Below are 72,089 nucleotides of genomic sequence, written 5' to 3' on the forward strand. Positions count from 1 at the left end.
CTCCTAATGATGTGATCCCGTTATCAATGACATCCAATGTCCATGGTCAGGAAACCATAACCATCTATTGATCAACGAGCTAGTCAACTAGAGGGTCACTAGGGACATGTCGTGGTCTACGTATTCACACATGTATTACGGTTTCTAGTTAATACAATTATAGCATGAACAACAGACAATTATCATGAACAAGGAAATATAATAATAACCATTTTATTATTGCCTCTAGGGAATATTTCCAACAGAAGAAGGCTCCAACAGCAGCACGACGGCGTGGTGGTGGTGGAGTGACAGTTCTCCGGCAGGGCTTCGCCAAGCACACGCGGAGGAGGAGAGGTGTTGGGAGGGGAGGGGCTGCGCCTTGGATGTGGTGCTGCAGCCCTCCCCTCACCCCTCTATTTATAGGGAGAAGGGGAAGGGGCCGGCCCCTCTAGATGGGATCTAGAGGGGGGGGGCGGCGGCCAAGGGGAAGGTGGCTTGCCCCCCAAGCAAGGGGGGCGCCCCCCTTTAGGGTTTCCCCCAAACCCTAGGCGCATGGGCCCTAGGGGGTTTGGCGCCCAGCCCACTAAGGGCTGGTTCCCTTCCACCTACAGCCCATAAGGCCCTCCGGGGTAGGTGGACCCCCGGAACCTCTCCGGTGGTCCCGGTACAATACCGGTATACCCCCGAATATTTCCGGTGACCGTATGGTGACTTCCCATATATAAATATTTACTTCCGGACCATTCCGGAACTCCTCGTGACGTCCGGGATCTCATCCGGGACTCCAAACAACATTCGGTAATCACATACAAACCTTCCTTATAACCCAAGCGTCATCGAACCTTAAGTGTGTAGACCTTACAGGTTCGGGAATCATGCAGACATGACCGAGACACCTCTCTAGCCAATAACCAACAGCGGGATCTGGATGCCCATGTTGGCTCCCACATGTTCCACGATGATCTCATCGGATGAACCACGATGTCAAGGATTCAAGCAATCCCATATACAATTCCCTTTGTCAATCGGTACGTTACTTGCCCGAGATTCGATCGTCGGTATCCCAATACCTCGTTCAATCTCGTTACCGGCAAGTCACTTTACTCGTTCCGTAATGCATGATCCCGTGACTAACTACTTAGTCACATTGAGCTCATTATGATGATGCAATACTGAGTGGGCCTAGAGATACCTCTCCGTCATACGGAGTGACAAATCCCAGTCTCGATCCGAGCCAACCCAACAGACACTTTCGGAGATACCTGTAGTGCACCTTTATAGCCACCCAGTTACGTTGTGACGTTTGGTACACCCAAAGCATTCCTACGGTATTCGGGAGTTGCACGATCTCATGGTCTAAGGAAATGATACTTGGCATTAGAAAAGCTTCAGCAAACGAACTACACGATCTAGTGCTATGCTTAGGATTGGGTCTTATCCATCACATCATTCTCCTAATGATGTGATCCTGTTATCAATGACATCCAATGTCCATGGTCAGGAAACCGTAACCATCTATTGATCAACGAGCTAGTCAACTAGAGGCTCACTAGGGACATGTTATGGTCTATGTGTTCACACATGTATTACGATTTCCGGATAACACAATTATAGCATGAACAATAGACAATTATCATGAACAAGGAAATATAATAATAACCATTTTATTATTGCCTCTAGGGCATATTTACAACAGTCTCCCACTTGCACTAGAGTCAATAATCTGTTACATTGTGATGAATCGTACACCCATAGAGTTCTGGTGTTGATCATGTTTTGCCCGTGGAAGAGGTTTAGTCAACGGATCTGCGACATTCAAATCCGTATGTTACTTTACAAATATCTATGTCTCCATTTTGAACATTTTCACGAATGGAGTTGAAGCGACGCTTGATGTGCCTGGTCTTCTTGTGAAACTTGGGCTCCTTGGCAAGGGCAATAGCTCCAGTGTTGTCACAGAAGAGAGTCATCGGCCCCGATGCATTGGGAATAACTCCTAGGTCGGCGATGAACTCCTTCATCCAGATTGCTTCATGTGTTGCCGCCGAGGCTGCCATGTACTCCGCTTCACATGTAGATCCCGCCACGACGCTTTGCTTGCAACTGCACCAGCTGACTGCCCCACCATTCAAAATATACACGTATCCGGTTTGTGACTTAGAGTCATCCAGATCTGTGTCAAAGCTAGCATCGACGTAACCCTTTACGACGAGCTCTTCGTCACCTCCATAAACGAGAAACATATCCTTAGTCCTCTTCAGGTACTTCAGGATGTTCTTGACCGTTGTCCAGTGTTCCATGCCGGGATTACTTTGGTACCTTCCTACCAAACTTACGGCAAGGTTTACATCAGGTCTGGTACACAGCATGGCATACATAATAGACCCTATGGCCGAGGCATAGGGGACGACACTCATCTTTTCTCTATCTTCTGCCGTGGTCGGGCATTGAGCCGTGCTCAATCTCACACCTTGCAATACAGGCAAGAACCCCTTCTTGGACTGATCCATATTGAACTTCTTCAATATCTTGTCAAGGTATGTGCTTGTGAAAGACCTATGAGGCGTCTCGATCTATCTCTATAGATCTTGATGCCTATATGTAAGCAGCTTCTCCAAGGTCCTTCATTGAAAAACACTTATTCAAGTAGGCCTTTATACTTTCCAAGAATTCTATATCATTTCCCATCAATAGTATGTCATCCACATATAATATGAGAAATGCTACAGAGCTCCCACTCACTTTCTTGTAAACACAGGATTCTCCATAAGTCTGTGTAAACCCAAACGCTTTGATCATCTCATCAAAGCGAATGTTCCAACTCCGAGATGCCTGCACCAGCCCATAGATTGAGCACTGGAGCTTGCATACTTTGTCAGCATTCTTAGGATCGACAAAACCTTCCGGCTGCATCATATACAATTCTTCCTTAAGGAAGCCGTTAAGGAATGCCGTTTTGACGTCCATTTGCCATATTTCATAATCGTAGAATGCGGCAATTGCTAACATGATTCGGACGGACTTCAGCTTCGCTACGGGTGAGAAGGTCTCATCGTAGTCAACTCCTTGAACTTGTCGATAACCCTTAGCGACAAGTCGAGCTTTATAGATGGTAACATTTCCATCCGCGTCCGTCTTCTTCTTAAAGATCCATTTATTTTCTATCGCTCGCCGATCATCGGGCAAGTCTGTCAAAGTCCACACTTTGTTTTCATACATGGATCCTATCTCGGATTGCATGGCTTCAAGCCATTTGTCGGAATCTGGACCCGCCATTGCTTCTTCATAGTTCGAAGGTTCACCGTTGTCCAACAACATGATTTCCAGGACAAGGTTGTCGTACCACTCTGGTGCGGAACGTGTCCTTGTGGACCTACGAAGTTCAGTGGTAACTTGATCACGATCGTCATCATTAACTTCCTCTCTAGTCGGTGCACGCACCAGAGAAACACTTTCTTGTGCTGCACTACTTTCTGGTTCGAGAGGGGTCATCTCATCAAGTTCCACTTTCCTCCCACTTACTTCTTTCGAGAGAAACTCTTTCTCCAGAAAGGACCCGTTCTTGGCAACGAAGATCTTGCCTTCAGATCTGAGGTAGAAGGTATACCCAATGGTTTCCTTAGGGTATCCTATGAAGACGCATTTTTCCGACTTGGGTTCGAGCTTTTCAGGTTGAAGTTTCTTGACATAAGCATCGCATCCCCAAACTTTAAGAAACGACAGCTTAGGTTTCTTTCCAAACCATAATTCATACGGTGTCGTCTCAACGGATTTCGACGGAGCCCTATTTAAAGTGAATGCGGCAGTCTCTAAAGCATAACCCCAGAATGATAGTGGTAGATCGGTAAGAGACATCATAGATCGCACCATATCCAATAGAGTGCGATTACGACGTTCGGACACACCATTACGCTGAGGTGTTCCAGGCGGCGTGAGTTGTGAAACAATTCCACATTTCCTTAAGTGTGTGCCAAATTCGTGACTCAAATATTCCCCTCCACGATCTGATCGTAAGAACTTTATTTTCCTGTCACGTTGATTCTCAATCTCACTCTGAAATTCCTTGAACTTTTCAAAGGTCTCAGACTTGTGTTTCATTAAGTAGACATACCCATATCTACTCATGTCATCAGTGAGGGTGAGAACATAACGATAGCCACCGCGAGCCTCAATGCCCATTGGACCGCACACATCAGTATGTATGATTTCCAATAAGTTGGTTGCTCGCTCCATTGTTCCGGAGAATGGAGTCTTGGTCATTTTGCCCATGAGGCATGGTTCGCACGTGTGAAATGATTCAAAATCAAGAGACTCCAAAAGTCCATCTGCATGGAGTTTCTTCATGCGTTTGACACCAATGTGACCAAGGCGGCAGTGCCACAAGTATGTGGGACTATCATTATCAACCTTACATTTCTTTGCATTCACACTATGAATATGTGTAACATCACGTTCGAGATTCATTAAGAATAAACCATTGACCAGCGGGGCATGACCATAAAACATATCTCTCATATAAATAGAACAACCATTATTCTCGGATTTAAATGAGTAGCCATCTCGCATTAAACGAGATCCAGATACAATGTTCATGCTCAAAGCTGGCACTAAATAACAATTATTGAGGTTTAAAACTAATCCCGCAGGTAAATGTAGAGGTAGCGTGCCGACGGCGATCACATCGACCTTGGAACCATTCCCGACGCGCATCGTCACCTCGTCCTTCGCCAGTCTCTGCTTATTCCGCAGCTCCTGCTTTGAGTTACAAATATGAGCAACCGCACCGGTATCAAATACCCAGGAGATACTACGAGCGCTGGTTAGGTACACATCTATAACATGTATATCACATATACCTTTGGTATTGCCGGCCTTCTTATCCGCTAAGTACTTGGGGCAGTTCCTTCCAGTGACCGTTTCCCTTGCAATAAAAGCACTCAGTCTCAGGCTTGGGTCCATTCTTTGTCTTCTTCCCGGCAGCTTGCTTACCGGGCGCGGCAACTCCCTTGCCGTCTTTCTTGAAGTTCTTCTTACCCTTGCCCTTCTTGAACTTAGTGGTTTTATTCACCATCAACACTTGATGCTCCTTTTTGATCTCCACCTCCGCTGATTTCAGCATTGAATATACCTCAGGAATGGTCTTTTCCATCCCCTGCATATTGAAGTTCATCACAAAGCTCTTGTAGCTAGGTGGGAGCAACTGAAGGATTCTGTCAACGACCGCGTCATCCGGGAGATTAACTCCCAGCTGAGACAAGCGCTTCTGCAACCCAGACATTTTGAGTATGTGTTCGCTGACGGAACTATTCTCCTCCATCTTACAACTGTAGAACTTGTCGGAGACTTCATATCTCTCGACCCGGGCATGAGCTTGGAAAACCATTTTCAGCTCTTGGAACATCTCATATGCTCCGTGCTGCTCAAAACGCTTTTGGAGCCTCGGTTCTAAGTTGTAAAGCATGCCGCACTGAACCAGGGAGTAATCATCACTACGTGACTGCCAGGCGTTCAGAACGTCTTGAGTTGCTGGGAAAACAGGTGCATCACCTAGCGGTGCTTCAAGGACATATGCTTTCTTGGCAGCTATGAGGATAATCCTCAGGTTACGGACCCAGTCCGTGTAGTTGCTACCATCGTCTTTCAGCTTGGTTTTCTCTAGGAACGCGTTGAAGTTGAGGGCAACATTAGCGTGGGCCATTTGATCTACAAGACATATTGTAAAGATTTTAGACTAAGTTCATGATAATTAAGTTCATCTAATCAAATTATTAATGAACTCCCACTCAGACAGACATCCCTCTAGTCATCTAAGTGATACATGATCCGAGTCAACTAGGTCGTGTCCGATCATCACGTGAGACGGACTAGTCATCATCGGTGAACATCTTCATGTTGATCGTATCTGCTATACGACTCATGTTCGACCTTTCGGTCTCTTGTGTTCTGAGGTCATGTCAGTACATGCTAGGCTCGTCAAGTCAACCTAAGTGTATTGCATGTGTAAATCTGGCTTACACCCGTTGTATGCGAACGTTAGAACCTATCACACCCGATCATCACGTGGTGCTTCGGAACAACGAACCTTCGCAACGGTGCATAGTTAGGGGGAACACTTTCTTGAAATTTTAGTGAGGGACCATCTTATTTATGCTACCGTCGTTCTAAGCAAATAAGATGTAAAACATGATAAACATCACATGCAATCAAATAGTGACATGATATGGCCAATATCATTTTGCTCCTTTTGATCTCCATCTTCGGGGCACCATGTTCATCATCGTCACCGGCATGACACCATGATCTCCATCATCATGATCTCCATCATCGTGTCTTCATGAAGTTGTCTCGCCAATTATTACTTCTACTACTATGGCTAACGGTTAGCAATAAAGTAAAGTAATTACATGACGTTTCAGTTGACACGCAAGTCATAAATAAATTAAGGCAACTCCTAGGCTCCTGCCGGTTATCATACTCATCGACATGCAAGTCGTGATTCCTATTACAAGAACATGATCAATCTCCTACATCAGATATATCATTCATCACATCCTTCTGGCCATATCACATCACATGACACTTGCTGCAAAAACAAGTTAGACGTCCTCTAATTGTTGTTGCAAACTTTTACGTGGCTGCTATAGGTTTCTAGCAAGAACGATTCTTACCTACGCCAAAACCACAACGTGATATGCCAATTTCTATTTACCCTTCATAAAGACCCTTTTCATCGAATCCGATCCGACTAAAGTGGGAGAGACAGACACCCGCTAGCCACCTTATGCAACTAGTGCATGTCAGTCGGTGGAACCTGTCTCACGTAAGCGTACGTGTAAGGTCGGTCCGGGCTGCTTCATCCCACGATGCAGCCGAATCAAGATAAGACTAGTAACGGCAAGTAAATTGACAAAATCAACGCCCACAACAACTGGTGTTCTACTCGTGCATAGAAACTACGCATAAACCTGGCTCATGATGCCACTGTTGGGGATCGTAGCAGAAATTAAAATTTTCTACGCATCACCAAGATCAATCTATGGAGTTTACTAGCAACGAGAGGGGAGGAGTGCATCTACATACCCTTGTAGATCGCGAGCGGAAGCGTTCAAGAGAACGGGGTTGATGGAGTTGTACTCGTCGTGATCCAAATCACCGATGATCCAAGCGCCGAACGGACGGCACCTCCGTGTTCAACACACGTACGGAGCGGTGACGTCTCCCACGCCTTGATCCAGCAAGGAGGAGGGAGAGGTTGAGGAACAAGGCTCCAACAGCAGCACGACGGCGTGGTGGTGGTGGAGTGACAGTTCTCCGGCAGGGCTTCGCCAAGCACACGCGGAGGAGGAGAGGTGTTGGGGAGGGGAGGGGCTGCGCCTTGGATGTGGTGCTGCAGCCCTCCCCTCACCCCTCTATTTATAGGGAGAAGGGGAAGGGGGCCGGCCCCTCTAGATGGGATCTAGAGGGGGGGCGGCCAAGGGGAAGGTGGCTTGCCCCCCAAGCAAGGGGGGCGCCCCCTTTAGGGTTTCCCCCAAACCCTAGGCGCATGGGCCCTAGGGGGTTTGGCGCCCAGCCCACTAAGGGCTGGTTCCCTTCCACCTACAGCCCATAAGGCCCTCCGGGGCAGGTGGACCCCCGGAACCCCTCCGGTGGTCCCGGTACAATACCGGTATACCCCCGAATATTTCCGGTGACCGTATGGTGACTTCCCATATATAAATATTTACTTCCGGACCATTCCGGAACTCCTCGTGACGTCCGGGATCTCATCCGGGACTCCAAACAACATTCGGTAATCACATACAAACCTTCCTTATAACCCAAGCGTCATCGAACCTTAAGTGTGTAGACCTTACAGGTTCGGGAATCATGCAGACATGACCGAGACACCTCTCTAGCCAATAACCAACAGCGGGATCTGGATGCCCATGTTGGCTCCCACATGTTCCACGATGATCTCATCGGATGAACCACGATGTCAAGGATTCAAGCAATCCCATATACAATTCCCTTTGTCAATCGGTACGTTACTTGCCCGAGATTCGATCGTCGGTATCCCAATACCTCGTTCAATCTCGTTACCGGCAAGTCACTTTACTCGTTCCGTAATGCATGATCCCGTGACTAACTACTTAGTCACATTGAGCTCATTATGATGATGCAATACCGAGTGGGCCCAGAGATACCTCTCCGTCATACGGAGTGACAAATCCCAGTCTCGATCCGAGCCAACCCAACAGACACTTTCGGAGATACCTGTAGTGCACCTTTATAGCCACCCAGTTACGTTGTGACGTTTGGTACACCCAAAGCATTCCTACGGTATCCGGGAGTTGCACGATCTCATGGTCTAAGGAAATGATACTTGACATTAGAAAAACTTCAGCAAACGAACTACACGATCTAGTGCTATGCTTAGGATTGGGTCTTGTCCATCACATCATTGTCCTAATGATGTGATCCCGTTATCAATGACATCCAATGTCCATGGTCAGGAAACCGTAACCATCGATTGATCAACGAGCTAGTCAACTACAGGCTCACTAGGGACATGTTATGGTCTATGTGTTCACACATGTATTACGATTTCCGGATAACACAATTATAGCATGAACAATAGACAATTATCATGAACAAGGAAATATAATAATAACCATTTTATTATTGCCTCTAGGGCATATTTCCAACACTCATCAATATTAAATGTTGTTAAACATGGCAAGAGGGTGAAGCATAAATAAACTAACTATTTAGGCAAGTTTAAATGAGGCCGGAACAACAAACAACAATTCCGGAAAAAATCCCCATATGCATATTTTGAATTTGCTACTGTTCTGCCCTAAACACAATTTTAATGTTGTTAAACAGCAAAATAAAGTGCACCATGTTAAACTAGGCATTTTTCTACCCCATTTACATATAAATTTTATTAAATTCGGAGCTACGGTTAATTAGTTATGAAATAAACCATTTTAACATGACATTTATGCAAATTAAAACAAACAGCAATTTAAACATTTTAAACATGGATGAAAGTTGCATATTATGAAACTAGACAGAATTCTTAACATTTTTCATATATGAAGTTTTTTAATCCGATGCACGGTTAATGAGTTATTATATGCATGAAGACTAGGGACTTTTCTATAAAACCGACGTTCTCTGGATTAATAGCTAAAATCGTCTAGAGGAAAAAATGCATCGGGCCGAATCTGCAGGCTGTTGGGGCGCTCACCATGGGCCAGGGCCAGTTCGGTGCAGAGGCTGGAGGGGGCCGGGTTGGATCTGGCGAAGGGAAGGAGCTGCTGGGCCTCGGTCAACGCGACCGATGCAGGGGAAGCAAGGCGGGGCGGCAGCGGGACTTGGCGCGGAGGCAGGTGGGTCAACGCAGACGGGTGCTCGAGTAGGACTTGGCACTGCTCGTCGTCTTGCGTGCTCGCACGACAGAAGCAGGGGACGAACGGGCTCCGTGGCTCCAGGAACATGGCGGGGCGGCGAGATCCGACGGGCCCCGGCCGGATCTGACGAGGAAGGGCGGCGACGGTTGACTCGGAGCAGAGCATGGGCGTCCATGGCGTCGGTTCCCTGTGAAGAGGAGTGAGAGAGGGATGAGATGAGGAAGAGGTCAGAGAAGGGGAGAAACGAGAAGAAGAGGAGGACAGGGAGAAGGAGCGGACGGCCTGGCCTGGTGGATGCTCGTCGGCGGAGGGAGCTCCGGCCTCGAGGTGCTGCTCGATGCGGTCGATGCGGTGCAGGGGAAAACAGAGGCCTCGGGCGTCGGTTGCAGGAGCGAGAGGCCATAGGCGAAGGGCTGCTCGGCCTTGGGCTGTTGCTCGCCGGTGGCTCGCCGGCTATCGGCGCGCGGAGGTCGGGCAGAGGAGCGTACGGGGCTGCAGGAGAGGTGGAGGCTGGGGTTGGACTCCCGTTGGCTCGCGCGATGGGCAGTGGAGGCAGAGGATTGGGCGTCGACGGAAAACAAGGAAGGTGGTCGGGGAGATTGGATCGGGAGGAGATCCCGAGGAGATGCGAGAGAGTGGCGGCGGCTGCGGGAATGGATGGGACGGCTAGGTTCTAGGGTTAGGTAGGCTGATTATATAGCAGGTGAATTTTTGGTTAGGTGCATCTGGTCCCTCCGATTTTAATCGGACAGTCGCGAATAAATAGCTAGGGAGTCCAAATAAGAAAACGGAGATGTTTTATAGATGTTTGGGGATGATCCGGATCCAACGGTCATGACTGCTCGAGTCGGGTTCGGGCAAGGTTTCGGACGCGCACGAGGGGGTTTGAGAGAGGTTGACGAAGACAAGAGGGCTTGACAAAAGATCAACGGAGACAAAGCGAGGAGTGGCAACTACGAGCAAATGCAAGTTTTATGAAAACATGCGGATGCAATGCGGATGATGCGATGATGAATGCAACAAACAAATAAAACACAAGGCGGCAACAAAATAAGTGGAAGGCATCTGGAGCGTCGGTCTCGGGGCGTTACAACAGTCCCCCACTTACAAGAGATCTTGTCCCGAGATCTAAGGATGGCGCCGGAGAGAAACGGACGAGGAAGAGAAGAGGTAAAGCTAAGTTGCTTCTTTGACAAACGAGTGAAACCACGAACCTTGAGAGATTGAACGAACGAAAAGAGAGAATACAAGGGAGATGAACGAGATTGCAAACACTGCGTTAGCAGAGAAGAACAAAGAACATGATGAGAACCAAGAGCTTAGGGGACAAGATAGATTTTGAAGCCACTCCGGTTAAAAAAAGATAGAGTAGGATTAAGAATGATATAATTTGGACAGCACTCCGACTGAAAATGGAAGGAATTAACATGAACTTGAGAAGATGGGATGATACTTGATGAAATCAACAACGCACTGCCTCCGGAAGAAAGAATAGAAGATAGATCATTGTGATAACAGAATGGAGAAGAAAATGACAACTCCTTCCACAAATGAATTTGGAAAGTATCCTTGCAAGAAGGTTAGAACGGAGTTGTTGGAAAACCAACAACGAAAGGATATGATCCTAGTGGGCTTATGGAGACATCTCAAAACATGAGGTGAAATTCTGCCATTAACGAAAACAATAAATATAATTGATAACACCAACGAGATGAAAAACTTCTTTCACCAAGAGGATAGGAGAAAACTTGGATCATTGATAAGCACCATAATAGCAACATTCCTTAGGGAAGGCTTTAGGTGAAATATGACACAAGATAACTCCAACGAAGAGATTGATGGATCTAAAATATCTCATTCTTGACAACATGAGAATCATGAAACAAGAAGGAAATTGTCAAGAATGATATAACGCCATCTCAAAAGATAAGGGTACAAAGAATTGCACTTCGGAATGCAAGATGAAGAATGCTTGAACTCCTCAAAACAAAACATGTGTTGAGCACCATGTTTATTTTGAAGTATGGCTTGACGGATCATAACTTCGAGAGAAATCTTGAAGAACAATTGACGAATGAAAAGAATCCTTGACGAACCACCATGTGAACCTTCCATGAAGAACTCCGGTAAAACTAGGATGATAGAAAGAGAGAGAAGTTGAAAACACAAGGTGAAGCCTTGCAATGATTTAGATGGAGCTTCGCGACGAGATAAAGCGGAAAAACTTGGAACTCCGGAAGAAGGAATTAATCACTTGGATGAAACAAGAACAAGAATTATGTTATATGTATCCTTCACCAATTTAGATTGATGACAAGCAACGGATTTGGCATACTACTTATTCTCGTATAAAGGATTAAGAGAGATATAGCACAAACTTGGGAAGGTCTTCAACGAACCACCGGTAGGATTTGGAAACAACGAATGAATTGATACGATAACAACGGAAGAGAATTCTTGAATGAACCACCGTAAGAATTGAGAATGAAAGTAGCAAAGGCACAATTCACCGGGAAGAATTGGAAAACGAATGAAGATACTTGAGGGTATTTAGATACATGAGAACGAAGAGATCAAGAGCTGACTAGAGGATACTTGAACGATTCACCGGTAAGATTTGGAGAACGAGAGCTGAAAGCTGGAATGAATAATTATGACATGATGGTCTTCGGAGGAAAGAAATGGGAACAACTCATGAATTCTCCGGATGGGTAAAAATAATTCTCACAATCGAAAACAATTATGAGAGGACGGCATGAGAAAAAATTTTGAAACAAGGAAAGGAATGTGACCAACATTGAAGGCTTGAATTTAGTCCACTGGAGAAGAAAAAGAATGAAGAATGATAAACTTGAAGAACATCTTCATGAGAACCACCGGGTAAGAACATTGATTGAAAAGCATGAAGGGACTTCACATGAATAAAATGGATACTTGGTTAAGACATCTGATTCCTTGAAGGAAAAGGGTGGGAGGGCGGGAAAAACAAAGGCAACTTGGGACGGATGAAAAAAACACCGTTGAGAAAACTTAGAGTTGATCTTGCGGATGTTGAAAATGATCGGATCCACTTGAAGAGAAGCACACCGGTTGGAAATAGAATTGGGATGACACTCTTGATGACCAAGAAGGATTAACACTCCCATAGAAACATGAGAACACCACTTGGAAAAGGTATGGAATCAACACTTGACATTGAAGCAACTCGAATACCACAACTTAAAACAAAACAAAGGTTTGGCTTGCAAAATAAGCCAGAAACAAACATATGATAGAGATTTCGCCCAAAGTGTTCGTGATGAGGCCCCACGGGCACGACGTACAGCGGACGTCATGAATGACAAACAAGACGTCCCCGAGTCGGCATAGCCAAGGATTCTTTAAGATGCCTCGCGACCACTATAAATCGACCGTGAAAAGCGAACCACTAGACGTTGGACCCCAATCTCAAATCATACATCTGTCGAAAAGATATTCTAGGAGCTACTTGAATTCCCACCTATAAACTCCCGAAACTTTCTGGTTATGCAATCAGGTGTTGGGGATACAGGGGACGCAATATATCTCACCCAAACTAACAATCCCTAGATCCAGCTGTATCCATCCGTCAACACATAACCAAGAAAACTACAGAAATCGTGTACCTCAACCTTCGAAAAGCATCCGTTATACGAGTTATGGCAATACTCCCGAACTCCCGCCCCAGTACTGGGTGGCGTCGAGGTGATCTCACCAACAACTGCATAAAAGAGATTTTCGATGTCAGCGAAACTCAGGTATTCCAGAACTGCAACGATAAAATTGTGACGACAACACCTCGGAGCTCAACTTCCCGGGACACTGCCACAACCCCTAAATGTCAGGAGGCACCAAGAACAATGTTCTCGTCACAAAACCATCGGAACGATTTCAAGATACCCGCGTGATCCTAAAAAAAATTAGTGAAATTTGAGGAGAGGAAAGTCAAAACATCTACGTCAGGAGGCCTCACCCGAGCGACGAAGGGACTGAGGAGTAAAAAGAATCCTACTCTCCGATATATATAATCCTAAGACTCAAAACATTTTTGTTCTAGACTCAACAACGCCAGCGATTCGATCAAGCAGGGGGCTCCTAAGTCGGGGATGGCTCTGATTACCAACTTGTAACGCCCACAATGCGGCTATATCTCCCACGTGTCGACGCATGACTTGAAGGCATAACCGCATGGTGGTTTTGTCGCAAGAAGGGTCATCTTCACACAATCCCATGTAATGAACAAGAATGGGATAAAGAGTTGGCTTACAATCGCCAATTCACACAATACATAAATTAAACATACATCATTCAGAGTACAATCAAGGTCCGACTACGGAACCAAAATAAAAGAAGACAACCCCAAATGCTAGATCCCCGATCGTCCCAACTGGGCTCCACTACTGATCAACAGGAAACGAAACATAGTAACGACCAAGGTCCTCGTCGAACTCCCACTTGAGTTCGGTAGCATCACTTGCACTGGTATCCTCGGCACCTGCAACTGTTTTGGTAGAATCTGTGAGTCACGAGGACTCAGCAATCTCACACCCGCGAGATCAAGACTATTTAAGCTTATAGGAAGGATGGGGTAATGAGGTGGAGCTGCAGCAAGCACTAAGCAAATATGGTGGCTAACATACGCAAATAAGAGCGGGAAGAGGAGCAACGCAACGGTCGAGAAGCTAGAAGTGATCAAGAAGTGATCCTGAAACTACTTACGTTCATACATAACCCAAAACCGTGTTCACTTCCCGGACTCCGCCGAAAAGAGACCATCACGGCTACACACGCGGTTGATGCATTTTAATTAAGTCAAGTGTCAAGTTCTCTACAACCGGACATTAACAAATTCCCATCTGCCACATAACTGCGGGCACGGCTCTCGAAAGTTTATACCCTACAGGGGTGTCCCAACTTAGCCCATCACAAGCTCTCACGGTCAACAAAGGATATTCCTTCTCCCGGGAAGACCCGATCAGTCTCGGAATCCCGGTTACCAGACTTTTCGACAATGGTAAAACAAGACCAGCAAAGCCACCCGATGTGCCGACAAATCCCGATAGGAGTCGCACGTATCTCGTTCTCAGGGCACACCGGATGGGCAAGACGTCGGGTTGGCATAGACCCTGGTTGCCCAGGGGGCGCCGGACATCGCCCGGTTTGGACCAGCACTCAGAGGAACACTGGCCCGGGGGGTTAAAATAAAGATGACCCTTGAGTCTGCAGAACCCAAGGGAAAAAGGCTTAGGTGACAAATGTTAAAACCAAGGTTGGGCCTTGCTGTTGGAGTTTTATTCAAAGCGAACTGTCAAGGGGGTCCCATAAATCCCCAACCCCGTAAGGAACGCAAAATCAAGGAACATAACACCGGTATGATGGAAAACTAGGGCGGCAAGAGTGGAACAAAACACCAGGCATAAGGCCGAGCCTTCCACCCTTTACCAAGTATATAGATGCATTAATTAAAATAAGAGATATTGTGATATCCCAACATATCCATATTCCAACATGGAACAAACTTCATCTTCACCTGCAACTAGCAACGCTATAAGAGGGGCTGAGCAAAAGCGGTAACATAGCCAAACAACGGTTTGCTAGGAAGGTGGGTTAGAGGCTTGACATGGCATATGGGAGGCATGATAAACAAGTGGTAGGTAGCGCGACAAAGCGATAGAGCGAACAACTAGCAAGCAAAGATAGAAGTGATATCGAAGGTAATGGTCATCTTGCCTGGGATCCCGCAAGGAAGAAGAACGAGTCCATGAAGAAGACAAACGGACGTAGTCGAACGGATCCTCACAATCGCAACGTAACCGGAACTATCAAGGAGAAGCGCAACCGGAAAGAAGCAAGCAACATAGTAAACAATCATCACATAAACATGGCATGATGCACAATCAAGTATGATGCATGTCCGATTTAATGAGGCATGGCATAGCAAAATGCACAAACAATACTACAAATTAAGTGGAGCTCAATATACAACGAAACACCACATTCAATCATTTAGTTCGCTCTCGTTTATGGTACTCATCAATATTAAATGTTGTTAAACATGGCAAGAGGGTGAAGCATAAATAAACTAACTATTTAGGCAAGTTTAAATGAGGCCGGAACAACAAACAACAATTCCGGAAAAATCCCCATATGCATATTTTGAATTTGCTACTGTTCTGCCCTAAACACAATTTTAGTGTTGTTAAACAGCAAAATAAAGTGCACCATGTTAAACTAGACATTTTTCTACCCCATTTACATATAAAGTTTATTAAATTCGGAGCTACGGTTAATTAGTTATGAAATAAACCATTTTAACATGACATTTATGCAAATTAAAACAAACAGCAATTTAAACATTTTAAACATGGATGAAAGTTGCATATTATAAAACTAGACAGAATTCTTAACATTTTTCATATATGAAGTTTTTTAATCCGATGCACGGTTAATGAGTTATTATATGCATGAAGACTAGGGACTTTTCTGTAAAACCGACGTTCTCTGGATTAATAGCTAAAATCGTCTAGAGGAAAAAATGCATCGGGCCGAATCTGCAGGCTGCTGGGGCGCTCACCATGGGCCAGGCCCAGTTCGGTGCAGAGGCTGAAGGGGGCCGGGTTGGATCTGGTGAAGGGAAGGAGTTGCTGGGCCTCGGTCAACGCGACCGATGCAGGGCAAGCAAGGCGGGGCGGCAGCGGGACTTGGCGCGGAGGCAGGTGGGTCAACGCAGACGGGTGCTCGAGTAGGACTTGGCGCTGGTCGTCGTCTTGCGTGCTCGCACGACAGAAGCAGGGGACGAACGGGCTCCGTGGCTCCAGGAACATGCCGGGGCGGCGAGATCCGACGGGCCCCGGCCGGATCTGACGAGGAAGGGCGGCGACGGTTGACTCGGAGCAGAGCATGGGCGTCCATGGCGTCGGTTCCCTGTGAAGAGGAGCGAGAGAGGGATGAGATGAGGAAGAGGTCAGAGAAGGGCAGAAACGAGAAGAAGAGGAGGACAGGGAGAAGGAGCGGGCGGCCTGGCCTGGTGGATGCTCGTCGGCGGAGGGAGCTCTGGCCTCGAGGTGCTGCTCGATGCGGTCGACGCAGTGCTGGGGGAAACAGAGGCCTCGGGCATCGGTTGCAGGAGCGAGAGGCCATAGGCGAAGGGCTGCTCGGCCTTGGGCTGTTGCTCGCCGGTGGCTCGCCGGCTATCGGCGCGCGGAGGTCGGGCAGAGGAGCGTACGGGGCTGCAGGAGAGGTGGAGGCTGGGGCTGGACTCCCGTTGGCTCAGGCGATGGGCAGTCGAGGCAGAGGATTGGGCGTCGACGGAAAACAAGGAAGGTGGTCGGGGAGATTGGATCGGGAGGAGATCCCGAGGAGATGCGAGAGAGTGGCGGCGGCGGCTGCGGGAATGGATGGGACGGCTAGGTTCTAGGGTTAGGTAGGCTGATTATATAGCAGGTGAATTTTTGGTTAGGTGCATCTGGTCCCTCCGATTTTAATCGGACAGTCACGAATAAATAGCTAGGGAGTCCAAATAAGAAAACGGTGATGTTTTATAGATGTTTGGGGATGATCCGGATCCAACGGTCATGACTGCTCGAGTCGGATTCGGACAAGGTTTCGGACGCGCACGAGGGGGTTTGAGAGAGGTTGACGAAGACAAGAGGGCTTGACAAAAGATCAACGGAGACAAAGCAAGGAGTGGCAACTACGAGCAGATGCAAGTTTTATGAAAACATGCGGATGCAATGCGGATGATGCGATGATGAATGCAACAAACAAATAAAACACATGGCGGCAACAAAATAACTTGAAGGCATCTGGAGCGTCGGTCTCGGAGCGTTACAGTCATTGAGGAAGAGATCCTCATCCGTTTGCCGCCCAAGGACATCCTCCGCTGCCGCGCCGTCTGCAGGTGGTGGCACGGCGCCACCTCCACCGACAAGTTCATGCTGGACCACCACCGTCGCCAGCCCTTGCTTCCGATCCTCAGCCAAGTCGTCGACATGCAGCCGCAGGAAGCCCGCCTCTTGTTTTCCTTTGACGCTGGAGCAGGCCAGCAACAGCTCTGCCCTGTCATCCAGACCTACTACCACAATACACTCCACGCTGCCCTTGATGGCCTCCTCATCGTCTCCCACAGATCCGTGGTGTCTGAGTTCTTCATGTGCAACTCGGTCATCCGCAAGTGTGCTCCCCTAGCGAAACCTCAAGCCCAACAGGGGTTTCCCCCCCCCGCATTGTCGGCTTCTATCGGCACAAACCATCCGGAGGAGAGTACCGAGTGCTTTGGGTCTCTAGCAACGCACAAGACGAAAAAACTTTCTACTACGCCATAGCGGTGGGATCCGATAGTACAAGATACATCGGACAAGGATGCACCCCACAGCCAACATCCTCTTCCCCTTCCTTGGAACTGGCGTTACAGAGGGGTCTGCCCTGTTCGTCAATATTGCCACCAGCCCACCACCGTAGCAGCCTGCACTGGACACTTCTTAAACACCAAGGCTGGGATGCCGACTACATAATGGTGTTCGACGCAACAACTGAAACATTTCGGTTGATGTGTCGCCCTGCCCGGTTGCCCAACTGCTTACATGAGACGTTGTTGGAGATGGACGACACTCTTGCTTTGTGCAGCATCAGCAGTGTCAAACACACCATAGATGTTTGGGTCGTACATGACTACGATGCCGAAACCTGGGCTTTCAAGCATCGGATGAATTTGACTGGGATGGATCCATCAGTGCTTGTCGATCCAAACCCAAAGCACACAATAGTCCCTAGGATGGCTGTGCTCAATGGGGGTGAGATGCTGATCCAGTTCACTCATTTGTGTGTGTTGCATTTTGACATCAATGCCTAAGTTTTTAGGATATGTGAAAAGCGAAGACGGTCAAGAAATCTACTTGTGGGTTGCCTGGCATTACCTGCAGGAGAGCATTATTCCCCTTCCACTGTTCCATGAGATGAGAGAAGATGATGGTACCTTGCAAATGTTGGTGGCATGCCGAATTTCATATTCAGATCATGAGATCAGGGTTCTCGTATCATAGCTAAAAGCTAGCATCTGAACCTACCGCAGCTGGTTGCAGAGAGACTTGTTTATTCTGTTGAGCAAGCTGATGAATCAACAAAGCAGAGTCTACTAATTTGGAATAGTTAACTGCACATTTGAGATGTCTTATGATATCAGAGGTGTATGGCACTTTTAAGAATGCACCTTGGAAGAATAAGGAGACAGCCAAACTGTTTCAGTCTACTGGTGTAGTGTAAGCATGAACTGAATTGAGCTCTCAACTTAGTAGACTCTGCTCTCTATGTATGCAGTACGATAATCCTGATTCTGCTAGATGGATGGATGGATCCTAAGCTGGGTGGATGTAAAAATCCGTTAGTTTGATCGCCTACTGACTGCAGTTAGTACTTGACCAACATTTTCTGTTCCGAGCAACCAACAAAAGCTCTGCCTTGACAAGTTAATAAGGAACATGGCAAGCATCTATCGCTTGCTTACTCGCTAGATTAAAAAGAAACTAACAGCAGCATGTAAAATGAAACAAAATAATGTAGTACTCCCTAGGTCTCGTAATATAAGATCGTTTCGCAAGCTAAAACAGCTTGCAAAACGATCTTATATTGTGGGACGAAGGGAGTACGAAATATTGTAATTGCCAGTTATTTCTTTATTTTTTCCAATACAATGTCCATTTGTACAACACCCTGGCCTGGCAAACAAGAAGACTCAGTGCAGCCAGCTTTTGATAAGGAGATGACTGTGGCCCTCTCAACTACCAAGACAAAGAAGACGCAGAACAAGCCAAGAACATGCAGATGAAGTATGCTCTAAGCTTATTTTGTGTGTGAGTTGGTTTATGTTTCCATCCTTCTAGATTTGTTGTAAGAGTATGGAGTTGAATATGATGAATGATGTTCCGCAAAAAGGAAAAGTATATGATGAATCCGCCCTGCCACACCCGCGGTTCCGTTGCCGCTCGCCCGATCCGCCCGCTGCCACGCCCCTCACCCGATTTGAGGACTTCCCGGAGCTCCCTCCACCGCGGCCGCCGACGAGGATCTACCTCGACGTCCGACAGCGGTTGTGGGGGACGTGGGTGGCGGATATCACCGACCAGGAGACCCACAAACAGATGTTGGTCGGGTCGTTCCACACGACCGAGCTCGTGGCCATGGAGTACGATCGGTGGTAGGTCCGGTTCCACGGCCGCGAGGCGAGGCTCAACTTCCCCTTCGGTACGGCTCCGATCCACCTCGTCCTGCCGGAGCCGGGGGTGGTGAGCACTCGGATGGCGCGGGACGATCGCGAGGCGAGGGAGCGCCTCGAGGCGGAGGCTGCTGACGAGGCCTACATGGATGACCTCCGCCGGCAGTACCCGGAGCTCGTGGAGGCGGAGCGGGCGATATTTGCCGTCAATGACGGCGAAGTTATCTCATCTCCGACGACAAGGGCAGCAAAGAGTAGGGCGGCGAGCAGGAGATCGATGTCGAGGAGTGGCAGAGCGTCTTCCCCGGCGACGACGGCGGCGGCGGCACCGGCCCGGGCCCAGCTCGCACCGAGGGTGGCCTCGCCAGGAAGGACAGGCCGGCCTCCACTTCCGCCGAATTTAGTTTAAGTTCTAAGTGTATATTAGTTTTACTTTAAATTTATGTTTATTTGTTCGGTTACGAGGACTATCTATGTTAAACTATGTTTAAATGCATGCATATTTCAGTTAGAATTTGATTGAATTTATGTAAATTTAGTTTTACTTCGCTAATTTTAGGGGATCAGCTAGGTAGGGCGAAATTTTACTTAGGCCGAATACTCCGCTACTTTTTAGGGATGGGTTAAAAATGCGCTTGCTAGTTGTGAAAAGGATAGATGTGAACAGAGGACACCACTCAGAAAAGAAAGAAAAAACAGGGGAGACCCAAACCCTACCCCCGCGGCCGCCCTCAATTCCCAACCTCTTCCCCGCCGGAACACGGCGAGTTGCTCGCCGGAGTGCCCTCTTCCCCGAAGCCGGTAAGAAGATATGCCGCCCAAACCGGCCGCGCGAGGCGATCTCAGAGCACGCTGTCCGCCGCGTTCTGATTCAGTTTTGTCTCCATCTATCGATTTGCCCTCAAATCGTTCTTGTCTTCGTGCCAGGGACGCCGGAACGCGGAGCCGCCGCCACGGTGTGGTTCGCGATGCCGCCATAGCTCTCCATCGTCCCCTGAGTTCCTGACTAGCCCCTCCATCCGCGGTTCGGGAGGGGGTTGATGAGGTTGAGGAAGCCTTGGGTGACCGTGGTGGCTTCTGCTCCAGATCACCATGTTTGGGCTCGGGTACTCTCACACGGGAGAGCTGCAGACCTGCTGTGTTGTGGGTGTAGGTGGGTGGCTGAGGATGTAAATTATGGTTCGTGATAATTTAAGGAGAAGATAACAAACTTCAGAGATATGGTTGGATGATGCAATGTAATTTTACGACAATATTTTCTGAAAACCACAGATTCGGTCCCAAAATAAAATAAAATTCAAACACACGATACTGCAGTTTATGAAACAACTGTACTCCGGTCTTCTGGTCCTTTGGGAAAAAATGATACTGCAATTACAATATTTATTAGTTCATTATTACATTTTTTTTTCTCATTTTACATGCTGTTACAAAAATAAAGAAATATCTGAACTGTACTGCTTACATAGAAAGCAGAGTCTGCTCAGTTGAGAGAGCTCAGTTCAGTTCAGGTTTACACCAGTAGACTGCAACAGTTTGGCTGCCACCTTAGCTCAGGTCTATGCATTGTTGTTAGCAAGTAGTACAACAAGCATGCCAGGAGCAAGAGCCGAGCCTACTAAGCACGTCACATCATGAGACAGACATGCTACACACAATAACTAGCTAGCTTTGTTAGCTATTCAGAGTGACACGCGAGCAGCTGAATAATGGAGTCTCCTCCATCCTGTTACACAGCGCAAGATTTGACAGTAAAACACCGTAAAAGACATGTCAACAGTTGTTCCCCGTGGGACCTGCTTCTCCCAGAAAAGCACACCTAAATATCAGATAACATGATCCCAAAAACTATTACGGGAACCTAACTGTAACATTTTGATCCAGAGATTCGAAACAAAGTCTAGGAATCATTCCGCGATTTTATTTGCTTTAAGCATAGCACCGTAAGGTCATGTTTGGATTGTCGTTTTCCTTTCAAATACACTTGTAGAAAATCAAATAAACTTGTAGAAAATATAGACCTCTGTCTGCCGCTTCTTTTCCAGCCAGAAATCCTTCGCAGCTCTGTAAGTTACACCTGTAAATTAAATACCCCTGTATTAAAATACCCCGATGCCAAGCGCGGCCTAAGTTGTTCGGTTCTTTTGGAAACGAGAAAAGGAAACAGGGAGAAGGTAAAATCTAATTGTATGTATTCCCACTTGGTATATTCATGATATTCATTCAAGCTGCCAGTGTAATTTCGAGGAAAAATTTGCTGTGACAAATCATGTGGATAGAAGCAACTTTTTTTTTTTGAAAAGGGGTTTTACCCCAGCCTCTGCATCAGAAGATGCATACGGCTCATATTATTAATAAAAACCAGCAACAAGTCTCCAAGTTTCGAAGTATGAAAAAAAAACAAAACGCTCATAAGAGCTAAACAGAAAAGCCACAACCGGCTGGCAAAAAAAAATAGAAGCACTACATGCCTATCCTATTACATGACCGCCATCCAAACTGGTTGAAAATATCCCGAGCTACCATCTCCCATCGGGTAGACGCAGTAACCAAACGCTCCCTGGCCTCCGTCGGAGTGAGTAGCGACCACATACGGATCAACGTTGTGGCCCTGAAGATAACCTGCAAAAAATGAATGTTCGTTGATCTGTTAAAAACCAAATCATTTCTGCAGTTCCAGACTGCCCATAATAAAGCACAGACGCCAACGCGAATGTGCCTCACTATATCGGAGTCAACCCCATCAAGCCACGTTCCAAATAACATGTTGATGGACGTAGGCGGATTAATATTAAAAGCAATATGAATCGACCACCATAGAATCTTAGCGAGCGAACAATCAAGAAAGAGGTGTTTGATAGTTTCGTTATGGTCACAAAAACTACATCTAGCAGAACCCACCCAATTGCGTTTTGCCAAATTATCCTTAGTCAAAATAACTTGTTTATGCACGAACCACATAAACACTTTGATTCGCAAAGGTACCTTTACTTTCCAAACGTGCTTCGAGGAAGGAATGACGCTAGAGTTTATGACGTCCAGATACATGGATTTGACCGAGAACACGCCGTTCTTAGTTAGTTTCCAATACAACTGATCTGGCTGCTGAGACAACTGGACATCCATCAAACGTCTTACAAGATTAAGCTAGGCCTCCCAACGATTTCCAACTAGCGTCCTCCGAAAACTAATATTGAGGGGAGTGGATTGTAGAACGGTTGCAACGTAAGCTTCTCTACGTTGAACAACGTTGTACAGAGAAGGATATGAAGTGCAAGGGGAGTCCCCCCAAGCCACGTATCCTCCCAGAACCTCGTATTAGCTCCATTTCCGACTAAGAACCTTGTCCTGTTGAAAAAGAGTGGCTTGACTCTCATCAATCCTTTCCAAAATGATGAGTCAGTCGGCCTCACTGTCACCTGGCCAAGATTTTAGACTGAAGATACTTATTTCGCAAAATCTGAGCCCAAGTAGCCTCCGTCTCGGACGAAAGTTTAAACAGCCACTTGCTAAGGAGACATCTGTTTTTGACTTCCAGATTTTCAATACCTAGACCCTCTTGGTGTTGGGGATCGTAGCAGAAATTAAAATTTTCTACGCATCACCAAGATCAATCTATGGAGTTTACTAGCAACGAGAGGGGAGGAGTGCATCTACATACCCTTGTAGATCGCGAGCGGAAGTGTTCAAGAGAACGGGGTTGATGGAGTCGTACTCGTCGTGATCCAAATCACCGATGATCCAAGCGCCGAACGGACGACACCTCCGCGTTCAACACACGTACGGAGCGGTGACGTCTCCCACGCCTTGATCCAGCAAGGAGGAGGGAGAGGTTGAGGAAGAAGGCTCCAACAGCAGCACGACGGCGTGGTGGTGGTGGAGTGACAGTTCTCCGGCAGGGCTTCGCCAAGCACACGCGGAGGAGGAGAGGTGTTGGGGAGGGGAGGGGCTGCGCCTTGGATGTGTTGCTGCAGCCCTCCCCTCACCCCTCTATTTATAGGGAGAAGGGGGAAGGGGGCCGGCCCCTCTAGATGAGATCTAGAGGGGGGCAGCGGCCAAGGGGGGAGGGAGCTTGCCCCCCAAGCAAGGGGGGCGCCCCCTTTTAGGGTTCCCCCCAAACCCTAGGCGCATGGGCCCTAGGGGGGTTGGCGCCCAGCCCACTAAGGGCTGGTTCCCTTCCACCTACAGCCCATAAGGAACTCCGGGGCAGGTGGACCCTCCCGGTGGACCCCCGGAACCCCTCCGGTGGTCCCGGTACAATACCGGTATACCCCTAAATATTTCCGGTGACCGTATGGTGACTTCCCATATATAAATCTTTACCTCCGGACCATTCTGGAACTCCTCGTGACGTTCGGGATCTCATCCGGGACTCCGAACAACATTCGGTAATCACATACAAACCTTCCTTATAACCCTAGCGTCATCGAACCTTAAGTGTGTAGACCCTACGGGTTCGGGAATCATGCAGACATGACCAAGACACCTCTCTAGCCAATAACCAACAGCGGGATCTGGATACCCATGTTGGCTCCCACATGTTCCACGATGATCTCATCGGATGAACCACGATGTCGAGGATTCAAGCAATCCCGTATACAATTCCCTTTGTCAATCGGTACTTTACTTGCCCGAGATTCGATCGTCGGTATCCCAATACCTCGTTCAATCTCGTTACCGGCAAGTCACTTTACTCGTTCCGTAATGCATGATCCCGTGACTAACTACTTAGTCGCATTGAGTGTTGGGGAACGTAGCAGAAATTCAAAATTTTCTACGCATCACCAAGATCAATCTATGGAGTAATCTAGCACCAAGGGGAAGGGGAGTGCATCTACATACCATTGTAGATCGCTAAGCGGAAGCGTTGCAAGAACGCGGATGAAGGAGTCGTACTCGTAGCGATTCAGATCGCGGTTGATTCCGATCTAAGCGCCGAACCACGGCGCCTCCGCGTTCAACACACGTGCAGCCCGGTGACGTCTCCCACGCCTTGATCCAGCAAGGAGAGAGGGAGAGGTTGGGGAAGACTCCGTCCAGCAGCAGCACAACGGCGTGGTGGTGGTGGAGGAGCGTGGCACTCCAGCAGGGCTTCGCCAAGCACCGCAAGAGACGAGGAGGGAGAGGTAGGGCTGCGCCAAAGAGAGAGGAAGACTCATGTCTTGTGGCAGCCCCAAAACCCCCACTATATATAGGGGAGGGGAAGGGGCTGCGCCCCCATCTAGGGTTCCCCCCAAGGGGTGCGGCCAGCCCTAGATGCATCTAGGGGGACGGCCAGAGGGGGAGAGAGGGGGGGCGCACCCTAGGTGGGCCTTAGGCCCATCTGAGCCTAGGGTTTCCCCCTTCCCCCTTCCCTGCGCCTTGGGCCTCTTGTGGGAGGCGCACCAGCCCACCTAGGGGCTGGTCCCTTCCCACACTTGGCCCACGCAGGCCTCCGGGGTTGGTGGCCCCTCCCGGTGGACCCCCGGAACCCTCCGGTGGTCCAGGTACATTACCGGTGACGCCCGAAACTCTTCCGATGGCCAAAACGGGACTTCCCATATATAAATCTTTACCTCCGAACCATTCCGGAACTACTCGTGACGTCCGGGATCTCATCCGGGACTCCGAACAACATTCGGTAACCACGTATATCTATTCCCTATAACCCTAGCATCATCGAACCTTAAGTGTGTAGACCCTACGGGTTCGGGAACCATGCAGACATGACCGAGACGTTCTCCGGCCAGTAACCAATAGCGGGATCTGGATACCCATGTTGGCTCCCACATGTTCCACGATGGTCTCATCGGATGAACCACGATGTCAAGGATTCAATCAATCCCGTATACAATTCCCTTTGTCTACCGGTATAGTACTTGCCCGAGATTCGATCGTCGGTATCCCGATACCTTGTTCAATCTCGTTACCGGCAAGTCTCTTTACTCGTTCCGTAACACATCATCCCGTGATCAACTCCTTGGTCACATTGTGCACATTATGATGATGTCCTACCGAGTGGGCCCAGAGATACCTCTCCGTTTACACGGAGTGACAAATCCCAGTCTCGATTCGTGCCAACCCAACAGACACTTTCGGAGATACCTGTAGTGCACCTTTATAGCCACCCAGTTACGTTGTGACGTTTGGTACACCCAAAGCATTCCTACGGTATCCGGGAGTTGCACAATCTCATGGTCTAAGGAAATGATACTTGACATTAGAAAAGCTCTTAGCAAACGAACTACATGATCTTGTGCTAGGCTTAGGATTGGGTCTTGTCCATCACATCATTCTCCTAATGATGTGATCCCGTTATCAACGACATCCAATGTCCATGGTCAGGAAACCGTAACCATCTATTGATCAACGAGCTAGTCAACTAGAGGCTTACTAGGGACATGGTGTTGTCTATGTATCCACACATGTATCTGAGTTTCCTATCAATACAATTTTAGCATGGATAATAAACGATTATCATGAACAAGGAAATATAATAATAACCAATTTATTATTGCCTCTAGGACATATTTCTAACATTGATCTCATTATGATGATGCAATACCGAGTGGGCCCAGAGATACCTCTCCGTCATACGGAGTGAAAAATTCCAGTCTCGATCCGAGCCAACCCAACAGACACTTTCGGAGATACCTGTAGTGCACCTTTATAGCCACCCAGTTACGTTGTGACGTTTGGTACACCCAAAGCATTCCTACGGTATCCGGGAGTTGCACGATCTCATGGTCTAAGGAAATGATACTTGACATTAGAAAAGCTTTAGCAAACGAACTACACGATCTAGTGCTATGCTTAGGATTGGGTCTTGTCCATCACATCATTCTCCTAATGATGTGATCCCGTTATCAATGACATCCAATGTCCATGGTCAGGAAACCGTAACCATCTATTGATCAACGAGCTAGTCAACTAGAGGCTCAATAGGGACATGTTATGGTCTATGTATTCACACATGTATTACGATTTTCGGATAACACAATTAAAGCATGAACAATAGACAATTATCATGAACAAGGAAATATAATAATAACCATTTTATTATTGCCTCTAGGGCATATTTCCAACACTTGGTCCTTCGGCCTACAGATTATATCCCATTTAGCAAGCCTATACTTTCGTTTAAGCTCATCACTCTGCCAAAAGAATCGAGATCGATAGAAGTCTAGCCTCTTCCTAACACTCACCGGGACTTCGAAAAAGGATAGAAGAAACATAGGCATACTGGTGAGGACCGAATTAATCAAAATTAATCGCCCTCCATATGACATGAGCTTCCCTTTCCAACAGCTCAGTTTCTTCTCGAAACGATCCTCGATGCATTTCCACTCTTTGCTAGTCAGCTTACGATGATGGATGGGTATACCTAAATACGTGAACGGTAACGTGCCCAACTCACATCCAAACAATTGTTTATACGTCTCCTGGTCATCATTAGCTCTTTCAAAACAGAACAATTCGCTCTTGTGGAAGTTAATTTTGAGCCCGGACAATTGTTCAAATAAGCATAACAGAAGCTTCATGTTTCTCGCTTTCGCCAAGTCGTGCTCCATGAAGATGATAGTATCATCAGCATACTGAAGGATGGAGATACCGCCATCAACTAAATGCGGAACCAGGCCACCTACCTGCCCCGCATCCTTAGCCCGTCCTATTAAAATAGTCAGCATATCAACCACTATGTTGAATAGGATCGGTGACATGGGATCTCCTTGCCTTAACCCTTTGTGAGTCTGGAAATAGTGACCTATATCGTCATTCACTTTAATCCCAACACTCCCTTTTTGCGTAAAGGATTCAATCTGGTTTCTCTAGGCCGTGTCAAATCCTTTCATACGCAGAGCCTGTTGAAGGAAAGGCCATTTAACTTTATCGTATGCTTTTTCAAAATCCACTTTAAAAACGACGCCATCTAGTTTTTTTTGAGTGAATCTCATGGAGCGTTTCATGCAAGACGACAACCCCTTCAAGGATATTTCTATCTGGCATGAAAGCAGTCTGGGACGGTTGCACAACTAAATGCGCAATCTGCGTAAGTCTGTTCGTCCCAACCTTGGTGAATATTTTGAAACTAACATTAAGCAGACATATAGGCCTGAACTGCTCAATGCGAACGGCCTCTGTCTTCTTAGGAAGAAGAGTTATCGTTCCAAAATTCAGCTTAAACAAATGAAGCTGACCATTAAAAAACTGATGAAACATCGGCATCAGGTCTCCCTTAATGAAGTGCCAACACTTTTTATAAAACTCCGCCGGAAATCCATCCGGTCCTGGAGCCTTATTATTTTCCATTTGTGCGATGGCCTCAAACACCTCTTTCTCCGTAAAGGGAGCAGACAAAATCTCATTCTCGACAGTCTCAAGTTGAGGAACATCCTCAACCCTTGACTCGTCCAAAGACACAAAATTCTCTTCGTCCAAACAACTGCTTATAATAGTTGGTAATGTAAACTTTCAGGTTCTCTTGACCAACTATCGTTCCTTCGTCTTGTTCTAATTGAAAAATTCTCTTCTTACGATGCTTCCCATTAGCAATCATGTGAAAGAATTGAGTATTATCCTCGCCTTGGACGGTTTTGCGAACCTTAGCGCGCAATACCCACTTCAATTCCTCCTCACGGAGAAGCTCTTTCAGCCGCAACTCAGCCTCCATCTTAGTTTCCAGCTCACTGGTACCTAAGATAGAAGTTTCAGCTTTTACTTCAAGGGTCTGGATAAGTAGAAGGAGTCGCTCCTTCTCCGCCTTATATATCCCATGCGTATGCTTAGCCCATCCACGAAGGAACCTTCAAAGATGACGAATCTTGCATTGCCATCTCTCAATGGGTGACCTTCCTCCTGAGTCTTTAGACCACTCTCTAGCTAACAACTCGAGGAAACCTTCTCTTTCAAACCAAGCAAGTTCAAATGAGAAAATATTCTTGTTACCCACATGAGTTTGAGCTCCCGAGTCGAGAATATGAATTATACAAACAGTTCGCATCAATCCCACCACCCAAAAAAAGTTCCACATCAATCTGTTCCCAAAGCTTAAATCTGCACAAACAAAAGGAAAAGCTTAAAACCAAGTCTGAGAAAAGAAAACCTCTCAGTAAGAGAGTCTCCACTTTCATTTTGGCATGTTTTTTTAGATAGTTTTCACAAGTTACCTAAGGTATATCAGATGATGAAAAGCAATGAAGTGAACCACTGAAATAATCTGAGGTCTTATCAGGAATCCATAGAATTATATATCATAGCCTGTCAGGTGCTTAGGACAAAATTGCACATTATGCAAGGATCAAAATACTAAACTTCGAGGAAGGATTCAAACTAACCATTCCAATGACTCAAAGTGTCACAATTACTTGTAATGCTAGAATGAATTCATAAACAAAAGTATGCACTCAAACAACACGACTAAGACTGAATAGCTCATCTTTTCTTGATGGCATGTGTACCAACACCTGTTTTCTCGGAAAGAAAGCGGAATGGCAAGTCATTCCCAGATACACTTGTAGGAAGTCTTCCCAGATAATATCTTACGGAGCAATCACCAGTTTTTAATTGCAGCCATGCCTTTCGTGGTATCAAAAAATGAAGTAAATGAGGGGAATAAAATAGAGTAGGCCTATAGTGAAGATTCTCCGTAGTCAAGAATTTTATCATTATGTTAAAGCCAAGATAATAGACACCAAATGCTCATAGCAGAGGAGTTCTGCTACCATCCGAATTATTCAGTTTTACAAGCAGCACTAAGAAGACCAAACTAGGAACAAAAGTAAAGGCTCATATAGAAGAGATACTCCAATGGCGCTGCAAACCAGCAGTGTACAACATCCAGATCAAGCGCTGCATCCTACAGTCCTACAAAAAATGGAGGCTCCTGGTTCACACCATCATCTTCTCTCATCTCATGGAACAGTGGACCGGGAATAATGCTCTCCTGGAGGTAATGCCCGGTAACCCACAAATTGATTTGTTCGCCGTCTTGACTTTTCACATATCCTAAAAACTTGCCATTGACGTCAAAATGCAACACACCCCTATGAGTAAACCGAATCAGCATCTCACCCCCACTGAGAACAGCCATCCTAGGGGATATTATGACCTCTGGATCAACAAGCGCTGATGGATCCATCCCAATCAAATTAATTCGATGCTTGAAAGACCATGTTTCAGCATCATAGTCCTGTAACACCCAAAAGTCTATGGTGTGTTTGTCACTGCAGATGCTGCACAAAGCAAGAGTGTCATCCATCTCCAACAACGACTCCTGTAAGCAGTTGCCCAATCGGGCAGGACGACACATCAATCTAAATTTTTCAGCTGCTGTGTTGAACACCATTATGTAGTCCGCATCGTAGCCGTGGTATTTTCCAAGTTTCCAGTGCAGGCCGCCACGGTGGTGGACTGGTGGATATTGGGACGATTCAGGCAGGCCCCTGCGTAACGCCAGCTCCAAGGCAGATGAGATTGTTGGTTGTGTGATGCATCCTTGTCTGATGTATCTTGTACTATCGGATCCCACCGCTATGACATAGTAGAAAGTTCTGTAATTTGGGTGGTATGCGTTGTAGATTGTCGGACTAGAGATCCATAGCACTCGGAATTCTCCTCCAGATGGTTGGTGCCGGTAGAAGCCGACAATCCGGTGGTAAAAAACACGTTCCGGCTGATGCTTCGCCAGGCGAGCATACTTGCGGGTGACCGGGTTGCAGACGTACTCATCTGCCATTGATCCATAGGAGACAATGAGGAGACCGTCACACGCTGCCTGGAGTTTACGGTAGTCGTAGGTCCGGATGACAGGGCAGAGCTTTTGCCGGCCTGCGCCGGCGTCAAAGGAAAACAGGAGGTGGGATTTCTGCGGGTCGACGGCGTGGCTGAGGATGGGGAGCAAGGGCTGGCGGCGGTGGTGGTCCAGCATGAACTTGTCGGTGGAGGTGGCACTGTGCCACCACCTGCGGACGGCGCGGCAGCGGAGGATGTCCTTGGGCGGCAAACGGATGAGGATCTCTTCGACAACGATCCACTCAAGGTCGTCCAGGACGGTCGCGCCTCCGGTTCCCGGCATGGTGACTGGTCGCCGGTGCTCCGTACGTCAGATCAGATTCCGATCAACTATAAGAATAAAAAGGGAGGGGGAAGCGTAAGGATGGCGAGAATGCTCCGTCAGATCCCTTGGGCACGCACGGAGGCGAGAATGCTTACCTAGGGCGCTGCGGACGATGGCGAGCAACGGCGGCGTCGCGAACCCCCAGCGGCGGCGACTCTGGACAGGAAGACAAGAACGATTTGAGGGCAAATCGACAGACGGAGACAAAAGATGAATCAGAACGCGGCGGACAGCGTGCTCGAGATCACCTCGCACGGCCGGTCTGGGCGGCGAATCTGCCTACCGGCGTCGGGGAAGAGGGCACTCCGGCGAGCAATTCTCAGTGTTGAGGCGGGGATAGATTGGGAATTTGAGGGGGCGGCGGTGGCAGGGTTTGGGTCTCCCCTGTTCTGGTCTGGCCCTTTTCGCAGTGATTTTTTTTTTTTTTTTGAGAAACTCGAGTATATGGGATACTCAAGTGGAAGGAGTACATTCAGCCTGCATCAGGTTTATCAGTCTGTCCGGGACCTTTGCAACAAGCCGCAGATCCCCAAGCTGTCTAGCCTCCATGGCTAACTCATGAGCAACAGTATTGCCTTTTCTTCCCACATGACTGATCTTAAAGGATGAAAACACCTTCAGAGTCTCCTTGATGTCACAGAGGACGCCATAGCATGGAGAGAGACTTTGTGCTTCCTTCTTTAACTCATTGACCATCGTCAAACAGTCCATCTCAAGCACTACTGGTCCTCTGTACAAATCAGCCAAAGCCTTCAGGACTTTAAGTGCGGCCCTTGCCTCAGCCTCCTCGACGCTCCCCACAATGCCCATTTCCTTTCCAACTGACAGCGAAAGTATAGGTGTTCGCAGTGAAATTATATGCTTGAGTAAATACTACAGTGATTTCACAGTGAAAGTATAGGTGTTGATCGGTCACCTCTCCAATCTCCACCCCTTGGATCACGCACCACGTGGCCGTTTAATCAACCCGGTCGGTCACCTCCTTTGGAGTGAGAGTCAATATCCCTCTGCCCCCTCACGGCACTACACGTATCTCATCGCCGACCACCGTCTCCCACCACCCGTGGTTCATCACTGCTCGTCGGGCCGTCTTGGAGCCTGGACGCGGCGGTCGCAGCACCACTCGGTGGTCATAGCTTCCATGGTTGTTTACAGCTCCGACATTGATGGATTGCAACTTTGCTTGCAGCAGGGATAGTGGCGGTCGCAGCACCGGCGTCGCTCAGTTGTAGCTTCCGATAGCCGCGCCTCTAGCACTGGCATGTGCAAGTTGCAGCGCGGGGCTTCCGGGTGATGCTTCGTCTCTAGTGTCGGCGTCGCACGGGGTTGAAGCATCATGGTGGCCGCATATCTAGCACACAAAATAGGATTTCGCCCCCCCCCCCCCCTTCATAAAAAAACAAACGGCCGAACCAATACAAAGTGGTGAGGAAATCTGGATCATTAGCACTAGCAGGTGCCACTTGCAGCATGAGGAATTCGGTGGCGCGTCATCTTCAACATCAGTGGGTGTCGGTCACAGCACCTATGCACGTCGACTCCAACATCGGCGGGTGCCGGTCGCAGGATCAAAGCCCGCCATCTCCAGCATTGTGGGTGCTAAGTCGTAGCGACCTCTCACCGTTGTAGTTGTGCACCATGTGGCCGTTGTAGCGTAGAAGACTGTGGCGACGACGGCTCGTTGAGGTTGCAATTCGACAAGGTCGTCTACAACTCTGGCGTCGTTGCCATGACGGGGAAAGGAATAGCGCGAGGTAGGCATCGGCCAACTATTTGAAGCTCTTGTCATTGTGTTCTACTAGGGGGGATTGGGAGGAGCGGCAGAGGAGGCTGGGAGGGAAAGGCGACGAGCGTTGAATCTAGAAGATGTGCCAAATTAAGCAAAGAGAGAGAGGGGGGGTGAGATTGATTCATGAGTCGTCGAACGGCGATGAGCGGCCACGAACGTCACTAGGAGGAGAAAGAGATAAGGTGAGAGGGTGTGATGTATGCGGGCCCACTACCACGAATCGACTTCGCAAGCGATCGACGAAAACATGATCGGTCGCGTGATTGCAAATGGTTCCCAAAAATAGGGGATATATTTCAGCGTGCTACATGCTGATGTGGCATATGAAAGAAGTAAAATGGCAAAGACTGCACTACTAAAATTTGAGTTAGGAAAAGAAGTAAATAAAATATACTAATAAATAATGTCGTAATATGAGTAATATTGTCATCGTGTGTCCAGTTCCAATTTCACTAGTTCTACATTTGGTTGGATAAGCCTCAAACTCCAAACTGTATTTAGTTTAGGCTTTATTTATCAATTGATATTGATGAGCTCGTTTGGAGTTTCGCACAAGGCTAGGAATCTTTTCTGAGACCCTGCCGGGCTCTAGTCCATTGGGATGCTCCAGTTAATACAAATAGAATTTGAAAGCTTAAAATCCATTAAAAGTTAATATCTTACTTAAATTTCCCCATGAAGGGATTGTTTCAAAGAAAGACAACTTCAAGAAACGAAAGTGGCATGTAAATAGCCATTTTTTGCCACAAAGATAAAAGAATCTAACACCTTTTTTTAATATGAATACATCCACGCTAATCATATACGAAAATTAAGACACTCATGGTGGGGCAGCCACACTTTGTTGGCCGTTTTACCTATGTAGAAATGATATAAATTTTGGTAAAAAAATAATAATATGTGGATACAGAACTGGCTCTGTTCTTGCTCATTTTTCCTTCAGCGCACCGACATGTTTATGGCCGCATGTATGCACATGAAACAGGTAGTCAAGAAATTTTTTACCCAAAATGGATGGGGATTTAGTCTCCAACTCGCCCTCCATCACCTTAGAGGGCGTTATTCTTTTCATCGCTACCTTGTATGTGATACGTGCATCTTAATAATGCAGAGGTTGGAAGTAAATAACTTGTGACTGTATCGTCTTGATGCGACGTTTTTAATCAATTAAATCTCTCTTTATAGATCAACAGGCCCGAATGGAGATGGATATTTAGCCCTGTGATTAGCCAACAAAAGCTCTGTCCAATATAGCCAACTTCTTCTAAAGTAAATTCATTCCTTGCACATATAAGAAAGGAATCAAAATATAAAAAAAAAGGAATCCGGATACAACGGCTAAATGCTACTCCCTCATATATTGGCCGGAATAACATCTTATATTATGGGACAGAGGAAGTACACATTTATATAAGAGAAAAAAAAATCATTTTTGTGCAGAAGAAGGCGTATACATGGAAACAAACGTGGAAACAACCAAAATCCGGAGTTTAGAGAGTTGGCTCAGCTCATACTTTACTTCCAGCAAAATTACATTCCAAGATTAATAATAGAAATGATCGACCCTAACACACAAACACACAATAAATAGGCAGATCATTTCTCCCCACACAATGATAGAGTCTGCACAGTAGTTTCCTCGATAATATATTTTTTAAAAATCCAATATTAGGATTGTTCATAGGCAACAGACTGGTTAGCAGCCAAATACAATTTATACCAGGCTGAGAATCTAGTTAGGTTCAGCAAACAATAATAATTGAATCACCAACAACTTATCTCCATCTCTTTAGTTTTTACACGGAGAAGAAGCATACTTTTGACACAAGTCATGCTTCCTTTTCACCTACATGCTGTCGAGCAGCTCGGTCTCTTGCCCTCCATCGCGTCCTTCTTTTTCCGACACTCCAGACAAAGATACGGGCCTCCCCAAGGCGCGTATGGAGAAGAGCAGTGGCTACCTCCATTCTCCTCCATCAAGCCTTCAAATGGTTCTTGGTCCACTTGGCAGATCGCACAGCGAGAAGGCGGCGAAGCTGCTTTCAAGGACAGATTCCTACCCAACCTGCAAGAACAAAGCTTGGTGCTTAATGGCCTGGGTGTGAGCAAATTGATAAGTAATTCTGGACTGTCATTTCATTTCTCTACCAAAAACACAACACTGATCAGAAGTAGGCAGCTGACGTAGCTTTCATAATAATCACAATATTTCAAAAGCGCTTCAAAGCAGACTTATGTTCTAATCACTCTTCATCATGCAGTTTGTTTATTCCAGGATTCTGGCAGAAAAAATACATGTGCAATCTACAGAAAGAAGTACTGAAATGTAGGAATGACAAACTACCTCCAGACAAACTCTCAAATGCAGATGCACCATGTAAAGACCGATAAGAAAATATTGTGTATTATAGAATCCTTTGATCCAAGAGCATACCATGAGAGAAGACAGATTAGCTCCCAGAGTAAGGGTATACATTATTCTACTAAACATTCTTATCTATGAATAAAGATGTGCTACAGAACTATGACTAAGTTTTAGCACACTTGATTAAATGATTACATTTGATTGATCTACATATAACTCTAAATTCAATCTTTGAACTAAGAACTCTAAAATCTGGAATGGTGATGTTGTTGTCAACAGAAAGTCTCAACAAATACTCATATCAAAAGAATCGTCCTGTTGTCAGTAGCTACCCATTGAAATTTAATAAAAAGAGTTACATGAAAAAAAATAACAGAACAGGAGTCACAATAAGCATGATTCACCAATTACAGATGGATGACTGAGGAATGTCAAATTAGAGTTTCTCTGCATTGATTAGTCTTATCCAGACTCCAGAGTTAATATAACATTCTGAACCAAACAAAATTCTTTCATGCCAGCAAGTGTAATACACAGTTGAAAGCTGAATGAAGCATATGTGCAATAGTAATTGCACAGACAAGTGCAGGTCACAAGCAGTTCAGAGGGTTCTTGTCACACAGAGACTGAACATGTATGGATTCTTGTCACACAGAGACTGAAGATGAATAGGAGTAGGTACTTGATAAGAAAATAGAACATGTTGGCACCAAAATGGAAACATGATATAAAAGAGTTACACAAGTCATGAGAGGCAGGCTCTCCAAATGCTCAAGAATTTAACAAAAATGCCTCCTAATCTACGTCTTACCATGCTCCAGCAAAGATATGTGATCAAATAGGCAGAACGCATGATAGATTTTCAATCGAAATTCACAGATGTAGAATAGCTAAATATATATATCAAAGCACAAAGAACTATAAGAAAACAATTAAACTTAACAAGTTTGCGGGATCATTGCAGTAGCAACTAGAACGTACCTTTCTTCCAACATTGCAGAGCCTTCTTCAAATAACTCCTCCACGGAACCAATAGAGGCGGACTTGCCTCCAACTTTTCCAACTGAACTGTGTGACCTTCTACGAAAAAGAAGAGACTTGAGCTTGTTCTGATTTCTCTTTGGGGATAACTGTGGCGATGTCAAATGATGATCAGATGGGATGATGTCAACCACCACACAGGTGGTATCATCTTTCAGCCCACATTTTTTCAGAGCTTGCTGCATACATAAAAATAGATATCAGAATTGGCAATTGAGTGAATTGTGTCCAGTCATGGATAATCTAAGTACTAAATGCTACTGGCTACAGGCATAGTTACCTTAACCACAAGCTTTGCAGCGAGTTCTGCGGGCAATCCTCGGCATGACTTGGCTGCTGCCTCATTGGATAGCGCATCCCATATGCCATCAGATGCCATTATCAGCCTTCCTCCGACACTTGAGAGCTGAGATTATACCAAAGAGAAAGAGACAACTTTCAGAACTCCACAAAAGAAGCTCCAGAACAGAAGAAACTACAAATTACATGCATTTTGTAATGCCTACCCACCTTCACTTGCTTGACATGTGGAACCGGCACAATGTACTCCCCAACATCCATGTCGCCAATGGATCTTGAGAGGCACAAACCACCTGGCCAACAACGGAGAGGGCCAACCTAAGACAAATCATTCACACAACAATGCATCATCAGACTGATCACCAAACAAGTTATTCACTCGCTCAATCTAAAGTTCCATGCTTTGTGAGGCACAGTTTGTTCGGTGTAAAGAAAATTGCTACCTCCTGACCGCCGAAGAGATTCAGACGGCCGACCTCCCCACCGCTCGCCGTGACACGCTCCCTCTCCTCGACGTTCTCCTCCAGCCTGTGGTCGACGGTTAGCAGCTGCAGCTCGCCGCCCTGCGTGTCCAGGATGCACCGGGAATCGCCGACCGACGCCACGGTGACCGTGAACCCGTCGACGACCACCAGCGTAGCCGTCGTCCCCGACACCTCCCCTGAGTCAACACAGCCAGAGATATTCAGCGACATGCTCAACAGGCGTGCTCCGCAAACGCCATCTGCACACACGATCCGTCTCACCCTTGCGCTGGAAGTCGATGTCGGCCTTGACGAAGCCGGCGACGAGCGCGCGGGGCAGCGCCTGCAGCCAGTCCTCGCGGCTGCCGATGTCCGGCGGGAGCGCGCTCATCACGTGCTCCAGCAGGTGCTCCTTGCTGAACACCGCCGCCGACACCCCGTTGTGGCCGTCGAACACCTGGCGAAACGGCCACAGATCCAGCGAACCCGTCAGATCACAGATTCCCACAAACCAACGACGAACCGGACGCGAAGGACGACGGGGCGGAGAGAGGGGGAGAGCAGTACGGCGAAGACGGAGAAGGCGGTGGAGGGGTCGCCGGGGACGCGGAGGCAGTCAGGCTTGACGAGGAAGTAGTCCTCCCCGCGCTTGGCGAAGCCGGCGTGGCCGTAGCGCAGCGCCGGGCGCTCGGAGCCCCCCGCGCGGAGCTCGCGCCCGATCAGCGTGGCCAGGGGCAGCGCCGGCGGCAGCGGCATCTTTCTCCTCTCCCTCTCCGCGCCGGCCATCTCGCCGCCGCCGCTTCTTGCCCCCGCGGTCGTGCTCGTGTCTGCCTACCGCCGCCCACAGTGCACCATTCCCTGCCGGGGAAAGGTCGGGGACGGCGACAATGGCGGGGCGCCGCGGGGGTTCGGATCTGGGGCTGGGCTGCCGGCCGGCCGGCGAGGATCGGAGCGACGGGGAGGCCACGAAAAATTGGGATTTGGGATGCTCTCGTGCTTGCCTGGAGTGAGAGGAGAAAGGCTTATAATTAGCTGGCGAAATGCGGCGACAGGGAGGACTAGTGGGATTTTCGGAAAGGGCAGGGTGTTCCCTGATAAAACAATGGCCAGCCAAAGGAAAAAAAAGTAAAGCCTTTAATTATATACCGCAAAAAAGGTAAAGCAGTATTTTCGGCTTGCTAAACCTAGGCTGTTTCGGTGAGTCTATGTGCGTGTATGTGAGTATTTAAGATTGTACTATGTGTTACAAAAAACTAGGCTATTTCAAATTGCTAATTTTCAGTCTACCGGTGATTCGTAAAATCTCAGTCGATATCGAGATATGTGCAAGATATTTGTTTGAGTTGTGAAAACAAGCACTACCTATTTTTTGCACCAGATAAACAATTTGTAATAACACGGTAAGTATTTTTTAGATGTGTATGAATAAAACTGACTTCATTTTTCAACCGACAGAGGGCTAGTCACTCCTTTTTGAGATCTATTCATGCCTATACCGTTGTCATGAGACGGTTGGTGCGGATATGGTCATAGTTGTAGTTTGTCGATTGCAGATTTGATCGCTTCGTTTTTCTTTCTTTCTTTTTCACTGTTTATGCATAACTTTTGATCTTATATCATTTTGCTATGCTAGCGTGTGTTTTGTGCGGATGTTGGTTGTGTGCATCTTACCTATGTAAGGGCTGGGTGTGTGCCACGAAAGGTGAAAGGGACCAAAACTAAATCAAACGGCCAGTTTTATTCGACATTTACGCAAAATAAAATAAGAATGCATGTAATGATTTGGTTGCAATATAGTAGTAATGCATTGTGGCTGGCAAGTGGCAAGCCCAAGCCACGCATGAGCTTGCACTTTACAGGCATTCCCTTTCCAAATATAGGAATCAAACCACAATACAGAAGTAGCATTTCCTTTTTTTTTTACTCCATGCTTGCTTAGCAACCTTCCAAGGTTGAAAAAGGTGAGTATATACTGGCATGCAGTATAATCCTAGTGGTACAGTGCATCCCTGTTGTCCCCCGGGAGCCCACAGCCAAAGGAAAGCAAGGCAATGGATGGGCCAGCGCAAGTTGCAGATGAATCCAGTGGCAACCAAAGATTACAGAAAGAGAATGCAAATCGACCTGGAAAGCGCCACTGGGCTGATGTGTCTGGCGTTTGTTTAATGGCGGACGCGTCAATTAGGTGGGTGGGTGAGCTACGGTGACCATCACGTTGCGCTGCTGTGTGAGCACAGTTGGCCGGCTAGCTAGCTAGATAATGCCCGGTGGTCACAGCGCCGCAGCAGGACGAGGGGGTGTATTCGGGATCTAATCCAAATTAGGGTACTAGTATATGTTATGGTAGACTAAACATGACATGACATGACATGATTGTTCGTTTGTTGGTTTGTTAATCATTGATGAGGTGATGTGATTACAGTGGTACATTAGAATGGAATGGACTTGTTGAGCAAGGAAGAAGAAGAGCACACGATTGATTGGCGTCCGAACGGATCCTGGAAACTTCCTGTTTGTTGTGATAGATATGAACAGAGCATGCTCATAGGGGTACGATGTGTGTGCGTGCGTGGTTGCGCACGTTCGTAGGAATGAGCGTATGTGCGTCCGGAGCATCGTGCTGGAGGGGTCCTCTCTACGCCCCTCCCCACCTGCGCACCCCGGCCCAGGCGACGGTGGGGATGACTCCACCTCTTCCAAGGAGTCCTTGGCCCCTCGGCCTCGTCGCCTCCCTCGCGTCAGGGCAGGCATCTTTGCCCGCCGCCTCCCTCGCGCTCGGCCCTGTGCTGACATCCCTGATGTCAGGCCCACCTCTCACTCACCGATCCTTTGTGTGGGTTCCCCTCACACCGGTGAGGAGGAGGAGGACTATCTAAATGCCGGGATGGACGAACACACCCCGTGATCCCCTCGCTCCCCGGGGGTTGTCTGCTACTCTCGCTCGCCAGGGTCCCCACCCTCACCAGTTCAGGGGCTCCTCGCCATGATGATGCTTGTCAAGCCGGCGCCCCTGGTCTAGGTTCGTCCACGGCCCGCTCCGACACTCCCGTGGGTGACCCCATGGGTGGTCCCTCTCTCTGTCCTTCTTCATCGCCACCCATCGCCTCCCACTAGAGCGCGCGTCTAGGCCGCTCCAGGGTACATGATTAATTGGCATCCAAACGGATCCAGGAAACTTCCTATTTGTTGCCATAGCTAGGAGCAAAGCACGCTTATAGGGGTATTATGTGCAAAAATGCTCCGCTTACAGACTCTATCTACACTAAGAGACCTACGGACAGACGTGTTGCCTCCTAATTCACCCCTCCCTCCCTCCCTGATTTGCAGGGTGGGGCCTCCTTCTCCCTAATTAGGTGATGCCACCTCTGCCTGTAGGTCTTGTTCCGTGAAAAGATGCTCGTAGTTGTAGTATTGCTCATATGATGTGTGTGCATGCGTGCGTTCATAGAGATGAGTGTATGTGTGATAGCAGACATATATACTAGGTATACATCACTCATATATCATTAAAATACTTTACCTCAATAAAAAATATCATAAAAAACGCAGATCTCTCTGTGGCTAGCTGTGTCCATCTGCCTGTCCTCTTTTCAATTGATGGATAAGCATGTGTATCTTGAAGAGCAAAGTCGGTTGGTTAGTTGGCATTAAGACTAAGAACCTTGGAACATTCCTTAAACTGGTCTGTGTGTTGTGCGTGGGTTGACAACGCACGGCACGACAGAGCGACGCGGCGAGAGATTTGGGCGGCAGGTTCGTTACGCAGGCAGCTGTATCCCACGCCGTCGCTTCACGCCAAGCCATATCTCACCCGGAGCTGGGCTGACGACGCCGACGCCGACGCCGACGCCGCCGAATAATTCGTGGCGGTGGCGCCGCGGAATTATCGGTAGTGTTTCGATTGCCATCTATCTGCACATGGAAGAGCAAAAGCGACTGCTCGTCCTCGGAGCGGGCGCCGCGGCGACCATACGTACGCACGTCGTCCTTATCCGACCCGGTGCCAGCCGCGTCGGCGACGGAGCGCCACAGTGCCACATGCGGTCGGACCAGCAGCGACTCGGAGGGCTCGCCCGTCTCCGACATGGACTCTGTGTCCCTCCGGCGGGCCACAATGAAGGATAATAAAACGGAACAGGGTAGCCGGCCGATCGATCGAATCGCCTCGGGCATCTTCCTCCGATAGATTCATTGATCTCGACAAGATGGCGAAACGGCTGCGATCACCGGATCGCGGCGACGGCGGGAAGCGGCCGCGGCACGGCCGGAAGCATCTCTACATCGTGCTGGACGACTGCGAGAAGGGGTACAGCGTCCACAAGGTCAACGTCGACGCCGACGGTGTGGGTCTCGCCGACCCTCCGCTGCTGCAACTCGAATCCATGGACGAATCCGGGGGCGTGCTGGTCGGCGCCCTCGGCAGCAAGATCCTGGCCCTGTGGCAGCCAACGGCGGACAGGCACTCGACGACCCACGCCGTCGCGTACGGCACGGACACCGACAAGCTGGCCGTCGGCCCCCCGCACCTTTGAGGGAAAATCGAGAATCCTTTCTGCTCATTCCCGGATCACTAAAGGAACTAATCAACAAACTACATCAATGGCCATGTCCACACTAATCATGTAACGACACCACATGGATGACGAGGTTCTTCAACAACAATGCCTGCAGGAAGGGAGAGGGAGCGGCACACAAGCGTCGTCGTCACCGGATCCAACCACAAGGCCAAAATCTAGGGTTTCACCCTGAATAATCACCCATAGCATATCCGAGCAATGCCTTCAACAAAGTAATGATGTAACAAAACCATCGACATTGTTAGGTATAACCACTCGGGTCTGACCTAGGCTTTCGCCCCGGAGCTCTAGACTGGATGCTTGAGTAGCACCGTCATCGAAGTCACTCATGTGTTATCACCAACATTTTTCCGCGATCCCAGCAACAACATGCTATGCGACCATCACCACTGCACCACCACCCCTCTGCGCCAAGTCGTTGTTCATAATTTGCATCTCACTACTGAAATCAACCATCAGATCAGAAGAGATGACCCCTCCTAAAGACCTTTTGATAACAACCAGTGTGGAGTACACTATCGGTCTCATCGCGGAAAATGGGGAGAACTCACCTTTTACATCAGAGACTCCACTTTCTTACGAAACGTTCTCGAGAGAGCCTGTGTCGGAAGGTTTTGGTATTCCACGAATGTGTGTCGACAAGCAGCCACGAAAGTCGAGGTTTAGGCGTCATCGATGTTGGAACGAAGTCTGGACATAACAATTGGGTTCCTTTTCCTTGAACTTCAAGAGTTTCTTGAGGCGACTATGTGTCACCCGTCGACTCTTGAAGATCTTCTACTCATGGATTCGCCCAAGGTACGAGAAGTAACATACGTGCAGATAGGATTTTCTTTTCGCCTGGGCTATATCCTGCCCACTGCGAGACATAAGTTTGTCTCGCCTTCAACGCTGCTGCGAACGGGCCAGCCAAGCAAGAGGTTTTTCTGCGCACGTAGGAAAGTTTGTTCTTCTTGTACGCAATGTTTTTCTTTTTATTTGGTTTGGTTATCTTTTTAATATTGGTTTTTTTCTTTTTGGTTTTCTTTTCCCTGTTCAGGTTTTCTATTATTCCTTTTTTGGGTTTTTGATTTTTCTTTTGTTTTCTTCTTCTCTACGGTTGTTTATTGGTTATCTTTTCTTTTTATTTGTTTAGCTTTTTAATTTATTGTTCCTTTTTTATCGACTTTTTTCAATATATGTTGTAAAAGAATTCTATACACGCACAACATTATTTTTATACATGTTGAACATTTTAAAAATGCATGGTTAATATTTTTTGAATATATGTTAAAAAAACTTAAATACATGTTCAATATTTTATAATGGTATGAAACATTTTTATATTATATAAATATTTTCTTAAAATTTCATGGAAAAAATTTAAAAAATGTTATTTTTCGAAATGTAATTTATAATTTTCCAAATGGTACAAATCATTTTTAATCTACACGGACTTGTTTTACATTGTATATTTTTGTAAAATGCCAAGAACATTTTTGAATAGTAAAAGACATTAACTTTTTACATTATATAATCATTTCTATATTGCATTAACATTTTATTGAATAGTACAATTTTTTCGGTATAATTATGCAAACGTTTCTTATATTGTATTAACATTTTGTAGTTGTCACGAACATATTTTTGAAATACAGGGACATCTTTTAAATGTTACAAACATTTCTTCAATGCTATCAACATTTTTTAAAAGTTGTGCGCATATTTTTTTACACTGCATGATTTTTTTAAAGGTGCGATTATATATTTCAAATAAATAAATAAAATATGTTTCCATTTCAAAAATATAAATATGAAAGTAATAATAATACAATAAGAAAATGGCGCTGGAGAAGCGGCGTTCCAACCTAGCTGGCCCAGCCCCTTGAACCGCTCCCTCTTTTTTCTGAGTGAAACGGTGGCCAAAATTTTGAGGCAAGTAGTTTTTCGGATACCTCTAAAAAAAGGTAGTTTCTCGGATTATTGTGGGGTTCTGAGCGAAAAGACTCTTTCGCGGTCAACCGCTCGAGCGAGCGAATATTTTCTTATGGCAACATCAGCGAAGGATGTAGGGCCACCACATGGGATTGATGAACCAAGTCAAAAGTCTGCCTCCGTGAATTCAGTTGATGGGGCCCAGTGTCTTCTACCATAAATCTCTCTGGCCCCGTGATTTCAACCGGTGGGGGGCCCGCTGCGTCATTTAATTAACCCTCACCCAGATTTGTTTAAGGAAACTTGACTTTGTTTAGACCGCTGTCCGAAATCGGGCGTCGGAACGAGCGCGCGCGGAATAGTACCAGCGTCCGTCCAGTGCGGCAGTGCCCATTTCCCCTTACGGCCCATTTCCATCTTCATATATACTACATCTCTCTCAGTTTACAGGGCGTGCGCGTACCCCTAGGTCGTCAATTTGACCAACCTAATACAAGTCATATATTACAAAAAATATACCAATATAAACTTCAGATGTTCTATTTTCAGACAATATTTTTTTATATAGTTTATATTAGGGTGATAAAATTGACAACCTAGGTATACGCGTAGGACTTGTAAACTGAAACGGAGTTAGTAGCAGTAGTACATGGCACTGCACTCAAATACCAAGGCCGCCGCCACGCCTCTCAACCAAACCAGGACCAGATCCAAGCAGATCGCAGGGGCAACCGGCGAAAGAGGAGCAACCGTCCCAAGAACGCGGCCACGAAGAGGAATGGTCAGTTCAAAATTGTTCCCCCGTCCTCTGTCCTGATTTCTCTTGCTTTTCTGACGATGGTCTACACGGGCAGGCGAGATTGGCCCAACCTGCCAACGGCGCTCATCGACGACATCGCCGACCGGCTGCTCAGCCACGACGTGTCCGAGTACTTCCGCCTCCGCTCCGCGTGCAAGGAGTGGAGGAGATGCACCGCCGACGCGCGCGAGGGATGCAACCACCTGGACCCCCGCTTCCGCCCGCGGCGCTGGATCATGCTGTCCAACGGCACCGACGGCGACGGCCGCCGCTTCCTCAACCTCTCCACCGGCGCCAGCGCCCGCGTCGACCTCCCGGAGCTCTCCCGACACCACCTCGAGGCCAGCACCGAGGGCCTCCTGCTCCTGCGTGACAAGGCGAGCCACGCCGTGCGCCTCCTCAACCCGCTCACCAGGGCGCTCACCGACCTCCCGCCCGTCACCGCGGACCTCGGCGGCGCGTACGCGGTCTGGACGGGGCCGTTCCAGTCCGCGGCGCGCATCATCTACGCCGGCGTCTCTGACGAGACCTCCCCATCGTCAGTCGTGCTCCTGATGGCGGACCGTCACCTTGGGCGTGCCATAGCCTACGCCAAGCCCGGTGACCAGCGGTGGGCGGTGATGGACGATGAGATGTGGAGGGCCGACAACCCCATGTGGTGCCGGTTCTCGTCGGCGTCGACCCTGCAGGGGCGCTTCTACTTCGCGACTCTCGAGGGGCACGTAATGCATGCGCGGCTCTGTCCCGAGCCTCGTGTGGTGCCCGTGGTCGTGGAGCAGCCCAACACCGACCACAACATGTTCTGTTACCTCGTACCTCCCGACAACGACGACCACCGCTGCGGCGGCGGCATGCTCATGGTGCGCTACTACCTCAGCCTCGACCACCTCAGCGCCGACGAGCGGAGAATAATGAAGCGTAGGAGGAAGGTCATGGACGTGATCAGGGTGGAGCACCATGTGAGGGAGAACCGGTGGAACCTGATCCAGGTGTTTGAGGTGGATGTGGCCGGAAAGAGGCTTGTTCCGGTGGAGGACATTGGCCGGCACCGCGCCGTGTTTGTCGGGGACGTGGCCTGCTTCTCCTTCTCGGCCAGGAGGTTTCCATGCGTGGCAGGGAACGCGATACACATGGGGGCGCTTGGGGCTCGCTGCCCTCCTGTCGGCGTGCGGTATCTGGCGGACAAGACTGCTGATCCATCGTTTGTGTTCACCACCGACGTGCCAGGATTTTTAGACTGTATATCAGTGAAACAGTAGCGTGAGAAGATACCGGAGGTGAATCTAGTGCCTCTTGCTCGCCCTTGTACACTCCAAGAGTACCTTGTCTGTTGCGCTGGCGTCCTTGGCGGTCTCAAAGACTAATTCAGACATCATCAGCAAGTTAATTAAGGGAAGCATGTTGTCCCCTCCTCTGTTCATTTCTGCTTGTGTTGAATCAGAAAAATCTGAAAGATGGACAGAAAATTCTAGTATTATTATACAAAACCACTCGTTGTTCTCTCTAAAATTCGAGCTGATGTATTCTTCAAGATCTTGGTTGATTTCTACCTTGTGTTGCTCCAGGAAGTTCTGAAGGACGAACATGCATCTAGTCTAAAATTATGTAAAGCCACCAGTGTTTTACCGCTAAATTTAAACCATTATTTCAGTATTCCTGAAATACTAGATAATTCTAAACCTACATAGAAAATGCATATGAACCTGTGGCGCTAAGCCTTACATTGGGAACCAAACTGAACACACAGACACGTTACTCGTGAGTAGTTCACGAATAATGGCCTATATACGCTTGCTTCTTTGTCCCAGAGTTCTAAGTGTAGCAAATTCTGAATAATGCACTGTTAATTCCAGCGATTTGTTATATCTTTTGAAAAATATGTTGAGTAAATAGGCAATTTCTCGATTAAATTAATCCACGAGTAAATCACTAGCATGGCATTGACACATATGATCGCATACTGATATTCAGTCAAAGTTGCACATACTACGCTAATTGCAGAAAGATCTACGTATAACGCTAGCATGGCTAAAACAGAAAACAGTAGGAGCGGGGTAAACGAGTTATACCCTCCAGTAGGCCATGCAGAGGCCGCGGCTTTGGTGGCAGCAGCGGCGTCCTCGGCGGCCTTCTTGTCAGCTTCAGCTTTCTCGGCGGCGGCACGTTCGGCGTCGGTGGACATGGTGTTGATGAAGGCGACGCGGACGTAGAGGAAGTAGACGATCGGAAGTGAGCAGTCGCGTAATCGCTGCCCAAAAACCTATTCGCCCCTCACCCCGTACAGGAACCAGAAGGGCGTGGTTTCGGAGACCTGCTCTCCCGTCGACCGTGTACGCGGCGGACGGGATGGAGTCACCGGCGGCAGCAGCAGCAAGGGAACGACGGTGGACGTGCGCGTGGAGCAGATGTGATCTGTTCGTGGTGGCTAGGGTTAGGAGACACCGCACACTTATAGGCGCAGCCGCGTGGAGAGACGTGGGCTCGACCCACGGCAGCAGCAGCAAGGGAACGACGGTGGACGTGCGCGTGGAGCAGATGTGATCTGTTCGTGGTGGCTAGGGTTAGGAGACACCGCACACTTATAGGCGCAGCCGCGTGGAGAGACGTGGGCTCGACCCACGTCCGAGTCCGTGACAGCCCACGATCCGACGTCTCAGATCGTGGCCCAGCTGTCAGAAAACTCTCCGTTAGTGACTGGCAAAAATAAGCGCGTAGGTGTAAGCTCGGCTCGGCTCACTCCCGCGGAGGAGGAGTGCGCGAGGGCCTCTTCTCTTCTCAAGCTCCAATAGCATGTAGAAGAGAAACCCTTATAAGGAGGTCCAACTCCTCTTCCACTTCCGGGGTGGGACTAAACTTCCCACTACACCTAGTGCCATATAACCCACATGGGCCCTTAGAGATTTTTCAGAAATTGCTACATGGGCCTAGATCCCATCTCAAATTTCAGCAAAATATACATTCAATAACACTACAACAGTTTGTAGCTTCAAACTGCATGCATACCAAGTTAAGAGGCGCTGAACTGGATATAACAGTTGATCCTTTGTACGACAAACAACGAAAGTGTCAAATTTATAGCTTCCAAACTCAGTCTGTCAGCAACATTTTGTTTGTCAAATATGCTCTCAGCAAGATCAAAGTATAAAAACTACAGAAGGATCTAACTTTTAGATATTTGGCAATCCTTCTTTAGAAAAATGTAAGCAGCAATGGTAGAGTAACTGGAGCTATATGTATGCAATCTGATTTCAGAGGGAAAAAGATTGATAGGTGGACCAAACGAAATCAAAAAATTTGATCAATCTCTTTTTTTGTTAAATGAATCTCAGACTGAGGAGAGCATGTTCTTTAGGTTGGCATCACTGTCAAGGACCCGCACCTCCCTGTTGAATTCCTTAAGTTTGTGCAGCATGGATTTTTCAAAATAGTTGTTTACAATATCTCCTTGCTTTTATATTGAGTGAATAAGAAAACTGTATACAGGAGGCGGGCTCTCTGTTACAGCTTGCTAGCCATTTTTGGCTGTTAATACGTAAGGGTGCCTTCCCTACTCCGATGATTCAGGTTGAATATGCTTGCTACCCACATTTTTTTAAGTGATGCTTGCTTAACTAAAATGTCTTGTGATCGTACTGACATACTCCCTCCATGGCTCCTTCCCAAATTAGATACATCCATTTCTACGACAAGTAATTCCGGACAGAAGGAGTATTACTTTTCTTCCTCAGCTGGTGCAAGTACAGAAGGGACAGCAGAAGATTGAAGATCACTCTCTGTGATGCATGTATGTGGTGATTTTGACCATCAGGATTGATCTCTATATTAGTTAAGTGGCCCATGGGATGTTTGAGGGAATGGCTATAAGAGATCAGCAAATGAGTATACATGTAGCGCTTCAGTTTATATGACCTATGATTTACTCATAGGGAGCCATTTTGTGACCCAGCTTGAGTTCTTTGGTTTTTGATAACAATTATTGACGTTGCTGCTGCTAATATTGAGTGTACATGTTTTTTGTACATAATATATGAACATGTTGCTATCTAAATTCTGAAATTACCAAACATGACCTTTCATTTGTCATGTATGACATCACTGAGTACTTTAATTAAGCTAGCTGTAGTAAGATTACATTTTACATGGCCGGTGTTAAACTTAAAGGTTCTAAACAGTTTAAATTTCTAGATATTTTGAATCATGCCGTACTTCACACATATGTTTTTAAGCTAAGAGCTCCTAATAATTGTTTCTCCTCAATGCAACTGCTATTTCAGTATAGTTTCACTGAGAGAGATAAAAGAATAGAATTCAGAGATATCGTCTGTCCGGTGATGACATTAGGTATAGCATATTTTGTTTGTTTCTTCAGTGTGAATTTATTTTTTGTCTTTGGTTAGCTGAGCGAGCTAGAGATAATATCGTGAACAATTTCTATCAAGTGATTGAGCTCCTTTTTTCAAAGCCAGTCAGGTGACTGGGCCAAAACAATAACAAGGAGATTAATCTTTTATTATGTCATTTGAGCTTCTCTAGGTTCTATTTTCTTTCATGCCATAAGCTACGATCTTTTGGTTAGACCTACTCTGATACAATGAAAGAGTAACTCTGGTACATTGTATTTTTCTTAGATTTTAAAAAATGTCTGCGCATTTCAAAATGTGTTATGATACCTAAAAAAAAGTTAATAAAATATAATAAATGTTCGCAAAATTTATCAGAAATGTTTTGTGCCATCAAAAATATGTTTATAAAATATAAAAATGCTTACAAAAAAGAAAAACATTTGCTTCTTTGTGGTATGAATATCTCCAGAGTTTATCCCTTTACATCATGTCATCTTACTAGCCATTTTTGGTTGTTAATACGTAAGGGTGCCTTCTCTAATCCGATGATTCAGGTTGGATATGCTTGCTGCCCCATATTTTTTTAAGTGATGCTTTCTTAACTGAAATGTCTTGTGATCGTACTGACATATTACTTTTCTTGTACTACACTACATGCATGCCTGGTTGACAAGCTGGAGCAACAATAGGAGGAGAGGGATCCAACAGAAACAGGTAGAAAGTCGCCTCAAATGTTACCTGAAACGAGGAAACCTGCCTAAATCCCGCCCTATATCAGGCAGATTGGAGATTTTTAAGAAAATGACAAGTCAAGCCATTTTCTACCTAAATCTGGGTAGATTTTCAGGCATCTACCTCAATCTGGGCGGGTTTTTAGGCCGGCCTGCCTGGATAGCAAGAAAAATGAAATACTTGATATCTTTTATAATGGACTAACCGATGCTTCTAGGGACCACCTAGATAGTTGTGCCAGTTGTGTTTTCAGGAAACGAACTGTTGAACAAGCTGAAGTACTATTGAGTAATGATAATTATTGGACTCTTTCTGAACCACCTCCTAAGCCAACTCCGAAGAAGAGAGGTATTCTATTTCTCAGTCCTGAAGATATGCAAGAGGGAAAGAAATCTATGAAATAAAAAGGTATTAAAGCTGAGAATGTTAAGAATTTACCACCTACTGAAGAAATACATGGTCTTAATATCCTGACACAGGTAGTAGAGGTAAATTCTCCCTATAGATTTGATGAAGGTGGTATTCCTTATACTAAATCTGCTAGTCAATGCTTGGATGAATTTGATAACTTTATTGTTAAACAAGAAAACTTCAATGCATATGTTAGTAGACAATTTCGGAATGTTTATATGATTGAATGCTTGAGTGACTATATGTCCTAGGGGCCCTGTTTAGGTGCACACAGTAAGTACTTAGTAGGTACATACAATGAATACTTAACATTGAACAAGCACGTATCAATGCAATGTAGCAAGCGGTCCAATATCCAACAGTGCAAATTACAACCTAAAACATGAAGAAGCAATGATCTGTGATGATAGAAATGCAAAAGATGGACACCTATCTCCAAAAAAGTTGAAATAAGTCTCCTAACTACACCATGAGCACGACTGAAGCGGATCATCCACTTGCGAGCTTTAGTAGTTAGGCACTCACTAAAGTGCACTATATATAAACATACACCCATAGAATAACCTAAGTGGTTGCACCTATGAGATTCTCCTGACTGGCTTGAGATTTGAGTGTCTACCATGGTCGTCTTCTTTACCGAGTGTGAGTCATCACAGCCAAGTCCAATTTAATTTTGTTGCTCCTTGACATTAGGGCGAACCCATAGACCAAGAAAATAGGGCAACGACCTCGGGCCAATGGCGACGGCGCGCACGCACGAGCACACACACAACACTACACTAAGTGTGCATACTAATAACCACATTATTAGTGAAAATGAGTTACCTCTATGAGCCTACTAAACATATAGAGACCGAATTTGTAATAGCAAGTTCCGCTATAAAGCAATTTTGCTTCTCTCTGTTTTGTGCACGCTCTACAAGTTGTACTAAAAGGAGTAATATTATTCCAGTACCAAGTACATATCATATGCATGATACGTCCATTTTGCATCATGTTTTTCTACTGTTATTTATGATGTTTATATGCATAATAATGCTTTTTGGAGTAATTCTATTGCCTTTTCTCTCATAATATGCAAGGTACACACAAAGAGGGAGAATTCTGGCAGCTGGAAATCTGGACCTGAAAAAGCTACGTCAGGCTACCTATTATGCACGACTCCAAACAAGCTGAAACTTTACGGAGATTTTTTATGGAATATATGAGAAATATTGGAGCCAATAAGTACCAGAGGGGCCCACCAGGAGGGCAGAACTCACCTGGGCGCCAGGGAGCCCAGGCGCGCCTTGGTGGGTTGTGCTCCCCTCGGCCCACCTCCGGTGCCCATCTTCTGGTATATAAGTCATTTTGACCTAGAAAAAATAAAGAGAGGACTTTCGGGATTTGTTCTAGTAAGTGGAATTTGGTAAGGAAACATTTATATAGTATGCTGAAATTTACTGTCACTTGTTAGTATGGAAATCAATCATTTGATGGGTTTGTTCGGGGTATCTTCACCTCGAACGGAACCACAATTAGTTACCCCTCAACCTACTGCACCTACTGAAAATATTGAATATGAAATTCCTTCGGGTATGATAGAACAACTGCTAGCTAATCCTTATGCAGGAGATGGAACCGAACATCCTGATATGCACTTGATATATGTGGAACAAATTTTTGGATTGTTTAAGCTTGCAGGTTTACCCGGTGATGAAGTTAAGAAGAAGGTTTTCCCTTTATCTTTGAAGGGAAAAGCATTGGCATGGTATAGGCTATGCTATGATATTGGATCTTGGAATTGGAATCGATTGAAATTGGAGTTCCTCCAAAAATTGTATCCTATGCATCTAGTTCATCGTGATCGGAATTACATATATAATTTTTGGCCTCGTGAAGGAGAAAGTATTGCTCTAGCTGTTGGGGAACGTAGCAATAATTCAAAATTTTCTTACGTGTCACCAAGATCAATCTAGGAGAGGCTAGCAACGAGAGAGAGGGAGTGCATCTTCATACCCTTGAAGATCTCTAAGCGGAAGCGTTACAAGAACGCGGTTGATGGAGTCGTACTCGCAGCGATTCAAATCGCGGAAGATCCGATCTAGCGCCGAACGGACGGCGCCTCCGCGTTCAACACACGTACAGCCCGGGGACGTCTCCTCCTTCTTGATCCAGCTAGGGGAGAGGAGAAGTTGAGGGAGAACTCCAGCAGCACGACGGCGTGGTGGCAATGGAGCTCGTGGTTCTCCAGCAGGGCTTCGCCAAGCACTATGGAGGAGGAGGAGGAGGTGTAGGAGGAGGGAGGGCTGCGCCAGGGAAGAGGTGCGGCTGCCCTCCCACCCCTCCACTATATATAGGGGCAAGGGGAGAGGGGGAGGCGCCCTAGGGTTTCCCCTAGGGGGCGGCGGCCAAGCAGATTGGATCTCCCTAGGGAAAATCCTAGGGAGACTTGCTCCCCAAGCCAAGCAGGTGGAGGTTGCCTCCCAAGCCAGGTGGAGGCGCCCCACCTCCCCAAGTAACATGGGAAAGGGTGTGGGGGGCGCACCACCCCTTAGTGGGCTGGTTTTCCCCTTCCCCTTTGGCCCATGAGGCCCTCCAACACTTGTCGGGGCTCCCGAAACACCTTTCGGTCATGCTAGCCATAGCCTGGTACCCCCGGAACACTTCCGGACTCCAATACCCTTCGTCTAATATATCGATCTTCACCGCCGGACCATTCCGGAAGTCCTCGTGATGTCCGGGATCTCATCTGGGACTCTGAACAACCTTCGGTAACCACATACTATTTCCCATAACAACTCTAGCGTCACCGAACCTTAAGTGTGTAGACCCTACGGGTTCGGGAACCATGCAGACATGACCGAGACACCTCTCCGGCCAATAACCAATAGCGGGATCTGGATACCCATATTGGCTCCCACATGTTCCACGATGATCTCATCGGATGAACCATGATGTCGGGGATTCAATCAATCCCGTATTCAATTCCCTTTGTCAATCGGTATGTTACTTGCCCGAGATTCGATCGTCGGTATCCCAATACCTCGTTCAATCTCGTTACCGGCAAGTCTCTTTACTCATTCCATAACGCATGATCCCGTGGCTAACTCCTTAGTCACATTGAGCTCATTATGATGATGCATTACCGAGTGGGCCCAGAGATACCTCTCCGTCATACGGAGTGACAAATCCCAGTCTCGATTCGTGCCAACCCAAAAGACACTTTCGGAGATACCTGTAGTGCACCTTTATAGCCACCCAGTTACGTTGTGACGTTTGGTACACCCAAAGCATTCCTACGGTATCCGGGAGTTGCACAATCTCATGGTCTAAGGAAACGATACTTGACATTAGAAAAGCTCTTAGCAAACGAACTACACGATCTTGTGCTATGCTTAGGATTGGGTCTTGTCCATCACATCATTCTCCTAATGATGTGATCCCGTTATCAATGACATCCAATGTCCATGGTCAGGAAACCATAACCATCTATTGATCAACGAGCTAGTCAACTAGAGGCTTACAATTCACACATGTATTACGGTTTCCAGTTAATACAATTATAGCATGAACAATAGACAATTATCATGAACAAGGAAATACAATAATAACCATTTTATTATTGCCTCTAGGGCATATTTCCAACAGTCTCCCACTTGCACTAGAGTCAATAATCTAGTTCACATCACTATGTGATTGTAATGAATCCAACACCCATGGGGTTTGTTCATATCTCGCTTGTGAGAGGTTACTAGTCAACGGGTCTGAACCTTCCAGATCAGTGTGTGCTTTACAAATCTCTGTCATCTTGTAGATGCAGCTACCACGCGCTACTTGGAGCTATTCCAAATAACTGCTCTACTATACGAATCCGGTTTACTACTCAGTGTCATCCGGATTAGTGTCAAAGTTTGCATCGACATAACCCTTTACGACGAACTCTTTTACCACCTCCATAATCGAGAAAATTCCTTAGTCCACTAGATACTAAGGATAAGTTCGACTGCTGTCATGTGATCCATTCCCGGATCACTATTGTACCCCTTGACTAACTCATGACAAGGCACACTTCAGGTGCGGTACACAGCATAGCATACTGTAGAGCCTACGTCTAAAGCATAGGGGACGACCTTCGTCCTTTCTCTCTCTTCTGCCGTGGTCAGGTCTTGAGTCTTACTCAATACTCACACCTTGCAACACAGCCAAGAACTCCTTCTTTGCTGATCTATTTTGAACTCCTTCAAAATCTTGTCACGGTATGTATTCATTTGAAAGTACTATTAAGCGTTTTTGATCTATCCTTATAGATCTTGATGCTCAATGTTCAAGTAGCTTAATCCAGGTTTTCCATTGAAAAACACTTTTCAAATAACCCTGGATGCTTTCCAGAAATTCTACATCATTTCTGATCAACAATATGTTAACAACATATACTCATCAAAAATTCTATAGTGCTCCCACTCACTTCTTTGGAAATATAAGTTTCTCATAAACTTTGTATAAACCCAAAATCTTTGATCATCTCATCAAAGCATACATTCCAACTCCGAGATGCTTACTCCAGTCCTTAGAAGGATTGCTGGAGCTTTGCATACTTGTTAGCATCTTTCAGGATTGACAAAACTTTCAGCTGGTTGTATCACATACAACCTTTCCTCAAGAAAATCGTCGAGGAAACAATGTTTTGACATCCTATCTGCAAGATTTCATAAATGATGCAGTAACTGCTAACATAATTCCAACAGACTCTTAGCATCGCTACGAGTGAGAAAGTCTCATCGCAGTCAACTCCTTGAACTTGCCGGAAAACATCTTAACGATAAGTCGAGCTTTCTTAATGGTGATACTTACCATCATTGTCCGTCTTCCTTTTAAAATCCATCTGTACCCAATAGCCTTACGACCATCAAGTAGTTCTTCCAAAGCCTATACTTTGTTTTCACACATGGATCCTCTCGGATTTTATGGCCTCGAGCCATTCGTCGGAATCCGGGCCCACCATCGCTTCTCCACAGCTCATAGGTTCATCGTTGTCCAACAACATGACTTCCAAGACAGGATTACGTACCACTCTGAAGTAGTACGCATCCTTGTCGTCCTATGAGGTTTGGTAGTGACTTGATCCGAAGTTTCATGATCACTATCATAAGCTTCCACTTCAATTGGTATAGGTGCCACAGGAACAACTTCCTGTGCCCTGCTACACACTAGTTGAAGTGACTGTTCAATAACCTCATCAAGTCTCCACCATCCTCCCACTCAATTCTTTCGAGAGAAACTTTTCCTCGAGAAAGGACCTATTTCTAGAAACAATCACCTTGCTTCCGGATCTGAAATAGGAGGTATACCCAACTGTTTTGGGTATTCTATGAAGATGCATTTATCCGCTTTGGGTTCGAGCTTATCAGCCTGAAACATTTTCACATAAGCGTCGCAGCCCCAAACTTTTAAGAAACGACAGCTTAGGTTTCTCTAAACCATAGTTCATACGGTGTCGTCTCAACGGAATTGCGTGGTGCCCTATTTAAAGTGAATGCGGTTGTCTCTAATGCCTAACCCATAAACGATAGTGTAATTCGATAAGAGACATCATGGTATGCACCATATCCAATAGGGTGCAGTTATGATGTTCGGACACACCATCACACTATGGTGTTCCAGGCGGTATTAGTCGTGAAACAATTTCCACAATTTCTTAATTGTGTGCCAAACTCGTAACTCAGATATTCATCTCTATGATCATATCACAGACGTTTTATCCTCTTGTCACGACGATCTTCAACTTCACTCTGAAATTACTTGAACCTTTCAATAATTCAGACTTGTGTTTCATCAAGTAAATATACTCAGCATCTACTCAAATCATCTGTGAAGCAAGAACATAACGATATCCACTGCATGTTGGGGAACGTAGCAGAAATTCAAAATTTTCTACGCATCACCAAGATCAATCTATGGAGTAATCTAGCAACGAGGGGAAGGGGAGTGAATCTACATACCCTTGTAGATCGCGATGCGGAAGCGTTGCAAGAACGCGGATGAGGGAGTCGTACTCGTAGCGATTCAGATCGCGGTTGATTCCGATCTAAGCACCGAAAGAACGGTGCCTCCGCGTTCAACACACGTGCAGCTCGGTGACGTCTCCCACGCCTTGATCCAGCAAGGAGAGAGGGAGAGGTTGGGGAAGACTCCATCCAGCAGCAACACGACGGCATGGTGGTGGTGGAGGAGCGTGGAAATCCCGCAGGGCTTCGCCAAGCACCGCGGGAGAGGAGGAGGAGGGAGAGGGGTAGGGCTGCACCGAAAGAGAGACGTTCTCATGTCCGTATGGCAGCCCAAACCTCAAGTATATATAGGGGGGAAGGGGGCTGCGCCCCCTTTAGGGTTTCCACCCCCAAGAGGAGGCGGCCAGCCCTAGATCCCATCAAGGGGGGCGGCCAAGGGGAGGAGAGGGGGAGGCGCCCCACTAGATGGGCCCTAAGGCCCATCTGGACCTAGGGTTTGCCCCCTCCCACTCTCCCATGCGCCTGGGCCTTGGTGGGGGGCGCACCAGCCCACCTGGGGCTGGTCCCCTCCCACACTTGGCCCACGCAGCCTTCTGGGGCTGGTGGCCCCACTTGGTGGACCCCCGGGACCCTCCCGGTGGTCCCGGTACATTACCGATTTCACCCGAAACTTTTCCGGTGACCAAAACAGGACTTCCCATATATAAATCTTTACCTCCGGACCATTCCGGAACTCCTCGTGACGTCCGGGATCTCATCCGGGACTCCGAACAACATTCGGTAACCACGTACATGCTTTCCCTATAACCCTAGCGTCATCGAACCTTAAGTGTGTAGACCCTACGGGTTCGGGAACCATGCAGACATGACCGAGACGTTCTCCGGTCAATAACCAACAGCGGGATCTGGATACCCATGTTGGCTCCCACATGTTCCACGATGATCTCATTGGATGAACCACGATGTCGGGGATTCAATCAATCCCGTATGCAATTCCCTTTGTCCATCGGTATGTTACTTGCCCGAGATTCGATCGTCGGTATCCCTATACCTTGTTCAATCTCGTTACCGGCAAGTCTCTTTACTCGTTCCGTAACTCACATCATCCCGTGATCAACTCCTTGGTCACATTGTGCACATAATGATGATGTCCTACCGAGTGGGCCCAGAGATACCTCTCCGTTTACACGGAGTGACAAATCCCAGTCTCGATTCGTGCCAACCCAACAGACACTTTCGGAGATACCCGTAGTGCACCTTTATAGCCACCCAGTTACGTTGTGACGTTTGGCACACCCAAAGCATTCCTACGGTATCCGGGAGTTGCACAATCTCATGGTCTAAGGAAGTGATACTTGACATTAGAAAAGCTCTGAGCAAACGAACTACACGATCTTGTGCTAGGCTTAGGATTGGGTCTTGTCCATCACATCATTCTCCTAATGATGTGATCCCGTTATCAACGACATCCAATGTCCATGGTCAGGAAACCGTAACCATCTATTGATCAACGAGCTAGTCAACTAGAGGCTTACTAGGGACATGGTGTTGTCTATGTATCCACACATGTATCTGAGTTTCCTATCAATACAATTCTAGCATGGATAATAAACGATTATCATGAACAAGGAAATATAATAATAACCTATTTATTATTGCCTCTAGGGCATATTTCCAACAGTCTCCCACTTGCACTAGAGTCAATAATCTAGTTCACATCACCATGTGATTAACACTGACAGGTCACATCACCATGTGACCAACACCCAAGAGTTTACTAGAGTCAACAATCTAGTTCACATCTCTATGTGATTAACACTCAATGAGTTCTGGTTTGATCATGTTATGCTTGTGAGAGAGGTTATTAGTCAACGGGTCTGAACCTTTCAGATCCGTGTGTGCTTTACGAATATCTATGTCATCTTGTGGATGCTACCACGCGCTATTTGGAGCCATTTCAAATAATTGTTCTACTATACGAATCCGGTTTACTACTCAGAGCCATCCGGATTAGTGTCAAAGTTCGCATCGACGTAACCCTTTACGACGAACTCCTTTTCACCTCCATAATCGAGAAAATTCCTTAGTCCAGTAGATACTAAGGATAAGTTCGACCGCTGTCATGTGATCCATTCCCGGATCACTATTGTACCCCTTGACCAACTCATGGCAAGGCACACTTCATGTGCGGTACACAGCATAGCATACTGTAGAGCCTACGTCTGAAGCATAGGGGACGACCTTCGTCCTTTCTCTTTCTTCTGCTGTGGTCAGGTCTTGAGTCTTACTCAATACTCACACCTTGTAACACAGCCAAGAACTCCTTCTTTGCTGATCTATTTGAACTCTTTCAAAATCATGTCAAGGTGTGCGTTCTTTGAAAGTATCATCAAGCGTCTTGATCTATCTCTATAGATCTTGATGCCCAATGTGTAAGCAGCTTTATCCAGGTCTTCCTTTGAAAAACTCCTTTCAAACAACCCTTTATGCTTTCCAGAAATTTTACATCATTTCGGATCAACAATATGTCATTCACATATACTTATCAGAAATGTTGTAGCGCTCCCACTCACTTTATTGTAAATACAAGTTTCTAATAAACTTTGTATAAATCCAAAATCTTTGATCATCTCATCAAAGTGTACATTCCAACTCCGAGATGCTTACTCCAGTCCTTAGAAGGATCGCTGGAGCTAGCATACCTTTTAGCATCCTTAGGATCGACAAAACCTTTCTGATTGTATCACATACAACCTTTCCTTACGAAAAACTGGTAAGGAAACTTGTTTTGACATCTATCTGCCAGATTTCATAAATGTAGCTAATGCTAACATGATTCCGACAGACTTAAGCATCGCTACGGATGAGAAAATCTCATCGTAGTCAACTCCTTGAACTTGTGGAAATACTCTTTGCCACAAGTCGAGCTTCATAGACGGTAACATTACCGTCCAAGTCCGTCTTCTTCTCAAAGTTCCATTTATCTCGGATTTCATGGCTTCTAACCATTTGTCGGAATATGGGCCCACCATCGCTTCTCCATAGCTCATAGGTTCATCGTTGTCCAACAACATGACTTCCAAGACAGGATCACGCACTACTCTGAAGTATTACGCATCCTCGTCATCCTACGAGGTTTGGTAGTGACTTGATCCGAAGTTTCATGATCACTATCATAAGCTTCCACTTCAATTAGTGTAGGTGCCACAGGAACAACTTCCTGTGCCCAGCTACACACTAGTTGAAGTGACGGTTCAATAACCTTATCAAGTCTCCACCATCCTCCCACTCAATTCTTTCGAGAGAAACTTTTCCTCGAGAAAGGAACTGTTTCTAGAAGCAATTACCTTTGCTTCCAGATCTGAAATAGGAGGTATACCCAACTATTCTTGGGTATTCTATGAAGATGCATTTATCCGCTTTGGGTTCGAGCTTATCAGCCTGAAACTTTTTCACATAAGCATCGCAGCCCCAAACTTTTAAGAAACGACAACTTAGGTTTCTCTAAACGGTGTCGTCTCAACGGAATTGCGTGGTGCCCCTTTTAAAGTGAATGCGGTTGTCTCTAATGCCTAACCCATAAACGATAGTGGTAATTCGATAAGAGACATCATGGTATGCACCATATCCAATAGGGTGCAGCTATGATGTCCGGACACATCATCACACTATGGTGTTCCAGGCGGTATTAATTGTGAAACACTTTCCACAATGTCTTAATTGTGTGCCAAACTCGTAACTCAGATACTCATCTCTATGATCATATCACAGACATTTTATCCTCTTGTCACGACGATCTTCAACTTCACTCTGAAATTACTTGAACCTTTCAATAATTCAGACTTGTGTTTCATCAAGTAAATATTCTCAGCATCTACTCAAATCATCTGTGAAGTAAGAACATAATGATATCCACTGCATGCCTCAGCACTCATTGGACTGCATACATCAAAATGTATTACTTCCAATAAGTTGCTCTCTTGTTCCATCTTACTGAAAACGAGGACTTTCAGTCATCTTGCCCATGTGGTATGATTTGCATGTCTCAAGTGATTCATAATCAAGTGAGTCTAAATGATCCATCTGCATGGAGTTTCTTCATGCATATATACCAATAGACATGGTTCGCATGTCTCAATCTTTTCAAAAATGAGTGAGTCCAAAGATCCATCCACATGGAGCTTCCTCATGCGTTCTATACCAATATGACTCAAGTGGCAGTGCCACAAGTATGTGGTACTATCATTACTATCATATATCCTTTTTGGCATGAACATGTGTATCACTACGATCGAGATTCATTTTAGGTGCAAGACCATTGAAGGTATTATTCAAATAAACAGAGTAACCATTATTCTCCTTAAATGAATAACCGTATTGCGATAAACATAATCCAATCATGCTCGACGCAAACACCAAATCTCGATAGTAGAGGGAGCATGCGATGCTTGATCACATCAACCTTGGAAACACTTCCAACACATATCGTCATCTCACCTTTAGCTAGTCTCCGTTTATTCCGCAGCTTTTATTTCGAGTTACTAACACTTAGCAACCGAACCGGTATCTAATACCCTGGTGCTGCTGGGAGTACTAGTAAAGTACACATTCATATGACGTATATCCAATATACTTCTGTCGACCTTGCCTGTCTTCTCATCTACCAAGTATCTAGGGTAGTACTGCTTCAGTGACCGTTCCTCTTATTACAGAAGCACTTAGTCTCGGGTTTGGGTTCAACCTTGGGATTCTTCACTAGAGCAGCAAACGACTTGCTGTTTCATGAAGTATCCCTTTTGCCCTTGCCCTTCTTAAACTAGTGGTTCTACTAACCATCAACAATTGATGCTCCTTCTTGATTTCTACTCTCGCGGTGTCAAACATCGCGAATAGCTCAAGGATCATCATAACTATCCTTGATATGTTATAGTTCATCACGAAGCTCTACTAGCTTGGTGGCAGTGACTATGGAGAACTATCACTATCTCATCTGGGAGAATAACTCCCACTCGATTCAAGCGATTGTGGCACTCAGACAATCTGAGCACACGCTCAACGATTGAGCTTTTCTCCCTTAGTTTGCAGGCTTAGGAAACTTGTCAGAGGTCTCATACCTCTTGACGTGGGCACTAGTCTGAAATCCCAATTTCAGTCTTCAGAACATCTCACATGTTCTGCGACGTTTCAAAAACGTCTTGGGTGCCACAATTCTAAACCGCACTGAACTATCACGTAGTTATCAAAACGTGTATGTCAGATGTTTCGTAACATCTACAGACGACGCTGAGGTTCAGCACACCGAGCGGTGCATTAAGGACATAAGCCTTCTGTGTAGTAATGAGGACAATCCTCAGTTTATGGACCCAGTCCGCATAATTGCTACTACCAACTTTCAACTAAATTTTCTCTAGGAACATATCTTAACCAGTAGAACTAAAGCGCAAGCTATGACATAATTTGCAAATACCTTTTTGACTATGTTCATGATAATGAAGTTCATCTGATTATGAACTCCCACTCAGATAGACATCCCTCTGGTCATCTAAGTGAAACATGATCCGAGTTTAACTAGGCCGTGTCCGATCATCACGTGAGACGGACTAGTCAAGATCGGTGAACATCTCCATGTTGATCGTATCTTCTATACGACTCATGCTCGACCTTTCGGTCCTCCGTGTTCCGAGGCCATGTCTGTACATGCTAGGCTCGTCAAGTCAACCTAAGTGTATTGCGTGTGTTCCGAGGCCATGTCTGTACATGCTAGGCTCGTCAACACCCGTTGTATTCGAACGTAAGAATCTATCACACCCGATCATCACGTGGTGCTTCGAAACGACGAACCTTCGCAACGGTGCACAGTTAGGGTGAACACTTTCTTGAAATTTTAGTGAGGGATCATCTTACTTACTACCGTCGTTCTAAGCAAATAAGATGCATAACATGATAAACATCACATGCAATCAAATAGTGACATGATATGGCCAATATCATTTTGCTCCTTTGATCTCCATCTTCGGGGCACCATGATCATCTTTGTCACCGGCATGACACCATGATCTCCATCATCATGATCTCCATCATTGTGTCTTCTTGAAGTTGTCACGCCAACGGTTACTTCTACTTCTATGGCTAACGCGCTTAGCAATAAAGTAAAGTAACTTACATGGCGTTATTCAATGACACGCAGGTCATACAAAAAATAAAGACAACTCCTATGGCTCCTGCCGGTTGTCATACTCATCGACATGCAAGTCGTGATCCCTATTACAAGGATATGATCAATCTCATACATCACATATATCATTCATCATATCTTCTGGCCATATCACATCACATAGCACTTGCTGCAAAAACAAGTTAGACGTCCTCTAATTGTTGTTGCAAGTTTTTACGTGGTTTGTATAGGTTTCTAGCAAGAACGTTTCTTACCTACGTAAGACCACAACGTGATATGCCAATTTCTATTTACCCTTCATAAGGACCCTTTTCATCGAATCCGTTCCGACTAAAGTGGGAGAGACAGACACCCGCTAGCCACCTTATGCAACTAGTGCATGTCAGTCGGTGGAACCTGTCTCACGTAAGCGTACGTGTAAGGTCGGTCCGGGCCGCTTCATCCCACAATGCCGCCGAAACAAGATAAGACTAGTAGCGGCAAGAAGAATTGACAACATCGACGCCCACAACTTCTTTGTGTTCTACTCGTGCATAGAAACTACGCATAGACCTAGCTCATGATGCCACTGTTGGGGAACGTAGCAGAAATTCAAAATTTTCTACGCATCACCAAGATCAATCTATGGAGTAATCTAGCAACGAGGGGAAGGGGAGTGAATCTACATACCCTTGTAGATCGTGATGCGGAAGCGTTGCAAGAACGCGGATGAGGGAGTCGTACTCGTAGCGATTCAGATCGCGGTTGATTCCGATCTAAGCACCGAAAGAACGGTGCCTCCGCGTTCAACACACGTGCAGCCCGGTGACGTCTCCCACGCCTTGATCCAGCAAGGAGAGAGGGAGAGGTTGGGGAAGACTCCATCCAGCAGCAACACGACGGCATGGTGGTGGTGGAGGAGCGTGGCAATCCCGCAGGGCTTCGCCAAGCACCGCGGGAGAGGAGGAGGAGGGAGAGGGGTAGGGCTGCACCGAAAGAGAGACGTTCTCATGTCCGTATGGCAGCCCAAACCTCAAGTATATATAGGGGGGAAGGGGGCTGCGCCCCCTTTAGGGTTTCCACCGCCAAGAGGAGGCGGCCAGCCCTAGATCCCATCAAGGGGGGCGGCCAAGGGGAGGAGAGGGGGAGGCGCCCCACTAGATGGGCCCTAAGGCCCATCTGGACCTAGGGTTTGCCCCCTCCCACTCTCCCATGCGCCTGGGCCTTGGTGGGGGGCGCACCAGCCCACCTGGGGCTGGTCCCCTCCCACACTTGGCCCACGCAGCCTTCTGGGGCTGGTGGCCCCACTTGGTGGACCCCCGGGACCCTCCCGGTGGTCCCGGTACATTACCGATTTCACCCGAAACTTTTCCGGTGACCAAAACAGGACTTCCCATATATAAATCTTTACCTCCGGACCATTCCGGAACTCCTCGTGATGTCCGGGATCTCATCCGGGACTCCGAACAACATTCGATAACCACGTACATGCTTTCCCTATAACCCTAGCGTCATCGAACCTTAAGTGTGTAGACCCTACGGGTTCGGGAACCATGCAGACATGACCGAGACGTTCTCCGGTCAATAACCAACAGCGGGATCTGGATACCCATGTTGGCTCCCACATGTTCCACGATGATCTCATCGGATGAACCACGATGTCGGGGATTCAATCAATCCCGTATGCAATTCCCTTTGTCCATCGGTATGTTACTTGCCCGAGATTCGATCGTCGGTATCCCTATACCTTGTTCAATCTCGTTACCGGCAAGTCTCTTTACTCGTTCCGTAACTCACATCATCCCGTGATCAACTCCTTGGTCACATTGTGCACATAATGATGATGTCCTACCGAGTGGGCCCAGAGATACCTCTCCGTTTACACGGAGTGACAAATCCCAGTCTCGATTCGTGCCAACCCAACAGACACTTTCGGAGATACCCGTAGTGCACCTTTATAGCCACCCAGTTACGTTGTGACGTTTGGCACACCCAAAGCATTCCTACGGTATCCGGGAGTTGCACAATCTCATGGTCTAAGGAAGTGATACTTGACATTAGAAAAGCTCTGAGCAAACGAACTACACGATCTTGTGCTAGGCTTAGGATTGGGTCTTGTCCATCACATCATTCTCCTAATGATGTGATCCCGTTATCAACGACATCCAATGTCCATGGTCAGGAAACCGTAACCATCTATTGATCAACGAGCTAGTCAACTAGAGGCTTACTAGGGACATGGTGTTGTCTATGTATCCACACATGTATCTGAGTTTCCTATCAATACAATTCTAGCATGGATAATAAACGATTATCATGAACAAGGAAATATAATAATAACCTATTTATTATTGCCTCTAGGGCATATTTCCAACAGTCTCCCACTTGCACTAGAGTCAATAATCTAGTTCACATCACCATGTGATTAACACTGACAGGTCACATCACCATGTGACCAACACCCAAGAGTTTACTAGAGTCAACAATCTAGTTCACATCTCTATGTGATTAACACTCAATGAGTTCTGGTTTGATCATGTTATGCTTGTGAGAGAGGTTATTAGTCAACGGGTCTGAACCTTTCAGATCCGTGTGTGCTTTACGAATATCTATGTCATCTTGTGGATGCTACCACGCGCTATTTGGAGCCATTTCAAATAATTGTTCTACTATACGAATCCGGTTTACTACTCAGAGCCATCCGGATTAGTGTCAAAGTTCGCATCGACGTAACCCTTTACGACGAACTCCTTTTCACCTCCATAATCGAGAAAATTCCTTAGTCCAGTAGATACTAAGGATAAGTTCGACCGCTGTCATGTGATCCATTCCCGGATCACTATTGTACCCCTTGACCAACTCATGGCAAGGCACACTTCATGTGCGGTACACAGCATAGCATACTGTAGAGCCTACGTCTGAAGCATAGGGGACGACCTTCGTCCTTTCTCTTTCTTCTGCTGTGGTCAGGTCTTGAGTCTTACTCAATACTCACACCTTGTAACACAGCCAAGAACTCCTTCTTTGCTGATCTATTTGAACTCTTTCAAAATCATGTCAAGGTGTGCGTTCTTTGAAAGTATCATCAAGCGTCTTGATCTATCTCTATAGATCTTGATGCCCAATGTGTAAGCAGCTTTATCCAGGTCTTCCTTTGAAAAACTCCTTTCAAACAACCCTTTATGCTTTCCAGAAATTTTACATCATTTCGGATCAACAATATGTCATTCACATATACTTATCAGAAATGTTGTAGCGCTCCCACTCACTTTATTGTAAATACAAGTTTCTAATAAACTTTGTATAAATCCAAAATCTTTGATCATCTCATCAAAGTGTACATTCCAACTCCGAGATGCTTACTCCAGTCCTTAGAAGGATCGCTGGAGCTAGCATACCTTTTAGCATCCTTAGGATCGACAAAACCTTTCTGATTGTATCACATACAACCTTTCCTTACGAAAAACTGGTAAGGAAACTTGTTTTGACATCTATCTGCCAGATTTCATAAATGTAGCTAATGCTAACATGATTCCGACAGACTTAAGCATCGCTACGGATGAGAAAATCTCATCGTAGTCAACTCCTTGAACTTGTGGAAATACTCTTTGCCACAAGTCGAGCTTCATAGACGGTAACATTACCGTCCAAGTCCGTCTTCTTCTCAAAGTTCCATTTATCTCGGATTTCATGGCTTCTAACCATTTGTCGGAATATGGGCCCACCATCGCTTCTCCATAGCTCATAGGTTCATCGTTGTCCAACAACATGACTTCCAAGACAGGATCACGCACTACTCTGAAGTATTACGCATCCTCGTCATCCTACGAGGTTTGGTAGTGACTTGATCCGAAGTTTCATGATCACTATCATAAGCTTCCACTTCAATTAGTGTAGGTGCCACAGGAACAACTTCCTGTGCCCAGCTACACACTAGTTGAAGTGACGGTTCAATAACCTTATCAAGTCTCCACCATCCTCCCACTCAATTCTTTCGAGAGAAACTTTTCCTCGAGAAAGGAACTGTTTCTAGAAGCAATTACCTTTGCTTCCAGATCTGAAATAGGAGGTATACCCAACTATTCTTGGGTATTCTATGAAGATGCATTTATCCGCTTTGGGTTCGAGCTTATCAGCCTGAAACTTTTTCACATAAGCATCGCAGCCCCAAACTTTTAAGAAACGACAACTTAGGTTTCTCTAAACGGTGTCGTCTCAACGGAATTGCGTGGTGCCCCTTTTAAAGTGAATGCGGTTGTCTCTAATGCCTAACCCATAAACGATAGTGGTAATTCGATAAGAGACATCATGGTATGCACCATATCCAATAGGGTGCAGCTATGATGTCCGGACACATCATCACACTATGGTGTTCCAGGCGGTATTAATTGTGAAACACTTTCCACAATGTCTTAATTGTGTGCCAAACTCGTAACTCAAATACTCATCTCTATGATCATATCACAGACATTTTATCCTCTTGTCACGACGATCTTCAACTTCACTCTGAAATTACTTGAACCTTTCAATAATTCAGACTTGTGTTTCATCAAGTAAATATTCTCAGCATCTACTCAAATCATCTGTGAAGTAAGAACATAATGATATCCACTGCATGCCTCAGCACTCATTGGACTGCATACATCAAAATGTATTACTTCCAATAAGTTGCTCTCTTGTTCCATCTTACTGAAAACGAGGACTTTCAGTCATCTTGCCCATGTGGTATGATTTGCATGTCTCAAGTGATTCATAATCAAGTGAGTCTAAATGATCCATCTGCATGGAGTTTCTTCATGCATATATACCAATAGACATGGTTCGCATGTCTCAATCTTTTCAAAAATGAGTGAGTCCAAAGATCCATCCACATGGAGCTTCCTCATGCGTTCTATACCAATATGACTCAAGTGGCAGTGCCACAAGTATGTGGTACTATCATTACTATCATATATCCTTTTTGGCATGAACATGTGTATCACTACGATCGAGATTCATTTTAGGTGCAAGACCATTGAAGGTATTATTCAAATAAACAGAGTAACCATTATTCTCCTTAAATGAATAACCGTATTGCGATAAACATAATCCAATCATGCTCGACGCAAACACCAAATCTCGATAGTAGAGGGAGCATGCGATGCTTGATCACATCAACCTTGGAAACACTTCCAACACATATCGTCATCTCACCTTTAGCTAGTCTCCGTTTATTCCGCAGCTTTTATTTCGAGTTACTAACACTTAGCAACCGAACCGGTATCTAATACCCTGGTGCTGCTGGGAGTACTAGTAAAGTACACATTCATATGACGTATATCCAATATACTTCTGTCGACCTTGCCTGTCTTCTCATCTACCAAGTATCTAGGGTAGTACTGCTTCAGTGACCGTTCCTCTTATTACAGAAGCACTTAGTCTCGGGTTTGGGTTCAACCTTGGGATTCTTCACTAGAGCAGCAAACGACTTGCTGTTTCATGAAGTATCCCTTTTGCCCTTGCCCTTCTTAAACTAGTGGTTCTACTAACCATCAACAATTGATGCTCCTTCTTGATTTCTACTCTCGCGGTGTCAAACATCGCGAATAGCTCAAGGATCATCATAACTATCCTTGATATGTTATAGTTCATCACGAAGCTCTACTAGCTTGGTGGCAGTGACTATGGAGAACTATCACTATCTCATCTGGGAGAATAACTCCCACTCGATTCAAGCGATTGTGGCACTCAGACAATCTGAGCACACGCTCAACGATTGAGCTTTTCTCCCTTAGTTTGCAGGCTTAGGAAACTTGTCAGAGGTCTCATACCTCTTGACGTGGGCACTAGTCTGAAATCCCAATTTCAGTCTTCAGAACATCTCACATGTTCTGCGACGTTTCAAAAACGTCTTGGGTGCCACAATTCTAAACCGCACTGAACTATCACGTAGTTATCAAAACGTGTATGTCAGATGTTTCGTAACATCTACAGACGACGCTGAGGTTCAGCACACCGAGCGGTGCATTAAGGACATAAGCCTTCTGTGTAGTAATGAGGACAATCCTCAGTTTACGGACCCAGTCCGCATAATTGCTACTACCAACTTTCAACTAAATTTTCTCTAGGAACATATCTTAACCAGTAGAACTAAAGCGCAAGCTATGACATAATTTGCAAATACCTTTTTGACTATGTTCATGATAATGAAGTTCATCTGATTATGAACTCCCACTCAGATAGACATCCCTCTGGTCATCTAAGTGAAACATGATCCGAGTTTAACTAGGCCGTGTCCGATCATCACGTGAGACGGACTAGTCAAGATCGGTGAACATCTCCATGTTGATCGTATCTTCTATACGACTCATGCTCGACCTTTCGGTCCTCCGTGTTCCGAGGCCATGTCTGTACATGCTAGGCTCGTCAAGTCAACCTAAGTGTATTGCGTGTGTTCCGAGGCCATGTCTGTACATGCTAGGCTCGTCAACACCCGTTGTATTCGAACGTAAGAATCTATCACACCCGATCATCACGTGGTGCTTCGAAACGACGAACCTTCGCAACGGTGCACAGTTAGGGTGAACACTTTCTTGAAATTTTAGTGAGGGATCATCTTACTTACTACCGTCGTTCTAAGCAAATAAGATGCATAACATGATAAACATCACATGCAATCAAATAGTGACATGATATGGCCAATATCATTTTGCTCCTTTGATCTCCATCTTCGGGGCACCATGATCATCTTTGTCACCGGCATGACACCATGATCTCCATCATCATGATCTCCATCATTGTGTCTTCTTGAAGTTGTCACGCCAACGGTTACTTCTACTTCTATGGCTAACGCGCTTAGCAATAAAGTAAAGTAACTTACATGGCGTTATTCAATGACACGCAGGTCATACAAAAAATAAAGACAACTCCTATGGCTCCTGCCGGTTGTCATACTCATCGACATGCAAGTCGTTACAAGGATATGATCAATCTCATACATCACATATATCATTCATCATATCTTCTGGCCATATCACATCACATAGCACTTGCTGCAAAAACAAGTTAGACGTCCTCTAATTGTTGTTGCAAGTTTTTACGTGGTTTGTATAGGTTTCTAGCAAGAACGTTTCTTACCTACGTAAGACCACAACGTGATATGCCAATTTCTATTTACCCTTCATAAGGACCCTTTTCATCGAATCCGTTCCGACTAAAGTGGGAGAGACATACACCCGCTAGCCACCTTATGCAACTAGTGCATGTCAGTCGGTGGAACCTGTCTCACGTAAGCGTACGTGTAAGGTCGGTCCGGGCCGCTTCATCCCACAATGCCGCCGAAACAAGATAAGACTAGTAGCGGCAAGAAGAATTGACAACATCGACGCCCACAACTTCTTTGTGTTCTACTCATGCATAGAAACTACGCATAGACCTAGCTCATGATGCCACTGTTGGGGAACGTAGCAGAAATTCAAAATTTTCTACGCATCACCAAGATCAATCTATGGAGTAATCTAGCAACGAGGGGAAGGGGAGTGAATCTACATACCCTTGTAGATCGCGATGCGGAAGCGTTGCAAGAACGCGGATGAGGGAGTCGTACTCGTAGCGATTCAGATCGCGGTTGATTCCGATCTAAGCACCGAAAGAACGGTGCCTCCGCGTTCAACACACGTGCAGCCCGGTGACGTCTCCCACGCCTTGATCCAGCAAGGAGAGAGGGAGAGGTTGGGGAAGACTCCATCCAGCAGCAACACGACGGCATGGTGGTGGTGGAGGAGCGTGGCAATCCCGCAGGGCTTCGCCAAGCACCGCGGGAGAGGAGGAGGAGGGAGAGGGGTAGGGCTGCACCGAAAGAGAGACGTTCTCATGTCCGTATGGCAGCCCAAACCTCAAGTATATATAGGGGGGAAGGGGGCTGCGCCCCCTTTAGGGTTTCCACCGCCAAGAGGAGGCGGCCAGCCCTAGATCCCATCAAGGGGGGCGGCCAAGGGGAGGAGAGGGGGAGGCGCCCCACTAGATGGGCCCTAAGGCCCATCTGGACCTAGGGTTTGCCCCCTCCCACTCTCCCATGCGCCTGGGCCTTGGTGGGGGGGCGCACCAGCCCACCTGGGGCTGGTCCCCTCCCACACTTGGCCCACGCAGCCTTCTGGGGCTGGTGGCCCCACTTGGTGGACCCCCGGGACCCTCCCGGTGGTCCCGGTACATTACCGATTTCACCCGAAACTTTTCCGGTGACCAAAACAGGACTTCCCATATATAAATCTTTACCTCCGGACCATTCCGGAACTCCTCGTGACGTCCGGGATCTCATCCGGGACTCCGAACAACATTCGGTAACCACGTACATGCTTTCCCTATAACCCTAGCGTCATCGAACCTTAAGTGTGTAGACCCTACGGGTTCGGGAACCATGCAGACATGACCGAGACGTTCTCCGGTCAATAACCAACAGCGGGATCTGGATACCCATGTTGGCTCCCACATGTTCCACGATGATCTCATCGGATGAACCACGATGTCGGGGATTCAATCAATCCCGTATGCAATTCCCTTTGTCCATCGGTATGTTACTTGCCCGAGATTCGATCGTCGGTATCCCTATACCTTGTTCAATCTCGTTACCGGCAAGTCTCTTTACTCGTTCCGTAACTCACATCATCCCGTGATCAACTCCTTGGTCACATTGTGCACATAATGATGATGTCCTACCGAGTGGGCCCAGAGATACCTCTCCGTTTACACGGAGTGACAAATCCCAGTCTCGATTCGTGCCAACCCAACAGACACTTTCGGAGATACCCGTAGTGCACCTTTATAGCCACCCAGTTACGTTGTGACGTTTGGCACACCCAAAGCATTCCTACGGTATCCGGGAGTTGCACAATCTCATGGTCTAAGGAAGTGATACTTGACATTAGAAAAGCTCTGAGCAAACGAACTACACGATCTTGTGCTAGGCTTAGGATTGGGTCTTGTCCATCACATCATTCTCCTAATGATGTGATCCCGTTATCAACGACATCCAATGTCCATGGTCAGGAAACCGTAACCATCTATTGATCAACGAGCTAGTCAACTAGAGGCTTACTAGGGACATGGTGTTGTCTATGTATCCACACATGTATCTGAGTTTCCTATCAATACAATTCTAGCATGGATAATAAACGATTATCATGAACAAGGAAATATAATAATAACCTATTTATTATTGCCTCTAGGGCATATTTCCAACAGTCTCCCACTTGCACTAGAGTCAATAATCTAGTTCACATCACCATGTGATTAACACTGACAGGTCACATCACCATGTGACCAACACCCAAGAGTTTACTAGAGTCAACAATCTAGTTCACATCTCTATGTGATTAACACTCAATGAGTTCTGGTTTGATCATGTTATGCTTGTGAGAGAGGTTATTAGTCAACGGGTCTGAACCTTTCAGATCCGTGTGTGCTTTACGAATATCTATGTCATCTTGTGGATGCTACCACGCGCTATTTGGAGCCATTTCAAATAATTGTTCTACTATACGAATCCGGTTTACTACTCAGAGCCATCCGGATTAGTGTCAAAGTTCGCATCGACGTAACCCTTTACGACGAACTCCTTTTCACCTCCATAATCGAGAAAATTCCTTAGTCCAGTAGATACTAAGGATAAGTTCGACCGCTGTCATGTGATCCATTCCCGGATCACTATTGTACCCCTTGACCAACTCATGGCAAGGCACACTTCATGTGCGGTACACAGCATAGCATACTGTAGAGCCTACGTCTGAAGCATAGGGGACGACCTTCGTCCTTTCTCTTTCTTCTGCTGTGGTCAGGTCTTGAGTCTTACTCAATACTCACACCTTGTAACACAGCCAAGAACTCCTTCTTTGCTGATCTATTTGAACTCTTTCAAAATCATGTCAAGGTGTGCGTTCTTTGAAAGTATCATCAAGCGTCTTGATCTATCTCTATAGATCTTGATGCCCAATGTGTAAGCAGCTTTATCCAGGTCTTCCTTTGAAAAACTCCTTTCAAACAACCCTTTATGCTTTCCAGAAATTTTACATCATTTCGGATCAACAATATGTCATTCACATATACTTATCAGAAATGTTGTAGCGCTCCCACTCACTTTATTGTAAATACAAGTTTCTAATAAACTTTGTATAAATCCAAAATCTTTGATCATCTCATCAAAGTGTACATTCCAACTCCGAGATGCTTACTCCAGTCCTTAGAAGGATCGCTGGAGCTAGCATACCTTCGCAACGGTGCACAGTTAGGGGGAACACATCTCTTGAAATTTTAGTGAGGGATCATCTTATTTATGCTACCGTCGTTCTAAGCAAATAAGATGTAAACATGACAAACATCACATGAAAATCATAAAGTGACATGATATGGCCAATATCATCTTGCGCCTTTTGATCTCCATCTTCGAGGCGCGGCATGATCACCTTCGTCACCGGCATGACACCATGATCTCCATCATCGTGTCTTCATGAAGTTGTCTCGCCAACTATTACTTCTACTA

The 72,089-nt window shown here is 46.4% G+C and overlaps 3 protein-coding genes and 1 long non-coding RNA gene across 4 annotated transcripts; 2 read left to right on the forward strand and 2 right to left on the reverse strand.

Moving 5' to 3' along the window:
- The first annotated feature begins 19,877 nt into the window (after nucleotides 1-19,877).
- LOC120974391 (uncharacterized) lies at nucleotides 19,878-22,011 on the forward strand. Its single transcript, XR_005769799.3, has 2 exons — nucleotides 19,878-20,406; nucleotides 20,533-22,011. It is a non-coding gene; the product is annotated as an uncharacterized lncRNA (long non-coding RNA).
- Nucleotides 22,012-29,215: 7,204 nt separating this feature from the next.
- LOC109761865 (F-box protein At5g49610) lies at nucleotides 29,216-31,150 on the reverse strand. The gene is made up of 3 exons (XM_040401537.3): nucleotides 30,949-31,150; nucleotides 30,796-30,856; nucleotides 29,216-30,705 (listed from the first exon to the last, which is right to left on the reverse strand). Exon 3 carries the CDS (start codon nucleotides 30,656-30,658, stop codon nucleotides 29,441-29,443), a length of 1,218 nt encoding a protein of 405 aa, XP_040257471.1. The 5' UTR covers nucleotides 30,659-30,705; nucleotides 30,796-30,856; nucleotides 30,949-31,150; the 3' UTR covers nucleotides 29,216-29,440.
- Nucleotides 31,151-34,123: 2,973 nt separating this feature from the next.
- Nucleotides 34,124-37,717, reverse strand: LOC109761864 (probable protein phosphatase 2C 33). Its single transcript, XM_020320687.4, has 7 exons — nucleotides 37,227-37,717; nucleotides 36,942-37,116; nucleotides 36,639-36,856; nucleotides 36,406-36,513; nucleotides 36,176-36,301; nucleotides 35,836-36,074; nucleotides 34,124-34,554 (listed from the first exon to the last, which is right to left on the reverse strand). The coding sequence occupies exons 1-7, from the start codon at nucleotides 37,443-37,445 to the stop codon at nucleotides 34,332-34,334; spliced, it is 1,308 nt and encodes a 435-aa protein (XP_020176276.1). The 5' UTR covers nucleotides 37,446-37,717; the 3' UTR covers nucleotides 34,124-34,331.
- Nucleotides 37,718-43,987: 6,270 nt separating this feature from the next.
- Nucleotides 43,988-45,208, forward strand: LOC141040721 (uncharacterized). Its single transcript, XM_073506837.1, has one exon. It carries the CDS (start codon nucleotides 43,988-43,990, stop codon nucleotides 45,206-45,208), a length of 1,221 nt encoding a protein of 406 aa, XP_073362938.1.
- The last annotated feature ends 26,881 nt before the right edge of the window (nucleotides 45,209-72,089 follow it).

Source organism: Aegilops tauschii, chromosome 2, assembly GCF_002575655.3.
Source record: "Aegilops tauschii subsp. strangulata cultivar AL8/78 chromosome 2, Aet v6.0, whole genome shotgun sequence".
Taxonomy (NCBI): Eukaryota; Viridiplantae; Streptophyta; class Magnoliopsida; order Poales; family Poaceae; genus Aegilops; species Aegilops tauschii.

What these genes read in the sequence shown, in the direction of transcription:
- LOC109761865 (XM_040401537.3), bottom strand. Translation starts at nt 30,658, where the DNA reads ATGCCGGGAACCGGAGGCGCGACCGTCCTGGACGACCTTGAGTGGATC.
- LOC109761864 (XM_020320687.4), bottom strand. Translation starts at nt 37,445, where the DNA reads ATGGCCGGCGCGGAGAGGGAGAGGAGAAAGATGCCGCTGCCGCCGGCG. An exon ending in ATCTCTTCGGCGGTCAGGAG is followed by an intron (nt 36,514 to 36,638) that starts GTAGCAATTTTC and finishes GATTTGTCTTAG; the next exon opens with GTTGGCCCTCTCCGTTGTTG. An exon ending in TCTGCAATGTTGGAAGAAAG is followed by an intron (nt 34,555 to 35,835) that starts GTACGTTCTAGT and finishes TTGTTCTTGCAG; the next exon opens with GTTGGGTAGGAATCTGTCCT.
- LOC141040721 (XM_073506837.1), top strand. Translation starts at nt 43,988, where the DNA reads ATGGTCTACACGGGCAGGCGAGATTGGCCCAACCTGCCAACGGCGCTC.